The sequence below is a fragment of the Elaeis guineensis genome, chromosome 12 (assembly GCF_000442705.2).
Source record: "Elaeis guineensis isolate ETL-2024a chromosome 12, EG11, whole genome shotgun sequence".
Lineage (NCBI taxonomy): Eukaryota > Viridiplantae > Streptophyta > Magnoliopsida > Arecales > Arecaceae > Elaeis > Elaeis guineensis.
In genome coordinates this window covers 526891-598979 of record NC_026004.2, presented here as the reverse complement: position 1 = coordinate 598979, position 72089 = coordinate 526891, and the positions used below count along the sequence as shown (strand labels likewise).

The 72089-nt window shown below is 43.0% G+C and overlaps 1 protein-coding gene and 1 pseudogene across 3 annotated transcripts; both read left to right on the top strand.

Moving 5' to 3' along the window:
- The first annotated feature begins 31511 nt into the window (after positions 1–31511).
- Positions 31512–49194, top strand: LOC105055667 (cytokinin riboside 5'-monophosphate phosphoribohydrolase LOG3). 3 transcript variants are annotated; one of them, XM_073247058.1, is made up of 8 exons: positions 31512–31912; positions 33850–33890; positions 44058–44155; positions 44355–44385; positions 45116–45215; positions 46062–46132; positions 47240–47383; positions 48871–49194. In XM_073247058.1, exons 1-8 carry the CDS (start codon positions 31837–31839, stop codon positions 48961–48963), a joined length of 654 nt encoding a protein of 217 aa, XP_073103159.1. In that variant the 5' UTR covers positions 31512–31836; the 3' UTR covers positions 48964–49194. The 3 variants fall into 3 exon arrangements, with proteins under 3 accessions (XP_073103159.1, XP_073103160.1, XP_010935881.1); XM_073247059.1 differs by having other exon boundaries at positions 31534–31912; positions 33802–33890; XM_010937579.4 differs by lacking the exons at positions 31512–31912; positions 33850–33890 and adding an exon at positions 42256–43057.
- A 13022-nt stretch (positions 49195–62216) lies between these two features.
- LOC105055666 (clathrin interactor EPSIN 3-like) lies at positions 62217–70627 on the top strand (annotated as a pseudogene).
- Positions 70628–72089: the final 1462 nt, after the last annotated feature.

The window sequence follows — 72089 nt, the reverse complement described above, 5'->3', positions numbered from 1 at the left end:
GACCAAGAGAAGCCCTTTGCCTGCCTCAGAGTTTTGAAGAACGGGAGGCACCTTTCAACCGATCGAGAGATGAACCGGCTGAGGGCGACGATCTTTCCGTTCAGCTGATGGACCTCCTTCTTAGTGTTCGAATGGTGCATGTCGATGATTGCCTTTATTTTCTCAGGGTTAGCCTCGATTCCTCGTTGAGAAATGAGGAACCCAAGAAACTTCCCTGAGGTCACTCCAAAAGCGCACTTAGTCGGATTTAGCTTCATTTGATGTTGTTGTAGAGTGCAAAAAGCCTCTTCGAGGTCTCGAACATGATCTGCAGTATGCGCACTTTTTACCAGCATGTCGTCCACGTACACTTCCATATTGTGCCCGATCTGATCTTTGAAGACCTTATTGACAAGTCGTTGGTAGGTGGCGCCGGCATTCTTCAGCCTGAAGGGCATTACTCGGTAGCAGTAGAGGCCCTTGGGGGTTACGAAGGCAGTGTGCTCATCATCTTCGGGCGCCATTCGGATCTGGTTGTACCCGACGAAGGCATCCATGAAGCTGAGCAGTCGAAACCTGGACGTCGCATCTACCAGCTGGTCGATCTTTGGAAGTGAAAAGCTATCTTTCGGACAGGCCCGATTCAAGTCGGTGTAGTCGATACAAATCCTCCATTTTCCATTGGCTTTCTTGACCATGACAACATTAGCGAGCCAATCGGGATATGTGGCTTCTCTGATGAAGCCCGCCTCGAGTAGCTTGTCCACTTCTTCGTCGATGGCCTTCTGTCTTTCAGGAGCAAAAGACCTTTTCTTTTGTCTCACCGGCCTCATCGTCGGGTCGATGTTGAGTCGGTGCGTTATTGTCTCCGGGGGGATGCCTGACATATCTGCTACCGACCAAGCAAATATGTCGGCGTTGGCCTTCAGCAGCTCCGTCAATCGTCGTTGTTCTGGGTCGGACAGTTGAGACCCGACCCATACCTTTCGATCGGGGCTCTCCGCTATCGGGATTGACACGAGCTGTTCGACCGGCGAGCCCCGTTCTTCCTCCTCCCGCTGGTCTAGTTTGTCGATCGTTAGGGAGCCCTTCAACTCGTCGCTTTGAGCGGAGATCTGAAAGTATCGGCGAGCGAGCTATTGATCTCCGCGCATCTCTCCGACTCCATTTTTAGTCGAAAATCGAATCAAGAGATGGTACGTCGAGACAATCGCCTTGAGGGTGTTTAGTCCGGGTCTTCCAAGTATGGCGTTGTAGGCCGAGGGCACCTGGACGACCGCAAAAGTCAAATGAACTGTGCTTTGTCGTGGTTCGGTGCCGACCATCACGGGCAGGGTAATTTCTCCTTCCGTCGCGACGGCATCCCCGGCAAAGCCTATCAAGGGCGTAGGGACCCTCTTGAGTCGGTCGGTTGGTAGTCGCATCCGGGAGAAGGTCGAGTAAAACAAAACATTCGTTGAACTTCCATTATCTACAAAAATTCTTTTTACATCGTAGTTCGCTATCATCGCCGAGACAACAACAGCATCGTCGTGGGGAGTTTGGATGCCCCGAACATCTTCTTCCGTAAAGGTAATTGCGTCGTCCGGGCGCAACCTCTTCGTCGGCTCCCCTCCAGCAGACGTCCCCGGGCCAAGTCGTTTGGAAATCATATTGATGATCCCGGCCATTGGCTGATTAGTCGTCACTTCTTCAGTCGGCTGGGGTCGTCGATCGGTGACTGGTTGAGTCGGCGGGTTCCTCCAAAATTTACTGAGATATCCTCGGTGGATGAGAGCTTCGATCTCATCCTTAAGCTGGATGCATTGCTCAGTATTATGGCCGTGGCCCCAGTGGAATCGGCAATACTTTCGTCGGTCGAGGCCCTTTGCCTTCAGAGGTAGAGGCCGTCGTAGGTACTCTTCCCCTTCGATTTCCATCAAAATCTGCGCACGAGGAGCAGAGAGGGGAGTGCAGGAATCATACCTGGGGCATGTCGGCCTTGGAGTCTGCCGTCGGGGCGACTTCTGGTTTCATCGTGGGGGCGAGACCCGACCATCGGTCGGGGGCCTGCTAGGTTCGGCGGGGTCCCGACCCTTTCTCCGCTTCTCCTTCGGGCCCTTGAATTCGGTCAAGCATCGGTCGGAGGCTCCTTCGTCCGCACGTATGTACTTGTACACGTGCTCCAATAATTCGGCATACGTCCAAGGGAGGGTCTTGTGCAGAGAGTAAGTAAATCGGGATGCCCTCAGCCCCCGTTTCATGGCTGAGATGGCCATGTCTTCATTGAGATCCCGGACCTCAAGCGTGGCCATGTTGAACCACGTCAAGAAGTGTCGGAGCGTCACGTTTTCTCCCTGTTTGAGGGAGAAAAGGCTGTCCGACGTTCGCGGCGGCTTCCGGCTGGTGCTGAAGTGTTCCACGAAAGAGTACTCGAGCTGTCCAAAGGAGTGGATACTTCCTGATCGAAGATCGAAGTACCAGACCCTGACAGCTTTGCAGAGCGTGGCAGGGAAGCCGATGCAAAAGGGAGCGTCGGTTGCCCCTTGAATCGTCATGAGAGCTTTGTAGCTCTCCAGGTGGTCAATTGGATCGGTGGAGCCGTCGTAGGGCTCCACGTGCGGCATCTTGAACCGACTGGAGATCGGTTCGTCGAGGATGAGTCGGAAAAGAGGTTGGGCAGTTTGAAAGTCGACATCGTTTGAAGACTTCTACCCGTCCACCTACAGCTGCGCGAGCCGACGGTCGATTTTCTCGAACCTGCGTTCGTAGTCGTCTGTCCGTCGGTGCTGGGAGACCCCAGGAGTGGAGTCTCCGGAAGAGTCTGAGAGAGAGGCAGACGGCATTCGCGGTCGCTTCTCCTTCCTCGCTCGTTCCAGCTGGGAGGGAGAATGCTGTCAGGATCGATGGGCATCACGCCACGGCCGCCCCTCCTCCCCTCTGTGGGAGCGCTGTGGTGGGTGCTCTTGCGGAGGCGACAGAGATCGATGCGGGCGTCGGTGGCTACTCCTGGAGGGCATCGGACGTGCCGTCGGTTTTTCGACCGGTGATGGCGGTAGCTGGACCAGCTGTTGCTGAAGGCTTTTGACCGCGTCCGTTAGCACGGTCATCTGCCGCACGATCGCCGTGATTTGCGCCTCCATGGTCACTGCGGGGTGTGGAGAACTGGGTTCCGCTGCGGAGGGTGGAGGAGAGGCCTCTTCCCGACGGGAAGAGCGCCTCGCCGACCCGGTGACCCTCGATCGCTGAGCTCTTGTCTTTGTCATCTCGAATTTCATGGGGACAAAGTACCGTTACGCTGCCCTTCCCCCTACCTGGTGTGCCAATCTGTTGCTGCCAATCCCCTCGTCGCCTGGTCACCGGGAACGAGCGCCTGCAAAAGAAAGTCCGCACTGACCGGAGGCGGCTCCGACGGGGACCCTCCGACGGTCAAGTCAGAGAGGAGACTAGGCAACAGTGAAAAGAAAACAAGGAGCTCAACGAGAGAGAGATAGAGAGAGAGGGGGCAAACCCAAGAGTTTCGAAGGGACCTCTAGCATTGTTGCCTTCCCCAATATATATAGTGGAGCGTGGTATGGCGCCGTCATTAATGGCGCATATAATTGAAGAATTGTCAATTCACTGTAGACTGTCAGAGTCGCCGTGAAGGTGTCACATCACCGTGGGGCTATCAAATCGCTAGGGTTGACCCACACCTTAGGTGGGATAATGCCCCTAGGCGGCAGTGCCGCATGCTGTTGTCAGGACTTACAGTCTCTGACAGTAGTACGGCGATTGGAGGAGTCGACCGACCTTAGGTCGGTGGCCAGCTGAGGGGCGTCAGGTGGAGATTCGGACCCCTCCGATGGTCAGTCGGGCACGTCGCGAGAGTCGGGCATCGGATCCCCTGGTGCAGTCGGTGAGGAGGGCGGAAAAGGTCTGCCCGACCGACATATCCTCAGTCGGTAGAGAGCCGTCGATCGGTCGGTAATGGCACCCGATGATCGATCGGTCGGTCGGTCGGTCGGGTATGCCCGATTATAAGTCGGCATGTGCGGGGTCGGTCGGTATTCCCCAACAGAATTAAATATGCCTAGGCCTTGTATGGTTGCAAGTTGTCATGGAATAAAGGCTAAAGCAGCCCCTTTATTTCCGGTTATGAAAGTAAAACAAGAGCACAGATGATAGTATCGAAAGTTTAAACATAATCGGCACCCGAAACCTAATTTAATTGAGCAAAGTTACTCTGCCGAATGAGTTTGTTTGGGGTATCTTGGGTTAATGATAGTTTATTTTAGTGTCATATTTGGATTTCATTACCCCACGGCCAAACAAAGATCGATTCTAATAAACGTTGATTACCACAAGTTCTGATGCGCTCGCTGGCTGCTCTTTCACACCAAACTTGGTCCGACTCCTATTAGGGAGAAAAGGAGGGAAGAGGGGTGGCTTTGAACTGAACGAAATTACTCTACCAGAGGGACGAATTACATTCACTTCCAAATCACCTTGGATTATTGCTAGTTTATCTAGGATATCCCTATTTGTTAAATTGTTTTATTTTGGGGAAAAAAATAATTGAATTATTTTAACCCATATCCAGACAAAGGCTAAGGTGTGCGTAACTTAAAAAAATGTGCTCTCTACCATCCACTATGATCGCTTTAGTTGCCGCTACGAAGCTACGGTTACCCTACGTGTGCAGCAAACAAGACTTGACGAGAGAAGTATTTGGATGGACAAACTTGAAAATTCAGGTAAGTTTTGGGGCCAAAGATTTAGATAAAATTGTTGGAAAATGTTGCTATCAATCTTTCCATCTGAGATCGATCGTCGAAGTAGATATGGCCGAGTTGAAACCACCGTTGGAGCTTCGCTTGAACATCAGCAAAACAAATCCTCACCGAGGGTGGCATTTTCCGATATAGATCCTTCGACACTGAAGTCAGAAGATTAGAAAACAATGAGAAAAAAGAGTGAGAGTCGATTGTGTACCTTGAAGGATCTTGGAGCCTTAATTTATAGGAAAAGAGTTTGAGTTATATCCATCTTGAAATCCTAATGATTTTCAAATTTGTCATACAGATTGATTCAGAGAAAATTTTTTTTTATGCAAGATTCGATCGTGAAAGAATTCTACTCTATCTGGACTTTTTCAATTTGAAGATGAGTCGGATCTGATGTAGAGATTAGCTTGACAATGGACGAACTATAATAGATCGCCCGTGGCTGAGATACTGAAGTCTGTGGAGCAGACACTTGTCCTGTTGCTAGCTGAAATAGATCCGTTGCATACGAGCTACTAAAGGCCGTTTGAGAACGAGGCGAAGCAGGATTAGACCAAGGCATTGGAACTATGACCAACTCGATATGTCATGTCCAGCAATCTTCATCTGTTGTGTACCTATAATCTAATAGTCATCATCTTTTATAGGTCGACTAGTGCCGAGGATGTAGAGAAATCAAGACCGAAGTATAGATCCATAATAAAAAGTGATAGCTTCATGATCCAATCAGATAGTATGGTATATTTTTTTAACCTAGTGTATAAAGAATTTTTTCAAGGATTTATTCCAAAGCAAGGCAGCCTACAGCTAGCATGGCGTGAAAAACTGATAAAGGCAATGGCAATCACAGGTACCTTGTGGTGCGGTACCACAAATAGCAGCCATAAAACAAATATAAATGTTAAGATCTGCATGGCCATATATATATATATATATATATATATATATGTATTATTGCGGTCAATTTTTTATTGTGTCTGTCGTCAGTGAAAAGCACCTGCAAAACAAAATCTATACTGATTGAAATTATGTCCGATGAAGATCCTTTGTGTGTGTATATATATATATATATATATATTCAATTTTTTATTGTGTCTGTCGTCAGTGAAAAGCACCTGCAAAACAAAGTCTATACTGATTGAAATTATGTCCGATGAAGATCCTTTGTGTGTGTGTGTGTGTGTGTGTGTGTATATATATATATATATATATATATTATTGCGGTCAATCTTTTATTGCGTCTATCGTCAGTGAAGAGCATCTGCAAAACAAAGTCTATACTAATTGGAATTATGTCTGATGGAGATCCTTTGATACTTAAGTCAGTAAGGAGTGGTGAACAGTAAATGAAGAATATTTGAAATAGCAGTCTCAACCCAAAATTATTTTACCAATGCTATTCATTTATCTCCCTTTCATAGATAAATCAGATGTAACTGTCGAGCACGTGGTCCCGCTTTTTATGACACTAAATTATCGGACCATAATCATGGAGTTAATAGACTGTTTATGCCTACTAATGATCGTGACATATAGTTGATAACCATTTATAATAGTTAAATATGTAGGTTCCGTACACTCCGGTATCATGTGATCATGAAAAGATAAATCGACTATATATCGATAGTCGTGAAGATCCGAATGAGCATCGATCGATAATTTTGATATGCCGATGGTCATCGGTCAGATATTAACTAAGTTATCGTGGTTGTCTGTTGATGGTTGAAAATAGCCGATCGTAGGTCGGTCAACTGATTGTCAGTTGACATGCTGTGTTTATAAAGCCGATCTATAGTCAGAATCGGGGGTCGGTTGAATTGTCCCAACAGTTGTCCCCACTCTCAAGTCCAAGGTGGCCTGACGTGCATATTGTTACATGGTCTGTCACGTTGGATGAAGAAAGTTATCATGTCACATGCTGCTTCGAGCTCCAATTCGGCTGTTGGCATTAATAATTTTTTGAAATACGAGAGGTCTTCAGATATTTTGTTATTTTGATAACCGTGAGATCATTATTGGGTTGTTGTTTCGGAAAGATAATTCGAGACCCAAGAAATCCAGACAATTTGATTAGATCTTGACCACATGTCCAAATATCATTGGCTCTGAGCTGTTCATGCAGATAATGGTGAGGTGGCATGATCTGAGAGCAGGTGCATCAAACCATCCGATCAATAGTCGATCTCGATGTCGTCATGTGTCGACATCTGAAAAGATCTTGATTTAACTGATTTCATCCGAACCATTGAGGGGTTCTATATATATATAATCGCTTTCATCTAAGCTTTACGTTTGCATTTGTCGCCTCTCTGCAATAGAAGGTTCCGCTGCCCCAGTACTAGGAGCTTTCCAGGTTGTCTTTCGCACCATCTTTAGCTTTAGGTCAAGTTCCCCTTCCTTCTCCCAAGGTTTTTCTCCTAGGATTTTTTCTCCTCTTTTCTAGTTTTTTATTTTCGATGGCCAGTAAGAAGGCTTCATCTTCTCGGGATAGTCGATCGGAGAATCCAGCAGATGACTTTCTTTCGGGTCCAGAAACAGAAGTTTCTTCCTTATCTAGACCCAATGTTGAACTGCTTCAGGAACAATACCTATCCCAAAGCAGTATTAACTTTTTGCTCATGATCCGGATGGTTGGGTGAACTCTCCTCCTCTCGGTCAGGTCGCATTTTATGTCGAGGACCTTCAGGTCGGTCTTCAATTTTCGATTTCAGAGTTCATCCAGAATCTCCTTGATTACTATGGTCTTTGTCCTGCTTAGTTGGCTCCAAATTTCATCCGACTGATCATTAGTTTTGTTTTGTTATGTCGGCTTATCCTGATCGAACCTCATCCTTCTTTCTTTTGATCTTTCTTAGTTCTTCATCCTCATCCCAAGGTCAAGAGTTGGTGGTTCTTCAAGAAAAAGGCCTTTCTTTCATCTCTGATCTTCCATCGTCCATTCATGGATGGATGAACCAATTTTTCTTTGCTTCTTCTTCTGCTCCTTGGGGCTTTCCTTCATGTTGAGGCAATCCGAGAACTGGCCCCAACGAGAATAGTTGGGTGGAGACTGCTGATCAAAAAGATTCCTTCCAACTAAAGGATATGAAAGTTCTACCACAGCGAGAGCTGATAACCGATCAAGCTCTCTACGATGCTGGACTTAGTTCGGTAACTTTCTTAGGTATAACATAGTTGGTCATTTTACTTTTCTTTTTATTTGTTTCTAAGTTTTGTACTAATTTTTTTGTTTTGATTACAGCTATACGGACAAGAGCACGAGTATCAGCCACCGACATCCGCTCACATGCTGCCAAAAAGAAGGCAGCAATTGAAGCTGGACCTTCCCGATCGTCGAAGAAGAGTTGGGTCGCTACTTCATCGGTACCGGTGAGGAAATCTGACATTCCGTCGAAGATAGTTCCCGAGCCGATCCTAGCATTATCGGCCCCAACAATGCTTCTTCCGACTGAGGCACCGTCTACTGAAGCTGCGATGATGAGAGATGGAGCTGCGGCAGAACCATCGATGGCTCTATCAGTGGGGGTTTAGGTCGCATCGGTCATGATCGAACCTCAGCAGTCAGTAGCTGTGCCCGCCGATCCTCCAGCGAAATGGTTTTGGATGCAATCAAGTATTGATTTCCCAGCAGTCTCAGGTGCGTGACCACCGACTGGAGATCGGGGGAAGCACCGGCAGCTTCGGTTGATGATGGGTCATCTGCGGGCCTTCCCACACTCTTTGACATCAAGATCTCTAAAGGTGAGTCGGCCTTGGCCAAGCTGGTATTGGCCAGACAGCTCATCGAAGCTGTCCTTCTCTCGACAGATAGGAAGAACAGGAAGAGTCGGATGGTGGCCGAAATATTCTCTTCCTTCTACCCGATGATACTTGGGGTAATTTTTCGATATTTCTCTTTTTTTTTTATCTGACTTGACTTGTCTTCTATTTTTAGTGGGCGCACGATATGCATGCTTTGAAGAATGGATATCGAAAGATCATCGACTTTTGTCGATCTTGGATGGATAAGGTGACGGCTGTCACCACTGAGAAGAATGCTACCATCGAAGAACTTCAAGCGATAATTGTGTTGGATGTATACTCTAGAAGCTAAACTTGGTTGACATATTTCATATCTCTAGGACATGATTTTATACTTATTGGGCAGTTATATTATCATTCATATCTATATGTCCATGAATCATCCAAGGGATTAACAAGATGATGACACATATTCTCAAAGAATTGAGAATTTGAGGTATATATCATTGATAGTTGATTTCTAAATTACTCCTGATCATAGGATCATCATGGGGATGGTGATTGATTCGGATAAATCAGTGCACGGATCACTTTCTTTGGACAGATGGGTCACGAGTCTATAGTGTAGAGACACTAGAACGAGAGTGCAGGTGGTTGTTAGAGAACAACTAGCACTGAGCGTGACCAACACGAGAAGTCATATAGATGTCTGCTCACTCGTTAGTGACTTTCTTGATGCTGCAGTTATTTCTTGATGCTGCAGTTGTATGACTGATCTTTTGATCTGAAATGACACTACTGCTCGCAGTGAGGCTGCTGGAGTTTGACTGATACATCAAGATGGATCTCAATGAGCCCTTGTAGTGGATGTTGGCGACAGTTGGTCCACTGTAAGAGTGGAGTGTGCATCAAGATGAGATCTATCGATCCTAGCAGAAGAAAGTAGTCCTATGAGATTTAAGAGGCTGAGTCCTTAAGTCTATGGCCATAGCAGTGTGATTGATGAAAAAAAATTTTCATAAAATCACATATGGACTTAAGCTGATTGAATCTTTCATATGACCGATGTCGAGGTTTGACGATTGATCCATGATCTGCCATCTAGTCGGGACTCATGATAAAGGGACTAAATCACACATTAACGACACCTAGAGGTTTATTTCAATTCTACTGGATTGCCACTACATACTGTTAGGTGTCACTAGTAGATTGTGAGAGCTCACTATAGTTGTTCTGGATCAATAATTATTTTTAAGTTAGAGTAAAATTATTCAGATCAATTGAAAAGAGTTTCAATGATATGATGATAGAGATTATTGTATGTCTTACTACCAAATAGAATTGAACCTATGAGGTCACACAACAAAGAGATTAGGTCTGGAATAAGTAATTGAGCTTATGAAGTGTCAATTGGGTTTAGAGAAATCTATTGGATTCATGGTAACCTTGCTAGCACATGGTTGGACCCAATTTCTCTTTCTGTTGGGATTACTTACTTGATAAATTAATTCTAACTTAATTACCTGCTAATAACTTACATGAATAAGATTCATGAGACTTCAATTGTTGGGTGTCTAAGGTTATGAATCATATAAATTAAAGGTACAAGTCTCTTATGAATCTTCTTGATAGTTATTATGGGGTGCCACTTTGATTTGATTAATTTGGACGTGTCCATTAATTAGAGGGCCTTTGATTTTCATATGGGGTGTCTCTTGAGTGCAAAAGAGGGTGTCTAATTATGAGTATAAGGCCTCCAATAGTTGGCGCCTAATGGGCTTCCTAATGTAAGTTGGATAACTTAAGTTAATAAGAATCTTAATACAAGTAGGACTTGTATTATGAGATTTAATAGGATTCAATCTTTATACCTATTTAAAAGATCCTCCCCTAAGATCTCTAGAGCATCAAAATCAGCAGTCCCTCACACCCAAAGGCTCTCTCCATGCCCTCTCTTCCTTTCTTTTTCTCTCCTCTTGGGTATTCTATACACCCCTTCCTTGGGACGTGGGTCCCAAGGAGTTTCATACCCAAAAGAGTTTGGGTGCCTCTTCTTTACTAATTTCTAACATCTAGTAGTAGTATGTAGTAAGAAAAAACTCTAGAGAAGAAGAAAAGAAGAAGATCAAGGAGAAAGATCAAGTGTTGATCGTAATTCAGGCTTCGTTCAGATTCAGCAGGCTGAATTTTAGAGAACCAAAATTTAGATTAAAGAAGACTGTTCCAGACTGATCTCGAGTGGATACTTGAAGAGGTCAGATACTTGTGCAGCTAACAGAGAGCCTCATTTTTTCTAGATCCAAATTTGAAGAAAGAGATTGCGAAATAAGTATGTGATTTGATCACAATCTAAACTTCAGCATATATCAATTTCAGCATATGAAATAGATTCATGTGATTTTATATTTTTATATATACAAAATTTAGATTAAAATTATTTTAATCTTATTCTCTACTATGATATTTAGAAAATAAAGTTTTGAAAATATATATGCATGCATCAAATCCTGAAATCCAATAGTGGTATCAGAGCCATGAGTTTTCATATGCTGAATTTTAATATATATATTTTAAAAAAAAATTAAAATTAATTTTTTTTTGATACATGAGATGTATGGATAGATTTTTAAATTTGAAATTTAATTTTAGATTTAATTCTAGAATATATAGTTGATATGTTGATGCATGCATAGATCTAAAAATTGATCTAGAAAGAGTTTTAATTCATGTGAAATAGATACACGCATGAAACCTGAATTTTTTTATAATTTGAATTTTAATTTATATATATGATATATGATTATATATTTAGATTATAAATTTAGCTTTAATCTGATTTATGATTAGTATATGAGATATATGATATCATGTTTAGATCCAAAATTTTATTTAGATCTGAGTTTATATGCATATATGTGATATATGTTTGTATGTTAGAACTTAAAAATTATTTTCATATTTTAATACTTACTTTCATGCAAAGAATTTTGATCTGAAATTTGATTTTAAAATCTAAAATTTGTGTTTGTGTATGAGAGTTTTGGTCACGAAAAAATCAAAAATTAGGTCATGTAATAGGATTACATCTAAGATTTTTGATTTGAGTCATATGGGTCTAATTCGATTAAGTAATTAATTAAACCAAGTCAAGTGTTGAATTGAGTTAGATCAATTAAGTTAATGATCATACAATTGTTGTTAATCAAATCGATTGAGTCCCATATGTAGAATCGATTAACCTAAGGATTTAATTTTGCTTGTTGATTTGAGCCCAATTCACTTGAGCTAACCAATTTTGATCAATTGTCCAATTAGTATCTAAAGCAAGTAATTGAAAGGTGGTTATTTAATTGGTTCTATTTACTTACCTGATCAATTTATTGATGTTTTAAAAAAGCAACGAGGGGACCCCCACCAATCTCTACTTACCTGGCCAATTTGAAAGATTGAGTCACAAATATGGTTGCTTGGTGGTTTGATTTAGCCCATGTCAATTACATCAGTCATGTGATGACTGATTAGATGAGACCTAAACTCAAATCTCATGACTGATTAGATGAGATCTAAACCCAAATCTCTCCATAAAATATTAAGTCCAAGATCTTTCACCATTGTAGATGTACGGGCGTACTACCGGTGTTGATTATTCTCGGTTGATCACAGTAGTTCAATTACATCGGGAACACGCAACCACTCTATTAGCAAAGAGTTGCCGCAGGATAAAGATAGGGTTGGACTCAATAAGTGTTATGTGAGGGACCCAATGACGGCTTTATACCTGCTTGTGAATGGTGGGTCTGGCTTAACTAAAAAGTGCAGGCAATAACTATTAGGTGAGCCCACATGACTTAGAGACCAAGTGGCTGCAACTGCTTAGAGAAGCATCTAGGCAAAGAGTTATCCACACATCGATATTTATTCGTGTTACCAATAACTGGTAGGTGAGGTGCACGACATCGGTGGGACCGTAGCACCCACTAGAAATTCAAATGTTGCGTTAGAATTTTTATTTCTCCACCCAGAGAGCGTGGGAGATCTGATAAAATAGTAGGAGTCTCTTTTTGCATCTAAAAATCTTTAGAATAAAATTATAAAATAAATACAAACATCCAATTAGAATCTTTGCTCTTTGTTGTTCATTATGTCAGCTTCCAACCCTCTAGCTTGAATCCTAGATATCAACTAATTAATCAAAATCGAGTACATAGATTGGCTTACAAACTTAAGAATTATTCTTAATTTTAAAAAATTAAGCAATATTCTCTATCAGGTTATTCTAATGTTAACAACCCGTCCAATCCATAGTCAACGAGCTATACTTGATGAGTGGATGGACAATGACAATAAAGATAGGTGCTATGCGTGAGTACATGTATACTGTCAATGATATGTTGATTCATCCACAAGTGTTATGAGGTGATCAGAGTCGTATAGCGTATGTGATGCATGATGGGCAGTCAGTCTATGATCGTTATTTGATAATGATCGAGGATATTAAAGAGCTTAAAAGGCTCGACATGATCATGCATAAGGAATTACTTATGGATTTGATCCTATGATCCCTAATTAGTTTATATGGATAGTTTATGGTAAACTACCATATGAAAGACCATCATGATATTTTATCTGAATTGGTCAAAGTATTGATAACAAAAAAATCTTGAAAGAGTTCAAAGATAAATACCTAGAGAGCCTAAAGAAATAAAGATGCACCTAGAGTAGGTATGTCGAAATTACTCAATACCATCCTTACGACTTTCCCTTCTCCTAGTTGAGCCACAGACTTTAGTGTAGAGTCAATGAAAAGATAGAGGGCTGAGGAAGTAACCCTTGAATTGGCTATAGGGCAACAGTTGCTATTGTAGCCATGGGTATCTGTCCTTTGCGATCATCATTTGGATTTAGTTCTTAGAGACAGTATCTATCATTTACATGTTGATGCATATGTGAACTTAATTGAGCAATCAGTGAATGCCATTGGATCTGAGAGATCCAAAATTGAGATAAAATTTAACATATATGTGGAACCTATAGCTAAGTCATATTGGAGAAGAAATGATTAACAAATTAAAAAAAATATAGACTTGGGCTTATTGACTATTGAGTCAAATCTAGTTTGTGCATCATCTTTTTGAAGAAATATGACCAAGCTATTCTTATGGGACAAGAAGAAGAGGACCACCGAGATACTTTTCTTGTACATATTTGATGTGTGTAGCCCATGTGATATGCTAACCAAGGAGTTATCTCTACTTTGTATATAAGATACAAATCTAAAATTTTTGAAAGATTCAAAGAATTCAGATGTAAGTAGAGACATATCGAAAAATTTCTGAAGGTACTTCGATCGGATCGAGGATGCAATACCATTGAAAGAAATTTTTTGATTATCTTATAAAATGGCATTATTTCATATTGCATCCCTCTTAGTAAATCTCAACTTAATGAGATAAGAAGAGTCATGGGACTATATGAGACATGATCTGATCCATAATGAAATTCATCGATTTATTTATATTTCTTTAGGGACATGCTTTATTTCTATGATATTGGGTTCTCTCTAAACCTGTTCCTACCACACCATATAAGATATGACATGGTGAAAACTGAATCTTGATTATTTTGAGATTCAAAGATGTCCAGCCTGTGTCTAGGACAGCAGATGGATATATTAGAGGATAGATCTATAAAGCTCTTTCTAAAAGAGTTTGGGATATTACTTTCCGATGGGATTACAATGTGATTGTGACTTAATGTTATCTTCTTGAAAAACTGTTTAATCAAGATGAAGTAGCAAGAGGAAAGTTAAGCTCTAAGAGAGTATCTCTGAAGAGCAGGGAGCCTTAGGACCTTAAAAACATATTAATCATGAGCCAGCAGATGTGTATTCCTCTTCCACCTCTACACATAGTAGGATCTCCAATCCTCTCGAAAGGTACTTGAGTATGCTTAACAAAGGATGTAGAGAAAATCGTTTCTCATGGGAGATGGAGAGCATAGAGATGATTCCAGAACTTACAACGAGGTGATGTACGACATCGACTCCAAAAAAAGAATATGAAATAGCTTTCCTGAGTAGAGATCTTCTGAAGATTTCTGTATGGAATAGCCTATGAATTTTATTTCTTGTAATAAGAGATCACAAAGTCTATAAAAAATCTTGGAATTGAAATGATCGAATTATTTGATCAGATATGAGAAATTATGGGTTTCAAAAGGGTCAGTGGGAGTGTCCAATACTGACATCGATTAAAATATGGTTGAATATAGATTTTTTCATGAAAAACATAATGTGAGCATCCTAAAGATCTATAGAGATAGATGCAATTGGATGCTTGTGTTTTCACAGATAAAGTACAAAGATCGAATATTGAAAGCATTCAGCATAGAAATCTTGAAGAGGAGTCTGCTACCCTCTCGAACATAGTCGTATGCCATGTAGTGCTTGAACTAATTATACTGTGAATGTCATAAGTAGATATCAGTTGTATCCAAGATGAGAGTGCTAGATTACCGTGAAAATGACTTGAAGTTCTTGAAAAGAACTAAGGATATGTTCTTAATTTAGAGAAAGATCAAAGCTAGAAGTAAAAGGATACATCAATTCAGACTTTATGTCTGATGTTGATGGTATAATATCTACATCATGGATGTGTTCCTATGTCGATATCTTGAAAGGATTTCAAATAATTGATCAATGAAAGCTGAGTATACTGTAGATGTGTAGGATGCATTCTGATTGTAATGTTAGTTGCAGAATTAGTTATCATACCATCAGATACCGTGACACTATACTGCAAAGACAATGGCACCATAACCCTTGCTAAGAAGCCTAGGTCACATCAGATATCCAAGCATATAGAATAGCAGAACACGCAACTATCTCGAGTAGAAATATCTAGAGGTGCAGAAAGTAAACTCCACATGTGATGTGGATAACCCACTGGTAAGTCACTTGGCTAGCCTAAGACTATAGCATGTCTTGTGAAGATAGGGCTTGGTACATGGTAGATTGACTTTAGTACAAGTGGAAGATTATTGGATGTATGCCCTAGAAGCCAATCTTGGCTAACATATTTAATATCTCTAGGACATGATTTTGTACTTATTGAGCAGTTATATTATCATTCATTTCTATGTGTCCATAAATCATCCAAGGGATTAACAAGATGATGATATATATTCTCAAAGACTTAAAAATTTGAGGCATATGTCATTGATGGTTGATTCCTAAATTGCTCCTAGTCATAGGATCATCATGGAGATGGTGATTGATCTGGATAGATCGGTGCACAGATCACTTCCTTCGGATAGATGGACTCGAGTCTGCAGTATAGAGATACTGGAGCGAGAGTGCAGGTGGTTGTTAGAGAATAACTAGCACCGAGCATGACCAACACAAGAAGTCACATGGATGTCTGCTCACTCGTTAGTGATTTTTTCGATGCTGCAGTTGTATAACTGTTCTTTTGACCTGAGATGACACTACCGCTCGCCGTGAGTCTACTGAAGTTTGACTGACACATCAACATGGATCTCAATAAGTCCTTGTAGTAGATGTTGGTGACAGTTGGTCCACTGGAGGAGTAGGATGTACATCAAGATGGGATCTATCGATCCTAGCAGAAGAGAGTAGTCCTATGAGATTTAAGAGGCTGAGTCCTTAAGTCTATGGCCATAGCAGTATGATTGATGAAAAAAAATTTCATAGAATCACATATGGACTTAAGCTGATTGAATCTATCATATGATCGATGTTGAGGTTTGACTATTTATTCATGATCTGCCATCTAGTCGAGACTCACGATAGAGAGACTAAATCACATGTTAACTATATCTAGAGGTTTATTTCAGTTCTACTGGATTGTCACTACATATTGCTAGGTGTCACTAGTGGATTGTGAGAGCTCACTAGGGTTGTTCTGGATCAACAATCCTTGTTGAGTTAGAATGGAATATTCTGATCTATTGAAAAAAGTTTTAATGATACGATGATAGAGATCATTGTATTTCTCACTACCAGATAGAATTGAACCTATGAGGTCACACAACAAAGAGATTAGGTCTAGAATAAGTAATTGAGCTTATGAAGTGTCAATTGGGTTTAGAGAAACTCATTGGGTTCATGGTAACCTTGCTAGCACATGGTTGGACTCAATTTCTCTTTCTGTTAGGATTACTTATTTGATAAATTAATTTTAACTTAATTACCTACTAATAACCTAAATGAATAAGATTTATGAGACTCCAATTGTTGGGTGTCTAAGATTATGAATCATATAAATTAAGGGTGCAAGTCCCTTATGAATTTTCTTGATAGTTATTATGAGACACCACTTTGATTTGATCAATTTGGGCATGTCCATTAATTAGAGGGCCTTTGATTTTCATATGGGGTGTCTCTTGAGTGCAAAAGAGGATATCTAATTATGGGTGCAAAGGCTCCAATAGTTGGCACCTAATAGGCTTCCTAATGTAAGTTGGATAACTTAAGTTAATAAGAATTCTAATACAAGTAGGAGTTGTATTATGAGATTGAATAAGATTCAATCCTTATGCCTATTTAAAGAAATCTCTCCTAAGATCCCTAGAGCATCAAAACCAGCAGCCCCTCATGCCCTCTCTTTCTCTCCCTTTCTCTCCTCTTAGGTGTTCTATACACTCATTCCTTGGGATGCACGTCCCAAGGAGTTCCATACCTAAAGGAGTTTGGATGTCTCTTTCTTACTAGTTTCTAACATCTGGTAGCAGCACATAGCAAGAAAAAACTCTAAAGAAGAAGATAAGAAGAAGTTCAAGAAGAAAAATCAAGTGTTAATCACGATCCAGGCTTCGTTCAGATTCAGTAGGCTGAATTTTGGAGAACCAAAATTCAGATTAAAGAAGACTATTTCGGACTGATCCCGAGTGGATACTCGTAGAGGTCTGATACTTGTGCGGTTAACAGAGAGCCTCATCTTTTTCATATCTGGATTTGAAGAAAGAGATTGCAAAATAAGTATGTGATTTGATCACAATCTAAATTTCAGCATATATCAATTTCAGCATATGAAATAGATCCATAGGGTTTTATATTATTATGCATGTAAAATTTAAATTAAAATTATTTTAATCTTATTCTCCACTATGATGTTTAGAAAATTAAGTTTTGAAAATACATATGCATGCATCAAACCTCGAAATCTAACAAATTGAACGGGAGAAGAAGCTTCAGAAAAAAGTCCCCATATGACGGTCGACCTTTAGTCCTTCAGAGCCGAGCTTGAGTCGGCTCATCAAAACATCACATCTCTCGAATCTCGGATCAGGAGTAAGAAGCACTCCATCCTTTGGCTCCGAAGAAAGAGGGATGGATGTATTAAAGAGTTGGAAGCGGAGCACGGAAGGCATCGGGACACTCTAGAAAGACTAGCACTGGCTAATGCTGAGTCGGCCTCCATAAGAGCTGAAGTTGAGTCGACGAGGGATGCCCTAAGTCTGGCCATCGAGAACTACAAGAATTCGAAAGAATTCAAGGAAGAAATTCTTGAAGGCAGATTTGCTTCCTACTGCATCGGATACGAGGATGGCCGAGATACGGTCGGTAAATTGTATCCGAATTTGAACTTGAGTAGCATCGTTTCTCTTATTTCAGAAGAAGAAGCTGCAGAAGAGGGCACCACACTAGCTGAAGATGATGCACTGATTGCACCAGGATCTGCTCCAACCACTGAAGCTACACCGAAGCAGGGAGATAAAGAAAACGACTGGTGATCGATGTATTTTCACTTTTTTTTGTAATTAAATTTTGTAATCGAACTTTGATCCAATTTTTATAACTTTTTCTTCAATGAATGAAAAAAAAATTCAAAGTATAAATTCTCTCTTCTTTTTGTGTACTTTCAATGTTGTAGAATCATAGTCGGACTATCGAATACCAATCAGTGAATCGAATGTTCAGTAATAACTGTTGTAGAATTTATTCGTTAGTCGAATGTCGATAGACCTACTTTACCTTTTAGGTATTTGGATAGATGGTAATAAGTTGAATATTTTTCAACCGATCATAGTGAAGTCGGTATGTCTAGATATTTGATAAACAGTGGTAAGCCCAATATCCTTCGACTGATTGTGGTCAAGTCGATGTGTTTCTGATTCGATCGGGATTGAATCAATATATCATTCCACTTAGTTAAAACTAAGTCGGCATAAGTAGTTGTTCGACTAGAGTCAGTTTTTATAATAAAAATTGAAATATAGTCGATATATCAGTTTTTACAGTAAAAATCGAGATACAATCGATAAGAATTGACTGTTCATTTATCGATCTACTATCATTTTGTAGTTGGCTGAAGCTTTCATAATTCTGAAATTCAATATTTCATTCTGAACATTGTACATATGAATAATTTTATTGATAATACATCTTTAAATTATTGACATTTCAAGTTCGAGAAATAGTCATTCCTTCAAGAGTTTCTAGCCAATATACGTCCAGTCAAAGTGTCTCAGTTATTCTGTAAGGTTCTTCCCAATTTGGAGATTATTTTTTTTGATCCAAAGATTTTGAGACTTCTGCCTTTCTTAGGACCAAATCTCTTGAGCGAAAGATCTTCGGTTTAACTTTTGCAATATAATATCGGACTACTCTTTGCCGATATGCTGTCATCCGAACTTGAGCTTGTTGTCCGACTTTCGAAAGTAGGTCTAGATCGGCTCTCCAATATTCTGAATTGCTCGATTCATTGTATTGTTTCACCTTTACTGATGTTGATCCAATCTCAAGTGGGATCATCGCTTCTGTTCCATAGGCCAGATTGAATGATGATTCTCCTATTGATATGCGAGAAGTTGTTCGATATGCTTATAGGACCGGATACAGCTCTTCTACTCAAAGGCTTTTAGCTTTATTTAGCCTGATTTTGAGACCATGCAAGATTGTTCGGTTGGTTACCTCCACCGTACCGTTAGATTGTGGATGGCCGACTGATGTGAGCTTGTGCGTAATGTAAAATTTTGCATAGAACTCTTTGAAGTTCTGATTGTTGAATTGTTGACAATTATTAATAATGATGGTGTGTGGTAGACTGAATCTGTATATGATTGACTTCTAAATAAAGTCTTCTATCTTACTTTAAGTGATTTATGCTAAAAGTTCAGCTTCCATCTATTTGATGAAGTAATCAATGGCAACCACTATGAATTTTCTCTGACCAGATGCCAGAGAGAAAGGATCAAGTATGTCGATTTTTTATTACACGAAGGGCCATAGTGCAATAATTGATGTCAGCTAACTGGCCGGTTGATGCTATATATTTGCATACTTCTGACATGGTTCACATCTTTGGACAAGTTCAGCTGCTTCTTTCTTCATAGTGGACAAATAATATCCTTGTTGTAAAACTTTATAAGTCAAAGATTTGCTCCCCAAGTGATTTTCATAAATCCCTTTATGAACTTCTCAGAGTACATAGTCGGCATCTACTGGTCTCAAACACTTCAGTAAGGAAAGAGAGAACGACCTTTTATAAAGTTGGCCATTCATCAAAATATATTTTGAGGCTGTTCATCTGAGTCATTTGGCTTCTGAAGGGTCTGTTGGTAGAGTTTCATCAGTCAAGTACTAGATGATCGGATCCATCCAGCTTGGCTCATATTGAATTATAGTACTTCTTCGACTTTATCGATACCCAACTGTTCAAGATATTTGACGAATGTTCGGCCCAGTGAGTTGAATGAAGTGGTCGCAAGTCAGAAAAGTGCATCGGCTCTAACATTTTCTGTTCTTGGGATGTGAGAGATCTCAAAAAAATTTAAAGTTGATATAAGATCTTTTACTTTTTAAAGATACTTCATCATAGCGGGATCTTGGGCTTCAAATTCGCTCTTAACTTGCCCGATAATCAGTTATGAGTCGGTGAAGATCTTCAGATTGTCGATGTCAAGCTCTTTGGCAATCTTCAAGCTAGTTAGAAGAGCTTCGTACTCGGCTTGGTTATTTGAAGCTTTAAAATTGAATCAAAGGGCATATTCGGTTATAATCTCTTCGAAATTGATGAGGTTGAGACCAGCTCCACTGCCTTATACGTTAGATGCTCCATCAATATGTAGCATCCATACCAATGTGGAGTCAGACTTGGGAGTTTCAACTGACTTTATTTTGTCATTGGATTCATCCTTAGGATTATTGTCTGGTATAATACATTCGATGATGAAGTCGGTCAAAATTTATACCTTCATCGATGGATGTGGACGATATTGTATATCAAACTCGTTGAGTTTTATTGTTCACTTTGCCATTCATCCTAAAGTATCAAGACGGTATAAAATTGCCTTTAACGACTGATCTGTCAAGACAACAATGGGATGTGCTTAGAAGTATGGGTGAAGTTACTGCATTGATATGATCAGGGCATAAATCATCTTCTCCATTCTTGAATATCATATTTCAGCATTATGAAGCACCTTGCTAGTATAATATATAGGCTATTGAATTCGATTTTCATCTTTTTAGACGAGTACCGAACTAATTGCTTCTGTCGAAGTCGCCAAATAGAGATACAAAGTTTCTCCAACCTTTAGTTTTTAAGCAATCATGGAGATGCCAGATATCTTTTCAGATCTTCGAAGGACTGTCGGCACTCGTCCACTATGAGAAGTTATTTGCTTGTCTCAGGGTCTTAAAGATGGGCAAACATCTTTCTGCCAACCTTAAGATGAATCGATTGAGTACTGTGATCCTTCCATTAAGCTGTTGTATCTCTTTCTTGAAGCTTGGATGCTTCATATTGATGATAGCCTTTATTTTTTCGAAATTGACCTCGATTCCTCATTGTAACACAAGAAATTAAAAAAATTTATTAGAAGTTACTCCGAATGCATATTTGGTTAGATTTAATTACATCTGATGTCGTCGAAGTGTGCCAAAGGCTTCTTTCAAATTTCGAACATGATCAGAAGTTTGAAGATTTTTTACCAGCATATCATCCACATAGACTTTCATATTTCGTTCGATTTGTATCTTAAATATCTTGTTGACTAACCATTGATAAGTAGCTCCAATATTTTTTAAACTGAATGGTATTACTTTGTAACAGTAGATGCTTTTATCGGTTATGAAAGTTATGTGCTCCTCATCTTCGGGTGCCATCCGAATCTGATTATAGCCCGCAAAGATATCCATGAAGTTGAAGAGTCAGTGCTCCGAAGTTGTATCAACTAGTTGGTCGATCTTTGACAAGAAAAAATTATCCTTCTGGCAAGTTTCATTTAGATTTATATAGTCGATATAAATTCTTCATTTTCTATTGATTTTTTTTACCATCACTACATTGGCGAATCAATCGAGATAATTAGCTTCTCTGATGAAATTAGCAATGAGGAGCTTGTCAACTTCTTCGTCGATGACTTTCTGCCTTTCGGGAGCAAAAGATCTTTTCTTTTGTCTCACCGGCTTAACTTTTAGATCAATATTTGATCGATGGGTTATTATCTCTAGAGGAATGTCTGACATATCAGTAGCCAACCAAGTAAAAATATCGGTATTTACTCTTAGTAGATTTATTAGTTGTTGTCGCTCCAGATCAGGCAACTGCGATCCAATTTGGATCGCCTTCTCAGAATCTTCTTCTTTTAATGGGATGAAAATTAGTTGCTTGGCTGGTTCACCTCTTTCTTCATTTTTTCTTTGGTCCAACTTATCGACGGATAAAGAGTCTTCAAGTTGTTTATTTTATGCAGAGATCAAGAAGCACCGTTAGGCGAGTTGTTGATCTCCATGCATCTCTCCGACTCCATTTCTTGTTGAAAATCAGATCAATAGATGATATGTTAAGACTACTGCTCTCAGGGTATTAAGTCTAGATCGTCCAAGTATGGCGTTGTAAGCCGATGGAACTCGGACGATAGTGAATGTCAGGAGAATAGTGCTCTATTGTGGATCTATTTCGATAGTTAGTGAGAGAATGATTTTTCCTTCCACAGTAACTATATCTTGAGTGAAACCGACTAACAGTATTGACACTTTTCTGAGTTGATCAGTCGGTAGTCACATTCAAAAGAAAGTCGAATAAAAAAGAATATCTATTGAGCTTCCATTATCAACTAGAATTCTTTTTACATCATAATTTGCTATCATCGTCGAGACAACAATAGCATCATTATAGGAAGTTTGTATTCTCCGAATATCATCTTTCGAAAAAGTAATTACATTATCGAGTCATCATTTTTTCACCGACTCTTCTTCAGAAGTTGCCCCCTAACTCTTTGGTCGCCCAGAGATCATGTTAATTACCCCCGCCGTTGGTTGATTGTTGATTGTCTCCTCAGTTTGCGGCTGAGGTTGTTAGTTGGTGGGAGGTTGAGTTGGGTGATCTCATCGAAATTTCTCGAGATAGCCTCATCGAATCAGGACCTCTATCTCGTCTCTGAGTTGGATGCACTGTTCGGTATCATGATCGCATGATGGAACTGACAGTACTTTCTATCACGGTTTCTCGACGATGCTTTCATTGGTTGGGGGTGTCGAAGATACTCTTCTCCTTCGATCTCCATCAAAATCTATGCACGGAGAGCAAAAAGAAGAGTATAGGAGTCATACCTGTCATAGCTGTTTGGCTTTAGACTCCGTCGTTGAGATGAAGCTCGCTTATTGGTAATCGGCCTATTTGATTTAGTTGGAGCTTTACTTTTCTTCTGCTTCTTTTTCTGACCTTTTTCGTCTGTTTGGCATTGATCAGAAACACCTTCGTCTATGCGGATATAATTGTATACATGCTCTAAAAGATCAGCATAGGTCCGGAAAAGAGTCTTGTCCAAAAAATAGGTGAATTTAGATCTCCTCAAACCTCTCTTCATAATCGATATGGCCATATCTTCATTGAGGTCCCTGACTTCAAGTGTGGCCATGTTGAAACGAGCCACAAAATCTCTCAACGTCTCTGTCTCATCCTACTTAATGGAGAAGAGACTATCTGATATTCATGGCACCTTTCGGCTAGTCCTGAAATATGCCACAAAAGAATGCTCGAGCTGCTCGGAGAAGTTAATGCTCCCTGACGGAAGTCCAGAGTACCAGGCTCGAGCAGCCTTCCGAATAGTCGACGGAAAGCCAATGCATAAGAGGGCATCGGTTGTCCCCTGAATCATCATGAGAGCCTTATAGCTCTCCAAATGATCGATCGGATCGGTAGAGCCATCGTATGGCTCCATCTGCGGCATCTTGAACCGAGACAGAATCGATTCATCCAAGATATGCTGAGAAAGAGGTTGGACAGTGTGAAAGTCGTAGTCGTTGAAAGATTTTCGACCTTCCACTTGAAGTCGGATAAGTCGGTGGTCGATCTCCTTGAACTTGCACTCGTAGTCATTAAGTTGCCGTTACCGAAAAACTCCAGGGGTAGAACCCTCTGAAGAGCTTGAAGATGGAAAAGCAAAAGATGTTCGCGGCCTCTTCTCCTTCTTGATACTATGTACATGGCAGGAGAGGAAGAACACCACGAAGGACGGATGGCATGATGGGAGTGTCGAGAATACGATTGTCCATCTCGAAGAGAGTGTCGAGATAGTTGCCGCTCTGGAGATGAGGAGGGTGAACACCATGTAGGACGGTGACTGTGTCTAGATAGCACTGAATTAGCCACCAGCTCCTGCACTGGTGGTTGCTATTGCTACTGAGTTTGTTGCTGTTGAAGGCTTTGGACCGCTTCCATTGATACCTTCATTTGTTGCGTTAATACAGCAATTTATGCATCTGTGGTAACCATAGGATGTGAAGAGCTAGGCTCTGCCAATGGAGGTGGGGGAGGAACATCTTCCTAATGGGAAGACTGCCTTGTAGATCCCATTGAATGTTGAGTTCTAATTTTTGGTATGGTTGCTTGTATCCTTTTCTTCTTTCTGACGCATCAATCTGTTGCGGTCAATTCGCTGTTGCCTCTGTCGTCAGTGAAGAGCACCTGCAAAATGAAGTTCACACTGACCGAAATTATGTCTGATGGGGACTCTCCGATGCTTAAGTCAATGGAGAGTGGTGAATAGCAGATGAAGAATATTTGAAATGGTAGAGCCTCAATCCAGAATTGTCTCACCAATGCTATTCATTTATCTCCTTTTTATAGATGATTCAGATGTAACCGTCGAGCACATGGTCCCGCTTTTTATGACATTAAATTATTGGATCATAATCATGGAGTTAATGGGCTGTTTATACCCATTAATGATCATGACAAGTAGTTGATTACCTTTTATAATGGTTAGATATGTAGGTTCCGCACACTCCGGCATCATGTGATCGTGGGAAGATAAGCCGACTATATATCGATAGTCGTAAAGATCCGAATGAACATCCGTCAGTAACTCTGATATATCGATGGATATCGATCGGATATTAACTGAGTTATCGTGGTTATCCGTTGATGGTTGAAAATAGCCGATCGTAGGTCGATCAACTGATTGTCAGTCGGCATACTGTATTTATGAAGTTGATCTATAATCAGAATTGAAGATTGATTGAATTATTCTAATATATATATGAAATTTTTATAGAAATATTCTAATATCCAACCAACAAACCTCTTTCAAGAGATAATTCATCTCTGTGACGTAGGCCTCAGGACTTCATGTGCCCCATCTTATTTATTTATTTATTTTTGTGGTATAAAGCCCCACTTCCGCTGCAGTAGACTCGGACATGTCCAAACACGTAGTAGGGTGGATGTAGCCCAAAAAGAATCAAGTGCTGAACACCTAACAGAAAATAAAAGTTGGAGAGTCCCACAAAAAGGGGGCAACCCCGAAAAATAGTCCTGTGGCGCCTGATGAAAGATTATTTATAAGAAACGGGAAGGGAATTGGCTTTAAAATAAAAACACGATGCAGCTCTCTGTTGAAATTGTTTTTTCAAAAAAAAAAAATCGTAATGGCCAACTCCAGTGCATGGAACAATCAAATAAGACATAATAGGTCACTAAGAAAATCGATCTACACAAAGCAATAAATTGGATGTAAGTAAGAATTTTATCAATCTTTCGAGACTTTAGTAAATTTTTATGATTTTCTAAGAACTTGGTCCTGGTTGATCTTAGCATTTCAAAGTTTCAATTTATTATTAACTAACTTCTTTACGTGTATATTTGGTCATGAGGGAGACTACATGACCATATCAATGGATTATATTTTGTTGTAGGTGTCATACCACCTCAGCTAATGTCTTCGGGACTCATGCTCAGGCGAAATCGAGTTGACAAGTATACCGATATGAGCCTTGATTGCCAACCTCATCAAAAAGTCGAGCTCATCTTAAGGCCGATTTTACCAAGAGACCGACTTCATCAAAAGATCGAGATCATCAAAAAATCGACCTCATCAAGAATCGAAAGGCCGACTTCATCAGAAAACTGAAGGCCGACCCATCAGCAGGCTGACAGTTGAGCTCATTTTAAGTTCGACCTCATTATCCTTTGAACACATGGCAACAGATTGTTATATAAAATATATGTTCTCTCATGTTACATCGGCCTCTAGCCGATCTGACTCTTCCGTCTTATCTGCTAAGTCGGCTGTCCAGAACTACTAATAAGTAGGATACTCATCTCGGTTATCTGCCAATCTTCTTCAACCAAATCAGCTTACGTTGGTTTCTGACCGATCTGATTATTGACTCCAAAGGCATGATGCCCAATTCAGATAATTACTGATATCAGCTATCCCACATCGATTTTTTATCGACGTGGTATGGTTATCTAATAGTTGTCATCCAACTCAGCTGTAATCATCTTTCAGTTGTATTCTAGCTTATTTACCACATAGACAGCCGTCCCACGATCTCTACACAGCTGACCATTCTGTTATAACAATCCAACGGCCTAACAGCTCTCTAACGACCTAATAGATCTTCAACGGCTTAATGGCCTAATAGATCCCTAACAGTCTAACAGATCCCTAACAACCTAACAACTTAAGACCTAAACGAGCTCCTTCTATAAAAAGGGGATAAGGTGCTCTCCGGAAAGTAAGTCAAGTCTGAGTAAATAGAGACGAAAACTCTATCGAATTTTTTAAAGAAAATTAAAGTTCTCTCCACTTTTCTCTACTCAAACTATTACTTCTTGTTTTCTACTTCTCCATTTTCACTATCTATTCTCAAGGCTCCGGCCGACTTAAGCATCGGAGGATCTTAAATCGAAGGGCACCCCACGGTTTTGAGACTTTTTTTGTTGAATTTTCTCGTAGTTCGCACCAATGCAACTCTCAACTCTTCAGCTCGGTTCAGCATCGACTTCATCTCCGGAGCCTTGCAGCAACATATTCAGTCAATGATGTTGACTTCATATTGAAACAGCTATGTTATATCAAAACTAGAACTAGATGTACATATGTTTTAAACAATAGTAAAATTACACGCTAGCTAAATAATCCTTGAACAAGTATTAGTTAGTGTCTATTAATTTTTCTTCATTGGGTTTGGGAATCCTCTGTACTTTTAGTCACTAATATCGAACTTCTGTTGCAAAGCTTGCAAACATGAGAACGACCATTAGTATGAGCAAATGGAACAAAGTTACCTTCATATATATCGATGAAACAGTTCTGCTGGCTGAAAGAAGTCGACATCCTTTAGCTTCTCCTCCTAAGAAATTTTCTTTGGTTTATAGCCATCTGTGGGTCCTATTCTCATACCAGCTATTGCTGTTTCCATGATCTCCACCTTTAGATTATCCTTAATTTTCCCTTTGTCACTTCTTTACTGGATTAATTATCAAGCCAAAAATGTAGTGCAAGAACAGATGCAACTAATTATCAATAGAATTACAAATAAAATAGCCAGCTATCCTTTTTCTAAAGGTCCGGAAACATGATATGCAGTTCTCTGGAAGTTTTCAGCGCTGCCCCCTCTCTTTTCTTTTTCTAAGATCAAAAGAATTCCCAGAAAAATTGGGCGCATCATGGTGATTCCTGGCTTATGTTTTTGGTGCACCATGGTGATGTTGGTTCGTGGTTAACGAGTTGGTGATGCTTTCTTCTATTTGATTGTTACTTGTCCTCCAATCAGGTACCTGAAGTTGTCTGAAATCCGATTTGATAGTTACTTCTTTTTTTTTTGATAGTTATTTCCGGATTTTGTCTCTTATCTTCTCTATCTTCTTCTCACTTGCACATAAATATTCTTTTCACGGGAATCTTCTTGCTTCCTCCGTTTTCCATTAATATTGTCGTCGACTACCGGTGGCTTTTTCTGGTGTCTTCATCTACGTCAAAAAAAGGGGGGGAAAAAAATCGCAAACATACTTGAAGGTGCCCGACGCCGCCGACAACGGAAGTGATGGAGATAGGCTAAGGCACTGTTGCATGCCCATACAACCAAAAGAAAGAATCTCATCCGCCTTGAAATCTACATCACATGGCCTCCTTTTTGGGTGATCTGAAAAGTGGAAAGGGTGCCGGATTTGGTTCCGGTTGGTATTGGCTCCAGATATGAGATGAGTATAAAATAGGAGACATGCATTAGCCTTTTTTTTTTTTTTTTTTGATAAGATAATTCATTCATACAAATCTTATGTGAATACAATTAGTAGACTCAGAAAATAAAATATCTCAAAGTCGCTCCGAGATATCGTTCCTCGTCATCCAGAGTGTGCCTCCAGAGTGTCCTGCTACAAAAGATACCACTCAGTCAGCCGTCGAATTTGCTTTACGGAAGATATGCCTGATGATCAATACAGTGCACCCTCTCAACAGCCTCTCAGCATCATACAGAAGGAGGTGGGTGGGTCTACTATGGGTACAACTCTGCAACCACGTGATCATCGTGGCTGAATCGCCCTCTACAATAATCTGGATCGCCCCCAGGGTTTATCTGACGAAGATGATCCCTACCCAAGCAGCATGAAGCTCCGCCTCTGGAATTGAGGATTCTAGAAGGTGATGCCCCCCAGCCACCACAAACATCTAGTCAGGCCATCGAATGACAAAACTAGCCCCACCTATCTACCTCTGACACTCCCATCGAAGTTGACCTTTGGGTACGACAGAGGGGGAGATCTCAAGAGATAAACACCCGATGAGTCACTACGCAAGCAGAATGAGAGCTCCTAGATCTTCGAAGGCCTGGCCATCACTTCGATGATCTCAGCTACCATGATCAAGGCTCTCTTAAAAATAATCCTCACTGAAAGACGCCTGGAGTCAAATACCAGACTATTTCTGACCAGCCAAATATGAAGAGCCAAGTAGGCTGCGTAAATCCCTACCGCTCTGGTCTGGTCACCACTGATGCTATGCTGCAATAACTCCAAGAAGAACTAGGTCATTTCCTCTGCCTAAACAACCCGCTGGTCCAACCCAGCCAAGGACCAGACCGCTAGAACCTCGGACACCTAAAGAGGATGTGCTCCAAAGTCTCCTCCACACCTTCACAGCAAGGGCATGCTGACTGGATGCCATGCCTCAGCCTCGAAGTAAAGATTTGATAGGAAGCCGGCACGAAGCTATTTTCTCAAAAAAAAGGCTCACTCTGGAATGCACTCCCATCCTCCAAATCCACCTGAAGTCCCTGCATCTACTAGCCTCGCTCCGATAAATCTGGTAGAGATCGGCTATCATGACCCTCGGAATGCAGGAAGAACCCCAAATCCTAAAATCCGGACTATGAAAAATGAGAGTCGCAAGGGACAGCACCCACTCGTGCAACTGACTACCAAAAAGTTGAGTCACAATTGCAACATCCCACCCCCCACCCTCGGAGCAGCGGAGATCGGCCACTCTCATGGTTTCCATCACCTCAATACTGATGAAGGTCAGCCACTGGCTGAACGATAGATCATCAATCCAAACATCATAAAGGATCCTCACAGTACGCCCGTCGCCCACCAGCCATATCGTCTGGAAAAGGACATCAGGCGCCCTAGTGCAAATCTCTCGCCAGAGGAATGAGGCACCACGCCTCGAATAGGTGTCACCCCTATTGGGCAGCGACCCGTACCTGGCCAACATGATGGAGCTCCATAGATAGTCCGAGCTAAGAAATAACCGAGCTGCATGCCTCGCAATCAAGACCTCTCTCCTCATGGCTAAAGAGTGGATGCTCAGGCCACCTTCCCGATGTGGCTGGCATAAGACATCCCAAGCAAGAAGGTGAACACCTCTCCCTCCATTCGGACGAGAGTCCCATAAGAATCTATAGAAGAGCTGCTCCAATCTCACCACCACAGCTCTAGGCAAAACAGTATGTGATAGTAAATAAACAGGAATAGAAGTCAGAACGGATCTCACCAGGATGACTTGCCTTATCATAGACAGAGTGCGGGCCTGCCATCCCTCCAGCCGCTCCCGAATCTTCTGCTCTACATCCACACACTCAACCCTCCGCAGCTTGCGGCCAATAATGGGGATGCCTAAATACTGCAGAGTCCCACTGTGCTTGTCGATCCCAAGAATGCTCCTGATCGTGAGCCGCTGCTGGGCTGGTATCTTCAGACTAAACACCACCGCCGATTTAAGGAGATTGACTCTCTGACCAAAAGCCGCACTATAGTCCTCCACAATCCTACGGAAGCCCATCGCATTTCGAGTAGAAGCTCGACCAAGCAGCAAACAATCCTCTGCGAAAAGAAAGTGCGAGATCGGCTGGGCTTCGGGAGCCTGTCGAAAGGATTCCAGCATCGACCCCTGAGCCGCAGTGCGAAGAGCTCGCGAAAGAGTATCAGCACAGATAATGAAAAGATATGGAGATAGAGAACAACCTTGACACAGCCAGACTCTGGAGTAGAAGAAGTCTGAAAGCGTCCTGTTCAGTAGGATGGCAAATGAAGGAGCCCAAATGCAGGCCAAAGTCCAGCTAATTCAAATAAGATGGAAACCAAAATCCATTAAGGCTCTCTCCAAGAAGTTTTAACTCATGCAATCGTAAGCTCGCTCTATCTCAAGTTTAATCGTCATAAATCCTTGATGGAGTGTAGCATGCCGAAGATCATGCATGAATTCTTGAGCGATACGAACGTTGTCAGAGATACTGCATTTTTCAACAAACACTTTTTGCTCTGGACAAATCAATTAAGAAATAATAGGCTTCATTCTGTGTACTATCAATTTGGCATAAATTTTATATAAAATAATATAGAAATTGATTGGCCTAAAATAGCTCGGTTTTGATGCATTCGGTTTTTACGGGATCAAAGTGACGAAGATATGCTTTCAAACCTCTCGAAATTTTTAAATAAAAACTGTAGCGAAAAATTATATCCTGATGTACCATCTGAGCAGTACACCAGACCAATAACATTCTATCAAATAGATTTTTCTTTTTTATTTTTATTTTTCCTCCGCTCGCAAGCTGGCATCCTTCCGGACCCTCCACCGTTGGTACTCACTCGTACACCCTCCACTCTCCTTCCCCGCCACCTCCGTCATGGTGGCCCTGCCCCCCGCCTCCCCTTCGCCTGCTCCTGCGCTGCCGCCCGCTTTGCCGCCTGCCTCTACCCGCCCAGATCGATGCCCTCTGCATGCCCCCCGACTCCGCCGCCGCCACCCCACCCAACATCCGCCCCCACCACCCTCCTTCGGCCTCTAGCATGCCTCCTCCGACGCCATCGTCGCCATCCTCGACAGTGGCATCTTCCCCTCCTGCAGCTTCTTCCACAACTCCATTTGTCCTCTTCCTCCTCCTGAAAAAATCATACGATCCCGAATGAGGAGAAAGTGCTGTCGAAGGAGATCCGTACAAGGTCCTCGAAATGGCGAGGTAACGCTGGTAATTGGGAGGATCGATGGGTTGCGTACGCCACCGCCGTCGGAGGAGGCGGAGCGCTTGACAGAGGGATTTATTCGCTCGAGCGTGGGGGCCGCAATATGTGTGTGTGTGGTGGGGGGGGAGAGGATTTTATTGGCCCGACGTAGCGAGTTGCTAGATGAGGTATAGGATATAATTTTCTATTTTTTTCAGAAAAAAAAAAATTGAACCACTAAAGAAAATAAAAAAAAGCATCAATCAAGCAAGTTCATTGCATAATTCAGGTAGTTGTGTCTTTGGAAAATATATGGTCGAGAAATTATTGCATGGTGCAAGTGAATCAAGACAAATCGCGGAGCATATGCACGGTGAATAGCGCACAATCGAAATTGGTGAAATACAGGGGATAGCATGGTGTGTTATTGACCGTGGGATTTGACGCGGTCCAATCACACCTGGTGCATGCAATACGGAGGCGTATATGGTCTTCATAGAAAAGCTGATTCGTTTGAACCAGAAAACCTTTTTTTAATGTAAAAATTCCTTGCTTCCATGCTTCCTCTTGCCCTTCGTGCGGGTTGTCTTCTCCTCTTCTCATTTCGTGTTGGTGATCCAGGGTGCCATCCTCTTCCATAACACAACAAACGCCTTTTGTAAGGCTCTCGTATGCCACCAAATGATTCGTATTCGTGTGGAAAGCTCTCATCTTGGATACGATCGCGCAGTAGAAATAAGTTTGAAGGTGCGATTTTCTTTCTTTTTTTCGTTCTTGTTTTTTGCCCGTTTACATTTATTCGGATCTGCTCATTATTAAATACGTTATGCTGCGCCCCCCCCCCCCCCTTTTTTTTTCTTGTTTCTCTCTCAAGGGACTGATATCCTTTGGACTGAAGATTAGTTGGTACTTGTATTAGCCATTACTCCGAGATCTGACCATGGATTTTGATTAAATTTTAGGATTGTCATGTATATTTTGGATATAATACCGTCATACTAGTTTTTATTAGCAGTGAAGTTTTTTTTTTCCTCCTACACTGTTACTGATAATAAATAAATACATTTTCTTCTGGGGTCGCGCAAGTGATGCCAATGCTATCTTTTTGATGGTGTAATTCATCAAACAATTCACATCTACTACGATTTTATCTGTACTGTAGGATCAGAAATCCTTTATATGATTTGGAACTTGTAGCCTTTAGCGTACCTGCTTACACCTTTTCTTTCACATTTTGGACCTGTGGACCGTACACTAGTTTTTCCAACTACCTGTGGACCATACAGCTAAGAATTTAGATTTAAAAGGATTTGTCTGGAAAGGGAACACCCATGATCCACGGAACGTATGTGATAAATTGCCCGAAGGGAATCTCCTGGTCTCTGATCAGATCTGGTTCTTCTTCACCAGAATCCTAGATACTTTTCAAAGAAGTGTTGTCAGAGGAAGAAGGCCCCTTCTCCCTGCAGATCTAGTTTTCTGGGTTTTCTGGCAATGGTGGGATTTGTAGAATTAATTGGGAAAATAGTATTTCGACAGTAAGCAAAAAGATTTTAGAGTTAATCAAGAACCTGGACATTTTGTTTGCATGGTTGACATGCTTGCATGTGCCAGATTGCTCAAAGAAGCTGCAATGATAATTGCCAAGATGCCTTTTGAGTCCACTTCTATCTTTTGGAGGACACTATTGAATAGGTGCAGGATGAGCGGGGCTTTTAAATTTGGTACGCGTGCAGCTGATCTGACTTGGAGCTCCAACCAAGTAATTCCACCACATGTCCAATGCATACAGCAGTAGGAAGACAGGGGATCGATGCTTGGATGAGGAGATGGATGACTGAAAAAAAGAAAAAGATGCAAGCAAGGAGTTGAGCAATAGATGGGTAGAAGGAAAGGAACATGTGTTTACAACTAGAGATGAAACCTGCCATGATTCAGAGAGGACTTACATGAACCTTGAGCTTTTGGCAGATGTTGCATATGAATATGCTGAATAATGGTGAATGATCTCTAATAAACTTTACCTCAAAAAAAGATATCTAATAAATTCCCATTATATAAAAAAAAAAAAAAATCTCTAATAAGCGATGCATTTAAAATGATTATCAATTTTGAGTCTTATGAGCTTGTGATGGTAGTGTGGCTGAGAATTTAGTTTTGTTGCCCCTTTAAATGTATGTGACGGTTAACATTATATACAATAGAATTGTAAAGCTAGAGGTTTGAATGCTGAAAATGGAGGGAAAAACAAATGCCTTGCTAGATTATGAGAGAGACTTTCCTGCAAAGTAGAACAGAGTTTGATGTGGTTCAGCCAAGAAAGACAGCAACTGCCTGAAGCTGGCAAATGTACTGAAAGAAGATGCATACACTTGGATAGAGAAATAGCAAGGTTGAGGCACACATCTTGAGTGAGTTACTGCATTGGCTGATGGACTGGGTAGAAGCATGGTTTATTATAGCAAAATTTCAGGTAGCATGCTTCTCAGCCCAAGTTTTTACAGGTTTGTTAATTATGAAGCAGTATGGATTCCCAGTTACTGTAAATATATCCAGTTATTTTACCTGCTTGCTGCTTTTTCTTTTTGGAATGTAAAATTGGAGGAAGCAAGAAGTTTCCCTTCTTTTTCTTACAGATGAGTACCTGCTTACTGCTAAAACTAAGTTGTAATGTCTTCAACCAGGAGCTTACAGATGTAGGAATGATGACTTATTTGCTTTTCAGGTATGCTTAATGCTTTTCTTATAACCATCTTGACCTAATTGCAAGCTTATCCATTTCCTTTTTTTTAATTTGTTTTTGAATCTATTAAATTGTATTTCTACATACTATTTTCCACTAAATGCAGTTTACTTAAGGAACTTTCGGATGCTATCACTCAAGACTGTCTAGACGGACCTTAGTAAATGAAATCTTCCACGTAAGCTAACACACCTGCTTCAATCTCTTCCCGGAACCCCGAACTTGCACCTAGTTCCTTAATGCTTCGTTCGAGTGTTTTTAAAATATCTGCTTTCCTGCACCGCATGCCCATTTGCTCCTGCACCTGCACCTACTCCAGTTCTGGCAAACCAGTTGAGCGTAAAATGAGATAAATTATTCAACCTCATGCCATGTCTGGACATGAAAAGAATATAGCTGGTCAGTATACATCTCGCAGAGCAGCCAATGACTGAAAAAGGTACTCGGTAGCGATGGGAGAGGTGATGTAGACACAGTCCTTTTTTTTTGATGGAAAGATATAGACACTGTCTCACCATTAATGATCTCAGATGGCTTATTCTAGCTTGTTTGATATCAATATTCTGATGTGGTGGTCCTAACTGATTTCTCTAAGCTGACTTCCTGATTGTTTTCTCGCAACAACTCCAAACTGGTGAGCAATGGGCTCAGGGTCCATTGTTCATTTTTGAGTTCTACTATTACTTTATCCAAACTGTGCTGTTATCTTATTACATGGGGTGCTTGTAGTTCTCTCGCCGCAAGTTGTGGAAAAAAATCTGGTACGCTCTTCTTGTGCCTTAATGTGATCTCATATGGCTTATTCTATCCTGTTTGACATCAAAATTCTGATGTGGTGGTCAGTGATCATATGGCTTATTCTATCCCGTTTGACATCGATATTCTGATGTGGTGGTCCTAACTGATTTCTCTAAGCTGACTTCCTGATTGTTTTCTTGCAACAACTCCAAACCGGTGAGCAATGGGCTCAAGGTCCGTTGTTCATGTTTCAGTTCTACTATTACTTTATCCAAACTGTGCTGTTATCTTATTACTTGGGGTGCTTGTAGTTCTCTAGCCACAAGTTGCGGAAAAAATCTGGTATGCTCTTCTTGTGCCTTAATGTGCCCAAATTCCGAAGATGATTGTCTATTGCACTTGCCTAGTTGTATATGATATTTGCCATTTTTTATTTCTTCTTTTACAATAGCACTTATAGTTTCTATTGTATACCCATTATTTTAAAAATGATGCTGCTGTGGTGATTCATCTTATGTGACGTCCTGACTTAGAAGTTGGAAGTAGATGAAATCTCTTTCTCTAATGTCCATCCCAGTGTTTTCCATACTGTACCATACTAATACTATTATATCATACCAAACCGTATATCGATACTGTAACAGGATGGTACCATCATGGGGTCTGATACCGAGACAGCGAACCTTAGTCCATCCCATCATGTGTATTTTCCAGACATAGATTTAAATCTTAGCTTTTGAAAGCCATTCTGTATTGCAATCATGCAATGCCACTATTCCTAATTCAATTGGTAATTTGTCTGGTTGAAATAACAATAAGAAAAGCATCCCCCCACATTGAGGTACCTAATTTAGGGCATTGATGATATGAAGAGTTGATGCTTTTTTGGTATAGCTATGGTTGAACAAGTAGAAGTGTGAGGACCTGTACGGACATATATTTATCCCCATATCGGTTTTCGCTAGGAAGATCTTGGGTAGTTATACAGGATCAAGAAACCACAAAACATAAGTAATACCTTCTGTCTCTTATTTTTGGTGAGATCCAGGTTGTGACAAGAAGGAAGACAAATCTCCTAAAATTACTTTCTCATGCTTTATAAATATAAAAACAATCCATGGTGGAGATATTAGTTTATCCTTCAATGAAAAAAGAAAAGGATGGGAAAAACAAACCGAGAATTCCATGTAATTTCAAGCAAGATCCATTGTCATTTTTTTGTCCTCTTCTTCACCGTGTATCTATCATCGCTTCAGGTACAGTTAGCAGGACATGGCCTCCACGGAGCTCAGGCACTATATAAAGTGGGGTAATGAGGGGCTTTGGGATGAGGTTGTGGGGTTGGATTGCAAATCTTATCTTATGTAGCTGGTTTTGTCATCATGTGGTGCAAGGATGAATGTCATACTTCATTAGAAATGTTGGTTTTGTCTCGATGAACAAGCATGTGTAGAGCCACTTCACCATGAACATTTCTAAAACGCATCTTAGAAGATAGAACTTTGACTAAAAATCTCCATATTCAATTCTTACATTAAGTGTTTCCCTTTCTCATCATCTGTGTGAACTGTAGGGCAATATGGGAAGGTATGGCTTGTGTGGAATTGAATTATCATGTGCCAGCAGCCTAGAAAAATAAGATCAGCCTTTACCTATCCAACCTGGGCAGCAAAAATTTTCCAACTTACCTCCCACATTGAGTTCAGATCAGAAAATGTGGGATACGTTAAATCAAATACCCATAGATAATACAGCTCCTGGGTTACCGACCGTTGAGTCAGCCAGAAACTTTGTTGAGTTTATGAGTTGACATAGCAGTTCAACTTGATCTCAGGTTGAGGCTTGAGATTTTCTATTTGAGGTCAAATTCAATCCAACTTGTAGAGTCAGACTTGGTCAATTTTGATCTCGACTTTATGAGATTATAAAACATATTGACCAGTAAAACGTCTGCATGCATTTTTAATACTGAGACTAAAAGATATAGTATTTTATAGCTTTTAATTTAAGCAGTTTCCTTAAAAAAAGGTTCTGGCTAATCTATTTGCTAGGGAGAAAAATGGTGGAGAATAACCTAGGGCATCTGTCCCAGCCTCCATTAGAAGCTTCCATGGAAAAGAGAGACAGCCACAGGACAGTTGAAAAGGGCAAAGGTGAAGAGGGGCCTGTGCAGTCTTATAAAGATAAATTTGAGTTGGAAAAGGGGTAGCAGACATGTTGATCGGGACAACCCTTCTCAACCATCGAAAAGAGGGACAAGATCTCTAGAAGGTAACCAGTGATGGGCCCAAATTCCAACAATCTTTCAGGCATGGCTTGTTGATGGATCATCGATGCCCTTATCCTTGTGGGAACCAACAAATTGTTGTTTGTGGACATACCAAGCAGAAGAGGACCCACTTGACGAGGCCTGGGCGGCTACTCCCTGTAATTGCTACTATAGATGATGGTAAAACGAGGAAAAAGTGATTCGCATTAAGAGAGAATCTAAATTTTGTTCTTGTCAACTCAAGAGCAGAAACCATATCTACGAGATGATGGTTGTGCAAGCTCATAACTTTATCATCCTTACTTTTTTGAGCACCAACATCGGAGCAGAGTTGGAGATCTTTTCTTATCAGAAGTTCTGGTTTTAAAATTTTCACCAGTCAGCCTCATTTATCACTTGGGGACTGCCCGGATGATTTGCTAAATGAGGCTTGTAAGTGAATTTTATGGTTTGAGCCGTTAGCATGCTGAATAAAGTTTTATCCCTTCTGCAGTATATTGAACTGAAATTTGGGTTTCAAACCACCGCCATCTCGCTGAGTCTTGTTAGTCCTCGAGACATTTGAAAAACGGCATGAAAAGAGATCTAGAAAATTGCAATATGAAGCTAATTTGACTGATAAACTCCTCCTTGTTTTACCATTTCTCGATTTGACGGTGTATTCAGGTGCCTCTGTCACCAATTTAAGTGATGGATTAATTCGTCAAAGCTATTGCTACAGGTGCACCTATCTGGACTCCAGGGACCTGAGAGTCTCTGCTCCTTCACTGACGGACTGAAAGGATTCTCCCTGTCGAACATATATAGAAAGTTGGGAGTCTTTTACAAGAAAGCATGGTAACCGGGCGAGAGCACAGCAATACGATAAATTGGTTGGACTTGATTAAAGTTGTAATTGGATGGATCCACAAGGGATCTAATTTGATTCCAACTTGTATAATTTCGGATATGTTTTGAATGAACCATTATTACCTGGCCTCAGATAATGCAGATGCTGCACTATATTTTTAGTGACAATAGTAACCCGGGAGAGTCGTGCAATCTGTGAATCTTCTTGTGATCGACTCAACTCGTGTAATGGGTTCCATTATGAATTGATCACTTTGGACAAGGATGATGGAGAACATCTTGTGTTACCAAGTACACTTTATAGTGCAATAGGCATAGATGATTGCAACCATCTTGGATGGATGGGAGGCCTGTGTGCTGTGACTCAGCTCAGCACATGGCTCTTCTTGGACCAGCAACCGACCGAGCATGACCGTGAATGATGCCCGATCCATTGAATAGACAGACACGAGGGCACCCATGGTTTGCCACTAGGCATCACAATGATGATGATGATGATCGTGATCATAAGCGGCATGGGCCCCAACCGTGCCTGGCCCAATGCTGACCACATGACACGATGATGGGGGTGCCTCCATCAATTTGCCATGGAGCTCCACGCTCATTGGTCCCGACGCTGGAAAACAAACAAAACCCTATCACCCTAAGCAGCCGTCCTCCCATCATGGCAGATGTCCCCACCCTCACTCGCCGTTGATGCCACCATGTGAGGAATAGCAACAGCGGCCAGCACCCCCAAAGCATAACACATGACCAAGATCAATGACCTTTAAAAAGGGATTTTTTTTCTTTTTTTTTAAATCATAGTCGTTATATTACACAAAGTCCAGCTGTTAGGTATCGATCTTGCATTAGTGCAAAGTGCAATGACCACCATAGATCTTAATTGTTAGCTCTAGTTTTTGGGTAAAAATATATAATGGACGGCCTTTCAACCATAAAGTGGGAAGGAATTTCTTATTATGAGCTACAACTTATAGTTATGCTGTTATTAGCATCTTGGTTGAGTAAGAACTATGGAATATTATCAATCCATCATGGGTTGGATCGAGTTTAAAGTGAGTTACCAAGTTCTGTAGACAACCAATTGTCCTGGTCAATCATCCAACGCTCGAATCCGACCACCGAGTTCCAAAGGTCGCAGTGTACAAAATTTCCATTATCCCATGCAAATATTTTCTACACTATTTTGATTTTCAGGTAAGGTTGGAAAACTTGTGACTCAGACTAGACTCGGCTTGCCTTTTACTAATTCTTTGACTCAAACGACTCAGCTCGGCAACTCGGATAAGTCATGCAATTTTATGTATTATACATGCTGCTAAGATAGAAATATATATATATATATATATATATAGGGAGTTAAATATGCATGCTTCTAAAAATTATTACTAGAAATATTTGTTTGACCTAAATATCCCACTTCCTAACATTTCTTAAAAGGCCAACAGTAGGATTCGTCATGGCCCTGCAACCCATCTTCAGGGTCAGGCCCCACTCTGATCATGTTGGTGGTCGCCAACAAGAAGCATCATCTAGCTGGTTCAAACTCACATGCCTACAGGAGCACCAAGGGATGGAAAAACTAGTGACAATTTTTAGTTTGTGGTATGTGTTGACAAATGGCGGAGATTGCATCGCATATTGGTCCACGTTATTATCCTTTGACTGTTGAAAGTAAACTAGACGTCGTGCTTAAGGGTATCTTGAAGCATCCTCGCACACAATCGAGAAACAACCTTAGAGATGCTGCCCTCGAGCTACCGAGGTTTGCTAGATAATTCACAATCTTACTGCACCGTCTGGCTTCTGTCTTCCTCACGCGTGTCACGAGTATTAAGTTACTCTGTGCTTGCTCGTTATCGGATTTATGTTGTATCTTAAGTATAGAACTCCTCTGTTAAGCAATGGAAAGACACGTACAAAGTTCTAAACCTTCAGCTTCCAGAGATTCAAGCTAAATTTCATGTTCCTCTGAAAAATACTAGCGAATTTCCCTTGAATGGTCCTGAACCAACCTGACCAATACCAAATTCTGAGCCACTGATGGACTTCTTCATATCTTATTTTCTAATTAATTTTACTCATATTATCGATTAAACTTTGTTGAATGAGCAAAAAAGAGAAGGTCATTATGCCTTATTATATATAACTGATATAAGCTGGATATTTGATCATCCAACCTCTCAAATCAAATTGTGCAACTTAAAACCTAATGCTAACCTCAACCTAAACTAAGCAACCAAAGCAATCGTCCTTGTTTTTGAGAGCACATCTTTCTCCAAAAAAAAGCTCATCAATTCATGCCATGTCATGAAAATCTCTCCAAGCCTTCAAACTTTGGGAATCCATCTGTTTAGTCAAATTGAAGGATTGTCATTAGGAGCTCATATCTATACTATCTCCTCTACTGAAAGGAAGGAATTATGTAAGTGGCTTTCACTATCCTGTGAATTGGGATTCAATTTGCAGAATGAAAAAGCAGGGGTTTGGAATCAAAAATATTAATCATATGAATCAAACTTTACTAGCAAAGTGGATATGGAAGTATCTTTATGGTTCTAACTATCCATGGTAGAAGCAAGTCCAATATGTGTACTACTCAAAAAGGAAAATAGGAATAAGAACTAGGGAGTGTCTGAAGGGTTTATCCCCGGTTTGAAATGATATAAGTTTAAAGAAAGCTGCGGTTTGGAATCATGTATCCTTCAAGATAAGCAAAAGTGATAAAATTCGATTTTGAAAAAAATGCTTAGATAAATTTTGCTCCCTTTTGTTATCTCTTTAAGGATGACTATGCCAAAGTTCTATAGACCAATGTCTCAGTTGTCTTGCAATGAAATTCTCATCATCTTGTTTGGAATATTGTAGTCCAAGGCCCTTTGAATATATAAAAAATGAATCATTTGGAGATGCTCAATGTGTCCCTTGTCAACATTGGTCCTTCGAGAATTTCTGATATTCCAGTTTGGAGATTCGACATAAGTGGGAACTTTAGTGTTGACTTATTTTACAACTCCTTTAATTTTGGAGATCTTTGATGTCCTTACTATAAAATTATTTGAGAATCAATAATCCTAAGAAAAATGAGGATGTTCTTATGGTTGGCCTTGAGGAACAAACTTCTTAATAGTGATGTGTTTGTAAAGAAAGGTTGGTTTGTGTGTTCTGATTGTTCTCTTTCTAGTGCTAGTAATGAAATCATGAATTACTTATTTGTAAGGTGCTCATTTATTAGGAGTATTTGGTTTATATTAAAAATCTAATTAGGATTCAGAGGAAGGCTTTACATAATGCTTAATATTTGGATGGTTTGGAGAAAATATAATCTACAAAAATTGTCTAAGAAGGCAAGTGACCAACTATTGATTGCTATATGTTAGGAGATTTGGCATGAATGCAATGCAAAAGTTTTTCTTGAAAAAAATGACTATTTTTTTTACGATTCAGAAAATTCTTTACTCATTTCGAAGCTGGGAATATCTATGTATTGAAAAAACTGAAAATCTTCTTAGACACTTATGGAAGAAGCTAAATCCTTAGCATGATCTTCTAAATTTGTTATAGTATCAACTTTCCTTAAGTTTTTTTAAACTTAAGCAGTTGTCCCCCTATTAACTTCAAATTTTCTATGTAAATCTCTATTGCCATATACATATTATGATTTCGATGAAACTTCAATCAAAAAAATAAAAAAAAAAAAAGAAAGGAAAAAGCTCCTCAATGAACCTCCAGTGATTCCTTTGTGTTCTCCTCTTCATCCATCTTTGTACATAAATTGATTTATCTACAGACGAACCACATAAAAACTATTTCAGATACGGGCGACATTCCCCGTTACTCAAGTAATTTTTGACATTATATGACACCAGGAGTCTAGTACCAGGCGCAGCACATCGAGCATTGAACCGAACTGAATAAGAAACCGTGTCACACTCTCTGCTTTCTCCGTTTTAGATGGTGTTTTAATTCTGTGTTTTTTTCTGCAATTGGTAAGGTATATATCCTGGTTTAAAGCACGTGGTTGCTGTCATCTAAGCAGTAGCAGACAAAAGCTAAACTGGAGCTAATATTCGATAGATAAATCGGACATGTTAAGCATATGATTGATCTCTTCAGTAAGAGACATCTGCTTTAAGTGGATTGAGAGAAGGAGATAAAGAAGGAATCGGTAGAGAGAGTGTTTTGGGGATCTCAAATATATTTAAGAGCAGGGTTTAGTTCCTCATCCTAGGGGAATGGTATTTGGATTAGAATATATGGAGTCTGGGGATTTATAGAGGAGATGGGACATTGGCGGTGATTTTTATATGTATGGGTATTAGAGAAGGGGAGGAATGATAGAGGAGTAAGAGGGACAAAACAATCAGTGGAATCAATGGCGTGGATGGAGGAGAGCATGCTTGGTCTGGTAATGGGGGTTGGAGCTATAGGGGAATGCGGAGAGCGTGTTGAATAAAATTACATATGTTTCCTCTGCATGCAGCAAGGATGTCTCTCAGTCTCAGGGGAGGTTGGCCAAGGATGACAAGCAGATGAGCTGCCGCCCTTTTCAATATATGAGCATTTGCTTTTTTTTTTTTTTTTTTTTTTTTTTCTTTATGATCCCATCCATGTCCTCCAGCAACCTCCCCCTACCTGTGTGAGGAGGCTAGTGAGGTTGTGGTCCCTCCTCCCACTCTCTTCCTCAATTGGGGAGTTTTTGTTCGCTCACTCGCGAGGCAGGCACCACTCCCTTGTCTTTACCAAAACAAATACACAGTAATCAAATTTTATAATATGCTCGCCAAATAAATACTCTATCGTGTTAGACATCTGAAAAATCGTTCCTTGACCTTGTGTGAGGAGGGCTAAAAGCCGAACATATATATTATTTTATGAATGTTGTAACTTGATATTCTGGTGTTTGAGGCCATCCGGCTGCGGTAAGAATGAACGCACAACCATCGGTCTTGCACCCAACGAGTGTCGACGGCACGCGTGTCTGTATGGTGGTGCGTGAGGTTGCGAGCACGTGTGATCCCTTTTATATGTAGGCATGGAGACGCACTAAAAAGTGGTCTAGCCACTGTGGGCATTCGTGTCGCTTGGAGTGTGAAGTAGACAGGGGAGTCAAGGCGGAGGTAGCGGAGAACAGACGTACAGAGATAGAGAGCGAAGCAGGGTAGGAGGAATGGAGGGAGCGCAGGAAGTGACACAGTCCAAGTTCAAAAGGATATGTGTTTTCTGTGGCAGTAGCCAGGGAAAGAAGAGAAGCTACCAGGATGCTGCGGTGGAGCTTGGCCAGGAATTGGTATGTCCTCTCGTATCTATCTTCCCTGAACTTGGTGCGTGCCTGCTTTCTCTGTTCTTTCCTCGGCTAAAGTATCTTTGAGCTGTTTTGAATGTTTTTTTTGTTGATGGGCCTTTCTGAAATTCCGACCATTCGAAGTTCAGCTAGATCTCTTTTCCTTAGAAAGGTATCGTTAGCTTCTTTTTCTTTAGCTGCTTGAACGTTTTTTTTTTTCGTTGCATGGGTGTTGCTAAAGTTTTGGCCTTTCCGAGTCCGCGATAGAAACTGGAAGGTTTTCCTCAAAAAAAAGATAGAAACCGGGAGGTTGATAATCCCTAGCTTAATTTCCTTCTGTCCGATAGACTTGTAACATTAGCGCGCCTGTGTCTTTCTTCTGATTCATGTTCATCAGCCTCTCGCAATTGGGTGGCTCTCGTTCTTCGGCTCTCTCTCTCTCTGTGTCTGCCGCGCGTGTCCGAGGGGCAGAACGGATGCGTACTCATTTTAGCACCATGAACCTACTAAACTGATGTATTTGATGACTCGAATGGGTACACTTTATTGTACTGGTTTTTGGATTTTTCATCGATTCTTCTGTGTTAAGGTTGTAACTTTGGAACCTTCTCCTGTCCTGTTTTCATTTTCCCCCCTTCATAAAACTTCATCACTGGAATTCCCACATTTCCCAAATGGCCATCAACCTCGGCCCCATTGCGCTCAGGAAACCTCATTACTGGAACACGGTGATCGGTGAAGCACATTTTTTTGCTCTCTCCATCTCTATTACTGAAACATATCCAAATGCTCCGTGATTCGTTGACGAGCAATGCTCCTCCGCGAAGAGGGCTTCTGTCGCACGTGGCAAGATTATTAAAAGCCGGTGCATGGCGCGCTCGTGAGTGATGACATTGGTGCATTAAATCAAGTCACATAGATCGACAGAAATGGGTTTGCGGCAACTAAAAAATAACATTCGTATCCTTAGCCTTTTCGGGTTGCTGAACGATTTGGTTGGTTTCAGGTGTCCAGGAACATTGATCTGGTTTATGGTGGGGGTAGCGTTGGTCTGATGGGTTTGGTTTCCCAAGCCGTTCATGATGGTGGGAGGCATGTCATTGGGTAAGCTGATAACCTTGCGATGCTGTATTTTCAGGAATTTTTTTTTTTTTACACAAACTAATGGACTATATTTTCAGGAATTTTTTTTTTTTTTTTTACACAAATTAATGGAAGAAGTACGGTTTATGAAATTTCATCAGCATTTGGGTTGCTCGTTCCGCAGCAGCTAATTTTTGTCGTGATTCTGTCTTCTGTGCAGGGTCATACCCAAGACTCTCATGCCCCGAGAGGTATGTCTGCTACAACTGAAAAGCCTTCAATCTCTTCTAATAAAATAAACCCTTCTGTTTTCTTAGCAAATAATGAGTAAACCCTTTTCAGATTAAAGAAGCCTCTCTCTCTAACATACGCACATTGTTTTCATCCAGATTTTGACATGTCATACTTACTGTTAAGCTAAAAGCTATTGATGGATTTTGAATGTTCCGATGTTTTTTTTTTTCCCCCTTTTTTGTTAATTTATTAGCAAGAAATGAAAAGGAAATAACATGGCCATATTTCTTTCGGCTACATCTAGATGGAGTTTTTCAAAGGCTCTTTGGTTTTGCGCTGAGTCCAGTGATTATTAAATTTAGCTTCTTTTTCCCCTAGCAACCGCTGAGTTTTGGGTTTCCGTGACAAAAAAGAAGCAGCAGCCCATGACCATTTCTTTAGTCTGATTCTGAAGGGAATTTTAGTTTTCTTTTTTCAAATTTTAGTCTGCTATCTTCTTCTTTTTTTTTAACTCATCACAGAGGCTAGTGATTAGGTCTTTCCCTGCCCTGCAGCACGCATCATTACTACTCTGCACACCGTCCGTTAAAAAGCGTTTTGGAAAATGTCTACAACCTTAACAACTGCGCACCCACTCTTTATGTTGCGCGTGTGTTGGGGAAGGAGGGCTATGGGAGACCGAGACCAATCATCAATGGGATATCTTATGCAAAATTTATCGCTTCTTTTTTTGGGGCTTTGTTGCAGATAACTGGAGAAACTGTAGGAGAAGTGAAGGCAGTTGCAGATATGCACCAAAGGAAGGCAGAGATGGCTAGACGGTCTGATGCCTTCATAGCCTTACCTGGTTCGTGTATAAACCCTGCAGATTTTTTTTGATTATCACTGGAGTTCCGAGGCAAATTAAGGAACCAAAAAGACATCAGTTCTTTCATCCACAAATAGCGTTTGCTTCAGATGCCCATAAAATTTTTAAAAGCAGCGACATAAGAGGCAAAACCTTATTACCTTTGGTTTGTATGCTTCACTGATGTTCTTAATTTTAGTCAAGTTTTCATTTTCTCGGTTATCTGAAAATCCAAATAGGAAAGAGTTTCCAATAGTCGGTACTTGGCAAAACTTTCTTTAATAAGGGAAAAATGGTTCTTCCCTCCGTATTTAAAATGTTAAGTGCTGTAATTATTGCACTTTCTTTTTCTCGAATGGACGATGCTTTCATATAGTAGAAATGGTATCTCACCAGTAAACAAGATTTGGAACAAAACTTGCACCTGACATTCAGCAGTTGTGATGAACACCCACCCATCATTTCCCTTTGGATTGGTTGGATAAGATAGTATGGTTACTTTTTACCGTGAAATGCTTTGGCAAACTAAATCTGCCCGAACATGAATTGTATTTGATGACTCCTTTTTAGAAATTGGAATTACTAGAATCCATTGCACTTGAGTTCTGAATACGGTTTTCTTCCTATCGTGAGTTATATTCAGAACTTGTGTTGGAGGTTTTAATAATTCCAATTTATACTCTTAAATAGAACTTTGAAGGACTTCTCTCACTTCACTGATCACACCAATTTAGATAGCCTAAACTCATGGTATTTGAAATCATTATTGCAGATAAGATACTCAGTTTTCTAGTACCGTAGATTGCTGTCCCGTCTGGCATTGAGCTGATTAAGATTTTAATGCAGGAGGATATGGAACTCTTGAAGAACTGCTTGAAGTGATAACATGGGCTCAACTAGGCATACACGATAAGCCGGTAATGACTTTTTACTGACGGTTTATTTATTTTTAGTAGAATTCCTTGAATTAAGTGACAAAAATGAGTTGAGGAGATGATCCAACCTTGCTTCTTTACCTATGAACAATGAAATTAACATTTCCCTCAAAAAAAAAAAAGAAGTCTCATCTCTTAGTAGCAAAGCAATTAAGATAAATAGCTTTGCAGTCTCATCTCTTAGTAGCAAAGCAATTAAGATAAATAGCTTTACAAAAAGGTTGTTCGGACTGCAGAATGAATCATCTTTCATGGCAAGAGCACTGAAAATGTTTATAAAGGTTATCAAGAAGACATAAAGGCTAATTGGTCTTCCTAGACATGGATTCGATCTTCATTCCTTTTTTTGTTAGCTTTGTAGTCCTTCCACTCTTTAACTTATTTATATTTATTTTCTTGTGGGTGGGGTAAGAGTCTTTTTTATCTCTTAGTTAGCTGCAATGCAAAATGTCGGGCAAAGCAACTAGTGTGAAACTTGTCGATTTGCAGATTAATTTTGCCATCATGAATTAAAGCAACCACAAAATACATGACAAATTTTTTTGTCAGATTCTATTAGTAACTAGTCGTCTGTGCATCTCATGTGGTTTAGCATTATCACTTGATTTTCTGCAGTTGTATGGTTTAGAAGCTTTTCCGGCCAACCTGAACCAGAAAAGGAGTCAGTGTTTCTTAATTTTTTGTAATTACAAGTTAACAGAAACCCTGTTCAAAAAGCTCAGGACTAGTTGATATGCCCATTTTTGTTGACTTAAAATTTTATGGCTTAATCAGAATTGGTGATTTTTATTTACATTGTTGTGTGTAGGCATCTCTACTTTCTGGTTTTGCATTGTGAGTTACCTATATAAGATGCATATAATATAAATGTTGAATTTGAAGAGATGGTCAAATCTGTACCTTGAGTTCTCAAGTTTATGATGTCCTTTGTGAATATTAAAGGAGTCAACCTCAGCGTCCCCCATCTCAACCTCTTTTTTTTTCTAAAAAAAAAAAAAAATTGGTATAAAGAATCGCTGTTAATTAACATAGGTATACTATCATATGCGGCAAGCTAAAGAGCTCACAAAATCTACATGAACTTCACAGGTGGGATTGTTGAATGTGGATGGATACTACAACTCGTTACTATCTTTCATTGACAAAGCAGTAGAGGAAGGCTTCATTAGCCCAGGTGCCCGTCATATCATTGTATCTGCTCCAACAGCAAAGGAATTGGTGAAGAAGTTAGAGGTGATGCATATAGCTCTTGATATACATTTCTATCTGACATGGTTGAATAGATTATATCTTACATTTGTTGTATTTATCTTCCTTTGCAATATAATATGGAAGTCACTTGTTAATCTCTGACAACAAATTCTGGACATAATGTGAAACTATTATTGTTATTATTATTTTTAAGGAAATCAGAGGCTGAGAGGAATCATAATGCGAAATTATGATGGTCTCTGCAGTTGAAAATTCATGAAATCCCTCAAGTCATGGAAATGAATATTTCATTCCAAACAGAACTTCCTTTGTCCACGATCATGATTTTTCTACTTCTCATGCTTTTCCTGCATTCTGATTTTGGGCTATTCTGCTCAAAAAAATAAAATAAAAATAAAAATAAAAAAAGAGGTTCTAAAACATCACCCATATTTAGGTTTGAAATTTTTTGATATTAAGGAAAGCAAAGAATCTTGATTGTGAATTAGAAATTTTCAGAGGAAAAGGATGTCCTAGATTGTAATCCTGCTTTTGAATATAAAGAAATGTTCTGGTAATTCTTTTGAATGAGAAATTTGTTGTATTTCCCCCATGTTCCATCTGTCGCTGATGTTGAGCTCTACTGATGTAAGAATCAGAATACATTATCCACATTATAGGCTGGACGCATAAAGTTTAGTATAATCTGAATTACTGGAAGCAGTGGTGAAAATAAATGATGCATGACATAATATAGGCATAAATCTTTTTTTTTTTTTTTCTTTTTTACAGAAAAGCATAGATAGTTTTTTTCTTCCTTTTAATTACTTTTGGGGAAACGTCTTTCTGGTTCATCCATTCTCCAAGGATAGAAATAAAGCACAGTTCCTTTTTTTTTTTAAATTTTTTTTTTTTATTTTTATGATGATATAAAGCACAGTTCCTTTTGAAAGTATAGTTTAGTATGGATATAAGGATCTCTGCTTGTGGCCTATTTCATTCTTCAGAAATAACTGATTCATGCATGTCCTGACACATGAACCATTAATGCCGCAATATTTAGATTTTGACAGCTTTCAAGTCTCTCCTTTTTAAAAAAGAAATATGGTGAAAGGCCACCACCTGGGCTTGAAACCAGGAGTGGTACTCTCTTGGTGAAGAGAGATGCCGATTAGGCGAGAGATGGGGCTGGTTGGCAGGGCTCTCCTTTTATCCTATTTGCATGACCATATATTCATAAATGCGCATGCACGCATATACTAGGCATCTGAATGCATCTCATTCATTCAGACATCTATTAACTGTTGTTATTTAGATTCATGTATTATTGCATCAAGGGCCAGTAGAAATGTAGATAACTCTATGAAATGTTTTTTTGTGCATATGTATCTGTACATTGAGACCTATCTGGAAAGAAATGACCGTGTGTGGAAGCACGTCTATCAGTGATCTTTTATGGTTGTTGATAAGTACCTAAGTCTCAAGTTGTGATACTCGTATTGACAAATAAAGCATGTTCCTTCTGCTAGGAGTACTTCCCTTGCCACGAAAGAGTCGCTTCCAAGCTGAACTGGGAGATGGAGCACCTAGGATATTCCTCAAAACGTGAGATTTCCAGGTAGGAAGGACAAGTATTCCGGTCATGGGAAATCGAACCACATTTTTCACAAGCGAGAGAGGTCAAATTGGAAAATTGTCTACTGTGAAGAAATGCTTGGAGATTCTTTTCTTGTAAATTGTCAGAAAGGGCCTAAATAGATAAAAACTCTTAACTTACTCGTTCTTTGATGGAATTTATGGTTTTTCTGCTTAATTTCAAACAGTAGAAAAAAAAAGACTCACGTTTGAAGAAATACCGAAGTTTTCAAATCGACTTTTGTTTTTCTGACAATCCCTTGTCTGCATCGTGTGACGTTGTTTACGATGCATCGCAAGGTCTTGTACAAGGACTTCTCCGTTTCTCTTACAGTCGATTGAATTGGATCGTCATCAACAACAGCCAAAATTTTAAGGTGGATGAAAATAAAATCCCTGATGGCAGCGTGGGCCAGGTGGTTGCAGATGGGTGCACTTGTGTGATTGGTTGTCTCTTCTGTTCGAAATTTTGTATGCACGGGTTGAGAAAAGCATCGAACCGGCCATGTGCTTTCCTTTTCCGATTATACCTGTACATATATACATAGATTGACATATCCATGCTAACTAAAGTGGTCTCAAAGATAACCTAAAATACAGAACTGTATGTTGGATCGGAAAGTATGACCGTTAGCCCGATAGCTATAGAGCATGCCAATGTGAATAATGGAGGATGATTGATCTTAGTTATCATAATTGCTGCGAGGAGTAGAGACCAGATATGCAAGTAACCGTTAGAGAATGTATCTTTATTATCTGTTAGTATAAATAAGTAGAAAGTATAGATTATAGAGGGATCATCAATAATCAATTCGATACATCTTTATCTTTTATCCTAACTTTAATCTAATTTTTATCAGCGTAATTTTTCTTTCTATTGTAATCTAATGCTATATTCCTATAAATATAATAGTCCCGTGTTGGATCTTCTTTATCTACTTTTTTAAACGGCAATGTGATAGTGATGAAAATTTTTTAAAATTAGGGCATTCCAATCTCCGCCACTCTCTATCCCCGCTTTGATTTATGTCATTATCTTTCCAGCTAATCAAACATTGATGATACACCTGCCCTGCGCATATCCAACCTTGTCAATTGTAGAAGACTGGCCAATCCCGTAGTGCTTGTCCAGACGGAATGGAAAAAAAGCCCATAGCATCTCTATAAAAATGATAGCATCCTTGTTTTGTGGTCAGAGTCGCTCATCTCTCTTAGCCTGCGAAAAACTCACCACATGCATGATTTTAAATTTTGTGCTGTTTATTATCTTAACGATGCTGGTGGTTTTCCTCTTACTCAATTTCAATTTCTTTGCTCCAAGAAAATGTAGTTGTCGGGCTACCTGTCTCATGCACTTAAATGTATTTTTTTTTATGGGAATACGAAGGAAGCGAAGAACTTCCCCCATTGTTTATTGCTAGAAAGGCTCAGCAAGTACACAAAAGAAGATTACGATTTACAAGGCATGGGAAGAAACACCGAGTGCTCTCACGAGTAACGAAACAGCAAAATAAAATATTTGGTTTCCTTCCTCTATGTTGGCACGAGAGCTTGTAGATGGACAACAACGGCCCGATGATTGTTGGGACTTCTCACTGTAAATAATTTCCCATTGAAAGAAAAAGAAAGGATGTAAAGCCTTGTGCAAAACTGATTTGATGGAACTTTTCTTCTATAAAAAAATGCGAGAACTACGTTCCAACCATAAACGGCAACATCCTGCCACTACCAGCAAGGTCTCATGCACTTAATGTTATTTTCGAGAAAATTTATATTATTCAAGAATCCAAAATCACTCGCTCCAACAAAAAAGAGTTGCTTATCCCAAAAAAATAATTATATGACAAGGTGGATATGTGCACTCTCAAAAAAATTGACAATAAAAAAAAAAAAAAAGAAAGAGCACAAGGGTGGTAAAGAGAGATATCATACAAAAAGAATATTTTTAAGTCTTATTAAAATTTTGTTAAGGTGTTCCGATGCTTGAATCCAAGAAAAATGGATATAAATGGGAAATTTTGACTCAACAATTAGCATCTGCGGTGATTAAAGATGACATATATATTGTGTGACCTTACGATGTAAGAATGAATTCAGCATATCTTAGGGCTATATACGTAATGGAATAACATACTGTTGGGGAATACCCACCGACCGACCGACCGACGGTCGGAGGGACCGACCGACCGACTGACAGCCAGAGCGACCGACCGACGGGCGCCATCGCCGGCTGAATTAACGGCCCACAACCGACTGAGGATGTGTCGGTCGGGCATACTTTTTTCGACCGACTGAACTTAGAAGTCTGTTGGCCGACTCACGCAAGACTCGCCGACCAACAGAGGGGCCCGACGCCACTCAGCTGGCCACCGACCTAGGGTCGGTTGACTCCTCCGATCGCCGTACAGCTGCTAAAGCTTGTCAGTTCTGACAGCAACATACGGCACGGCCACCTAGGGGCATTGTCCCGCCGAGGGCATTGTCAACCCTAGTGATTTGACAGCCCCACGACGACATGACACTTTTACGGCGACTCTGACAGTCTACAGTGAGTTGACAATTCCTCAGTTGTCCGCGCCATTAATGACGGCGCCATACCGTGCTCCACTATATAAATCGGGGAAGGCAACAGTGCAAGGGATCCCCCCCCACTTCTCGACTTCGAATCCACAGGCTCGCTCCTCTCCCTCTCTCTCTCGATTGAGCTCTCTGTCTTCATTTCACTATTGCCCAGTCATCTCTCTGACTTGACCGTCGGAGGGTCCCCGCCGGAGCCGCCTCCGGTCAGTGTGGACTTCCCTTTTTTGCAGGCGCACGTTCCCCGACGATCAGACGGCGAGGCGATTGGCCGCAACAGATTGGCGCGCCAGGAAGGGGGAAACGATGACGAAGACAAGAGCCCAACGATCGAGGATCACCGGGTCGGCGAGGCGCTCTTCCCGTCGGGAAGAGGCCTCCCCACCACCCTCAGCGGCGGAGCCCAGCTCTCCACACCCCGCGGTGACCACGGAGGCGCAGATCGCGGCCATCGTACGGCAGATGACCGTACTGACGGACGCGGTCAAGAGCCTCCAGCAACAACCGACGGCCCGTCCGATGCCCTCCAGGAGCAGCCGCCGACGCCCGCGCCGATCCCCGTCGCCTCCGCGCGAGCGCCCGCAACAGCGCTCCCACGGAGAGGAGCAGGGACGGCCATGGCGCGACGACCGACGGTCCCAGCGGCCCTCTCCTTCCCTGCTGGAACGGGCGAGGAAGGAGAAGCGACCGCGAACGCCGTCCGCCTCCCTATCAGAATCTTCCGGAGACTCCACTCCTGGGGTTTCCCAGCACCGACGGACAGACGACTACAAGCGCAGGTTCGAGAAAATCGATCGTCGGCTTGCGCAGTTGCAGGTGGACGGCCAGAAGTCTTCGAACGACGTCGACTTTCGGACCGCCCAACCTCTCTCCCGACTAGTTCTCGACGAACCGATTCTCAGTCGGTTCAAGATGCCGCACGTGGAGCCATACGACGGCTCCACCGACCCGATCGACCACCTTGAGAGCTACAAAGCTCTCATGACGATCCAAGGGGCGACCGACGCTCTTTTTTGCATCGGCTTCCCCGCCACACTCCGCAAAGCTGCCAGGGCCTGGTACTCCGATCTCCGATCGGGAAGTATCCACTCCTTCGGATAGCTCGAGCACTCGTTCGTGGCCCACTTCAGCACCAGCCGGAAGCCGCCGCGAACGTCGGACAACCTTTTCTCCCTTAAACAGGGGGAAAGTGAGACGCTCCGACACTTCGTGGCGCGATTCAACATGGCCACGCTTGAGGTCCGGGACCTCAACGAAGACATGGCTATCTCAGCCATGAAGCGGGGGCTGAGGGCGTCCCGATTTACCTACTCTCTGGACAAGACCCTCCCCCGAACGTACGCCGAGCTGCTGGAGCGCGCATACAAGTACATGCACGCGGATGAAGGAGCTTCCGACCGATGCTTGGCCGAACCTAGAGGCCCGAAGGAGAAGCGGAGGAAAGGTCGGGAACCCGCCGAACCCAGCAGGCCCCCGACCGATAGTCAGGTCTCGCCACCCCGACGAATCCAAAAGTCACCCCGGCAACAGACCCCAAGGCCGGCACGTCCCAGGTACGATTCCTACACTCCTCTCTCCGCTCCTCGTGCACAGATTCTAATGGAGATCGAGGGGGAAGAATACCTGCGACGGCCTCCGCCTCTGAAGGCAAAAGGCCTCGACCGTCGGAAGTACTGTCGATTTCACCGAGGCCACGGCCACAACACCGAGCAGTGCATCCAGCTTAAGGATGAGATCGAAGCTCTCATCCACCGGGGGTATCTCGATAAATTTTGAAAGAACCCGCCGACCCAACCAGTTGCCGATCGACGACCCCGGCCGACTGAAGAGGCGGCGACTAATCAGCCGACGGTCGGAGTCATCAACATGATCTCCAAGCGGCTAGGCCCGAGGACGTTTGCGGGAGGGGAGCCGACGAAAAAGCCACGCCCGGACGACGTAATCACTTTTACGGAGGAAGACGTTCGGGGCATCCAAACTCCCCACGACGATGCTGTTGTTGTTTCGGCAACAATAGCAAATTATGATGTAAAAAGAATTTTTGTTGATAATGGAAGTTCGACGAATGTTTTGTTTTACTCGACCTTCTCCCGGATGCAACTGTCAACCGACCGACTTAAGAGGGTCTCTATGCCCTTGATCGGCTTTGCCGGGGATGCTGTCACGATGGAAGGAGAAATTACCCTGCCTGTGATGGCCGGCACTGAACCACGGCAAAGCACCGTCCACTTAACTTTTGCGGTCGTCCAAGTGCCTTCGGCCTACAATGCCATACTTGGACGATCCGGACTGAACGCCCTCAGGGCGATCGTCTCGACGTACCATCTCCTCGTTCGGTTTCCGACCAAAAATGGGGTCGGGGAGATGCACGGGGATCAACAGCTCGCTCGGCGATGCTTCCAGATCTCTGCTCAAAATGACGAGTTGAGGGGCTCCCTGACGATCGACAAGATGGACCAGCGGGAGGAGGAAGAACGGGGTTCGCCGGCCGAGCAGCTCGTGTCGATCCCGATAGCAGAAAATCCCGACCGGAAGGTATGGGTCAGATCTCAACTACCCGACCCCGAACGACGATGATTGACGGAGCTGCTAACGGCCAATGCCGACATATTTGCTTGGTCGGCAGCCGATATGTCGGGCATCCCCCCAGAGACGATAACCCACCGACTCAACATCGACCCGACGATGAGACCGGTGAGGCAGAAGAAAAGATCCTTCGCTCCAGAGAGACAGAGGGCCATCGAAGAAGAAGTGGACAAGCTCCTCGAAGCGGACTTCATCCGAGAATCCACGTATCCCGATTGGCTCGCCAATGTTGTCATGGTCAAAAAAGCCAACGGAAAGTGGAGGATTTGCATCGACTATACCGACTTGAACCGAGCCTGCCCAAAGGATAGCTTTCCACTTCCAAAGATCGACCAGCTGGTGGATGCGACGTCCGGATTTTGACTGCTCAGCTTCATGGACGCCTTCGCCGGATACAACCAGATCCGGATGGCGCCTGAAGACGAGGAGCATACCGCCTTCGTGACTCCCAAGGGCCTCTACTGTTATCGGGTGATGCCCTTCGGACTGAAGAACGCCGGCGCCACTTACCAGCGACTCGTCAATAAGGTTTTTAAAGACCAGATCGGGCGCAACATGGAGGTGTACGTGGACGACATGCTGGTGAAAAGTGCGCAGATCCCGGATCATGTTCAGGATCTCGAGGAGACCTTCCGCACTCTACGACGACACCGAATGAAGCTCAACCCGACCAAGTGCGCTTTTGGGGTGACCTCAGGGAAGTTCCTCGGATTCCTCGTTTCTCAGAGAGGGATTGAGGCCAACCCTGAGAAAATAAAGGTGATCCTCGACATGCGTCATCCGAACACCAAGAAGGAGGTCCAACAGCTGAACGAAAAAATCGTCGCTCTTAGCCGATTCATTTCTCGATCAGCTGAAAGGTGCCTCCCATTTTTCAAAACTTTGCACCAAGCAAATGGTTTTTCTTGGTCGGATGAGTGCCAACGGGCCTTCGAAGACCTGAAGAAGTACTTGGCTTCCCCACCGCTGCTCGTAAAGCCGCAGGTCGGGGAGACCTTGTATCTCTACTTGGCCACATCTTCTGAGGCGGTCAGTTCGGTGCTCATCCGAGAAAACGAGAACTGAACCCATCAGCCTATCTACTACATCAGCAAGGTGCTCCACGGTGCCGAAGCCAGATATTCGGAGACGGAAAAGATGATTTTCACCCTGACCGTCTCCGCACAACGACTCCGTCCATACTTCCAGGCTCATGCCACAGTGGTTCTCACCAACCAGCCCCTGAGGGCGATATTGCGCCGACCGGATACATCTGGACGACTGGCAAAGTGGGCGATGAAGCTCAGCGAGTTCGACATTCAGTACCGACCGCGCCCTGCCTTGAAGGCTCAGGTCTTGGCCGACTTCATCGCCGAGTGCCCGACAACCGACCAAGGATCGGGAGCTGCAGACCCGGGATGAGACGCGGTCTCTGAGCCAGATCCGGTCTCCACCTGGGTACTGCACATCGACGGAGCTTCAAACGCTCAGGGGAGCGGGGCTGGGCTCCTGCTCACAAATTCGGATGGGGTGGTCACCGAGTACGCCCTCCGATCCGACTTCAAGGCCTCCAACAACCAAACCGAGTACGAAGCACTCCTCGCTGGCTTGAGGATGGCGAGGGAACTGGACGTCGACAGCCTCCGGGCATTCTCCGACTCTCAGCTGATCGTGGGGCAGGTCAGGGGCGAATTCGAGGCGCGAGATCCGACCATGGTCAAATACCTTCAGAAAGTGAAGGACCTCGTGGCACGCCTCAGGTATTTTGAAATTTTCCACATCCCTAGGTCGGAGAACGCCCGTGCCGACGCACTCTCCAGACTGGCGACTTCGGCTTTCGACTCTTTGGGTCGGACGTTCGTTGAGAACCTCGAGCAGCCGAGTGTCGACCGGGTCGACGGGGTGCTACAACTAACGGACGAACCAAGCTGGATGGACCCGATCGTTCGGTATTTGACCGACGGGATCGGCCCCGAGGATCCCGCGGAGGCCAAGCGGCTCCGATGGTCGGCCTCCCAATATGTAATCATGGACGGCCGACTCTACAAGAGGTCGTTCTCGCTCCCCTTGCTTAGGTGCTTGAGACCGACCGACGCCGACTATGCTCTCCGAGAGATGCACAAAGGGATCTGCGGGAATCACTTGGGGGGCAAGTCCCTGGCCTACAAAGTCCTGCGACAGGGTTACTACTGGCCCACCATGAGGAAGGACGCGGTCGAGTTGGTTCGGAGGTGCGAACCTTGTCAGAAGTACGCCAACATTCAACACCAACCGGTCAGCCAAATCGCTCCTATTGTTGCTCCATGGCCCTTCACTCAGTGGAGGGTCGATATTCTCGGCCCTTTTCCTCTAGCATCAGGTCAAAGAAAGTTCATAGTTGTCGCCATCGACTACTTCACTAAGTGGGTGGAGGCCGAACTCTTGGCGTAGATCACCGAGCGGAAGATGGAGGACTTTATCCAAAAATCCATCATCTTCAGGTTCGGGTTGCCGCATACTATCATCACTGACAATGGGCGGCAATTCGACAACCAGGACTTTCGAGACTTCTGCGCAAGGTTCCACATCACGCACCGACTGACTTCAGTCGGGCACCCACAGTCCAACGGCGAAGTCGAGGTGACCAACCGGACCTTACTCCACGGACTCAAAATCCGACTGAATGAAGCCAAAAGCCTCTGGATCGACGAGCTAGGCTCCGTCCTGTGGGCTTACCGAACGACCCCACGCGTTCCGACCGGGGAGTCGCCTTTCAGCTTGGCCTACGGGACGGAGGCTATGATCCCACTCGAGGTTGGACTGCCGTCTTCAAGGGTCGAGCGGTATCAAGAGCCGGACAACTCCGATTGTCGGAGGGCCGACCTAGACCTCCTCCCAGAACTGCGAAACGAGGCTCAAATTTGCATGGCTTCGTACCGACAGAAGGTTGCTCGGTATTACAATGCCAAGGTCAGACCAAAGCTCTTCAGGCCTGGCGACTTGATCCTGAGGAAGGCAGAGGTCTCGAAGCCCCTGGACCAGGGGAAGCTGGCTCCGAACTGGGAATGGCCCTACAAGGTAGCAGACACCTATGGTCCGAGAGCCTACCGACTGGAGACCCTCAAAGGAAAACCCATCCCCCGAACGTGGAACGCCGACAACTTGAAATTGTACTACCAATGAACTCTGTACTTGACCAGTCAGAATACAAATCCAGTTTGAAATCTCGAAGTTTTAACTCTTCGACTAACGATCAGTGCTCGCCAAGCTCAAGCCCCGATATGTCGACTTGGACTTGGTATCCACCTGAAACCGACGACCCTACCGTCGGTGACGCATCGGACTCTTACAAGGATCGATGCATCCACATGGACGGGAGCTACACTCCTTCGACGACACATCGGACTCTTACGAGGATCGATGCATCTATATTGACGGGAGTTGACACTCCTTCTACGGTCGAACTTTCGGGCCAGACCATCGGCTAACACGCCGATCGGGCCCCAACCAAAGAAAGACGAAGTGCCTGCGCGACCGACGTCGCGACTCCCGACCGAGCTACGGCCGGTCGAAGGATATTCGGCTTACCACCGTCTATCACACAATGCGACCTCAGTCACATTCATGATTCACCGATCGGGCTACGACCGGCCGGAAGATATTCGGCTTACCACCGTATATCGCGAGGCGCAGTAAGTATACCCGACACAAGGGGATCGGGGTCCGACTTATCGGTGCTCCCTTGACCGAATGTGCCGGACGACATTCGACTGAACGCGTCAGAGGGGACCCGACTACCGAACCTTTACCACGGTCGGTCGGCTCCCGACTCAACAGACGCACCCGACTGACGACCTTGACTATCAAAGGCCGATCCAAAGTCGGGACTTACTCTACCTTCGTGGCGGCACGAGTTGCCGAACGTCCTAACCGACCTACATGAGTTAGCGACTTACATGAGTTAGCGACGTACATGAGTTAGCGACTTACGAAGACATTCAACAATACACAAGAAAAAGATCGAGCAGAAGAAAAAGTAAAGGAAGTTTTCATTCAAAGTCAAAAGGAAGTTTACAAAGTCGGGTCGAAGCCCGATTACAAGTATTCCAAAAAAGGAAAAGACAAAAGAAACAAAAGTCGGCAATGCCCGATCATCCCTCTGAGTCGATCTCCTCGACCGACGGAAGATCGCGGATAACTGGTGTGTCAACCACGATCGGCGCTGGGTCGACGGTCGAAGCAGGACCGTCGGTCGGCGGGGGACTGGCAGTCGGCGCCACTTGCTCCGGGACGGCTTCCTCCGCCACGACGACGCCTCCCAATGGCTGGTCGGCCATCTCCTCGGTGGCTTGCTCCTCGGCCCCCGACGGGACGATACCGCTGAGGTCCAGCTCCGGGTACAAGGCATGGACCGCATCCCGACCGTCCTCGTACCCCACCCGGTACGACGTGAAGCCGAACTCCAGCATCTCCTCCCGGTATTGATCGGTGGCACGGAAGTCCTCCACCGCCCGGCTTGCCGACTCCTTCGCCGACCTTGCTTCCTCCTCCGCCCGACCGAGCGAGTCCTTTGCCGACTCTGTTTTCGCCTTCGCTATGTCGGCGTCAGCCTGGGCGATCGATAGATCTTCCTCGGCTTTGGCGAGCTTCTCCAGGCTGACCCGAAGCTGCTCGCGCTCGCCTTCAAGTTCGGCGGCAACGCCATCCCGCTCGCGCCGCAGACGATGCACGGTCCGGCCCTTGCATTTGGATTCTTTTTTGGCCGACCTTAGCTCGGACCCGAGCCGGGAGACTTCGTCCACCAACTTGGCCTCCCGGTCGGCCGACTGCTTCAAGTGATCGACCAGCATTGCCCGATCGGCTTCGGCCGCCGCCGACCTTTCCTTCCAAGCCGCCCGAACGTTTCCGAACCTCCGGTATCCGGCTTCAAGCTCCGACATGGTGTAGATCAGCTGCCGACGCAAGTGTTTCGTCAGGAAAACAAATTGATGAAAATACTAAGGAAAAAGGATGCGGAACAAGACTTACCTCGACCATGGTCGGGTAGAACGACGACAGCATCTCGGTCACTTGCCGAGACCTCAACACCTCCACGTCGGTCGGGAGGAGGATTCCCTGGTACAGCCTCCTCGCCAGGTTGTGGTCGGCCAACGCCGACGCCCCTTCGGGGAACTGTGCGCTGGGCGGCACAGTTCGACTCCCCGACCTTGTTTCGTCCGCGGGGTCCATCGGGGCCTTCCCCCGATCGGCCGCCCCGACCGACGGAACCGACAGCGAGGGGATGCTCGAGGTTGAACCGGCACCCCCCGTTGCGGCCACAGACGCCGTCGGACGATGTTCGGTTTCCCGAACGTCATCCGGCTCCACCGCCGTCGGTGAGGCCGCCGATGTTCCTTCGGCCGCTTCTTCCACCGGCCTCTCCTCCGCATGCGCTGCCGGAGCCGCGAGTGCTATCACTGGCTCCGATTGGTCGGTCGCCGATGCTTCGACGGTCGGCGCCGCTGGAGTAGGCTTCTTCAGAGGACGCGAAGGTCCTGCCCCCGATGCCGGCCTCTTCCTTGTTGCAAATTGTCGGATCTCGGCGTCGGTCGGCCGCATTCTTGGAGGTGTCCCTGCGATACCGACAGATGTGTTAATCAAAGAGCCGGACAAAGGGCCGAATGAAAAAAGGACCGGGGGATCGGGCGATACCTAGTCGGGGGACCAAGCTCAAGCCGACGTCATAGAGAGCTTGTTCGGTAACAAGCTCCCTCTGCTTCGGGACCGACATATCTTTGAGTCAGTGGAAGTCCTCCCGGTCGTCCGCCTCCACCCGGCTGTTGTCATTTGCCTCGGTTCGGGGCACGCCCCAGTGCGAAGGGAAGCCCCAAGGAGATGGAGATGAGACGAAGAAAAACTGGTTCTTCCACCCATGGATGGACGATGGAAGATCAGTGATGAAGGAAAGACCCTTCCGGGGGTTGAAGAGCCACCACCCTCGGGCCTTAGGGTGGGGTCGGAGCACAAAGAATGCCCAGAAGAGCGAAATACGAGGGTTGGTCGGCAAAAGCTGACACAACAGTGCGAAGCTGATTATCAGTCGGACAGAGTTCGGCGCCAATTGCGCCGGACAAAGTCCGTAATAATTCAGCAGATTTCGGACGAACTCCGGAATCGGGAGCCGAAGACCCGGGCGAAGGTCTTCGACATACAACGCCAGTTGGCCAGGCGGAGGGTTGTTAACCCGACCGCCGGCCCCTGGGGCGAAGAGTTGAAACTGCTCCGGGATGCGATACTGCTCCCGAAGCCGATCAACGTTCGGCCCCGAAAGCGAGGAAACCTCAACTTTCGGAGTCGACCGGGAGTCGTCGGTCGGATTTCCCGACCGAGCTCTCCGAGTCGGATTTCCGACCATTACACCGGAACCGAACAAGAAGAGGAAGAAGCGAAGAGGAAGAAGAAGCAAAGAGGAAGAAGAAGAAGAGGAAAGGAAGACCACGAACCGGCTATGAACCCTTCTGGAAGCTGGAGGAGAGGCTCTGCCCGTGACGACTGAGAAATCGCCCGGACAGAGTTTCTACAGCAAAACGTCGATAGTGAGGTCCTGGGTCCGGATGGTCCTATATATATAGGACCGTCCGACGGTCGAGATGCCTCCGCACCGACCGAAGACTCACGGATGTGCGACACGTAGCGGCCTCCGGGCGGCCTGATGATTCGGCGCGCCCATCCCGGGACGGCCGCACCGCCCTCATTAAATGCGAGGGGCGCCGGCCCAACCACCTCCGACACGTGGCAAACGGGGCCGCGGTTCCGCATTAAAGCGCCCGTGCCGATTCGCGTTCCCGATGGGATGCCTGACAGCGCCCCCCGCTCCCAGAATCGGCGCTGGGCGACGGTCTGCGTTCCCCAGAAGCCGCCGGATATCCGGTCGCCTGACACCGAATCGTCCGGCACCCGACCTCCTGACGCCGACGTGACGTCTGACGACGACAAGACGGGACGTCTGACACCTGACGCCGACGTGACACCTGACACCGACTAGACGTCTGACACTAGCGAATCGCTCGGCATGCATGAGACGCCTGACGTCGTATCAACCCGCGGTACGGTCGGAATTTGGCATACGACGAATCCACTCCTTTTCGCTCGGGATTGCTGCCCAACTAAAAGCATCGACCAGCTCACCGTCCGACTCAGGAGTGGAGGGGGGCAACTGTTGGGGAATACCCACCGACCGACCGACCGACGTCCGGAGGGACCGACCGACCGACCGACGGCCGGAGGGACCGACCGACCGACTGACAGCCGGAGCGACCGACCGACGGGCGCCATCGCCGGCCGAATTAACGGCCCACAACCGACTGAGGATGTGTCGGTCGGGCATACTTTTCCCGACCGACTGAACCTAGAAGTCTGTTGGTCGACTCACGCAAGACTCGCCGACCAACAGAGGGGCCCGACACCACTCAGCTGGCCACCGACCTAGGGTCGGTCGACTCCTCCGATCGCCGTACAGCCGCCAAAGCTTGTCAGTTCTGACAGCAACATACGGCACGGCCACCTAGGGGCATTGTCCCGTCGAGGGCATTGTCAACCCTAGTGATTTGACAGTCCCACGGCGACATGACACTTTCACGGCGACTCTGACAGTCTACAGTGAGTTGATAATTCCTCAGTTGTCCGCGCCATTAATGACGGCGCCATACCGTGCTCCACTATATAAATCGGGGAAGGCAACAGTGCAAGGGATCCCCCCACTTCTCGACTTCGAATCCACAGGCTCGCTCCTCTCCCTCTCTCTCTCGATTGTGCTCTCTGTCTTCATTTCACTGTTGTCCAATCACCTCTCTGATTTGATCGTCGGAGGATCTCCATCGAAGCCGCCTCCGATCAGTATGAACTTTCCTTTTTTACAGACGCATGTTCCCTGACGATCAGACGGTGAGGCGATTGGCCGCAATACATACCAAACATTTTTTGATTGAACGCTATCCGCAAAGCCAAACGGAGAATTAGTATTTTTATTTAATTTATTTACATCGTAAGCCGCACGAAGGATACTTTGGTAATTGGGCAGCCGGGCAGGCTTTCCCTTATACCCAGACTGGATTTTATTGCAGCGCCCGTAAAGCAATTGCTTGGGTCCCCAACGCCCACTGACCGACGCGTGTCGGTTCTCTTCCCCACCCTCCTCGCACCTCCCTTCCCGCTCTTTCCTTCGCCATTATCATTCCCTCTCTCTTCCGAGACCGAGAAATTATTGATCGAACGTGGTTCACAGTGAACCAGGGATAATTTATTGGTGAAAAGGCACTAAATACATCGTAGCCTATGTTGTTAAGGAGGAAAAAGTATTAAACAGATGATGACGGGTGTTGTTATTGGAGGGAAAAGGTGTTAATTATCTTTGGTCCACAGTAAACCAGGTCCGACCAATATTTGGTTCCCTCATCCACCCGGTGCAGAGAGAGGGAAAAGACCTCTTCCCTTTTTTTCTTTGTTCCGGTCCGACACCAAACCCTCCGCTCCGTCGGCAGGGATCTTTCCTCCGATCCCTCATCGGATCTCCGGCTCCAGCCCCCGATCCCCTATGCTCTGTGCCCTCTCCCATATCTCTCCCAGCATTTGCAGATCGGATCCCGATCTCTGCAATCCCCCCAGGTTCGTTCCAGATCCGCTGTCGACTTGCTCGCCGGACATCGCACCAGATTGCGCTTGGATTTTTTTTTTCCTTTCGAAATATATGATCTATACTCTTTACTTATATATCCTTTTCATTTCGTATTCGTGAGTTGGCGAATTTAAATGACTTTTTTTTTTTTTGGAATTCTTGGGTGCTTCTTTCCTGATATGTTTTGACAAGGGGCGTCTTTTAGTTCGCTCTAATTAGCTGGATCTTGTTCTGGATTGTCTTGATTTATAAAATTTGCTTATCTTACGGATTAGATCGGTGAAAGCTAGAACTGATCTGAAATCTGTCGACTATAGAAAAATTTAAGGGTTTGCAGGCATTAATTGGATTTCGTCTAAATGAATTGGATTTTCGGTGGCCTTCCTTCTTCGTGTTACCCCTTGGTTCGGAGCTTGGGGAAGAGAAGAAAAAGAAAAAAAGAAAGTATATTTTTTTTTCTTTTGGTCGGGAGTTTAAAGAAAGAAAAGAAATTGATTTCTTTCCTTCTCACTTGGAAGCGAAGAAAGGGAAAAAAAAAAATGTTACAATCTTCTGTTACTATTATATCTTCCAAAGAAACCGAAGAAACCCAATAAAGGAATCCAAGAAAAGATCTTACCTTTTAATTTTTTTCCATCTTTCCTTTTATTTTCACTGATTTTTTCGGTCTACATGAGTCTCAATCGAGGCTTCAAGGTGGGAGGCTTGAAATAAGCCATAGGATTGAAATGGAATATCAATTTTGTTCTTCATTATTAAAGAGATAAGACGGAAATTATAAAAAATTCACCAATTTTCAATTCTTTTCTCTCCAAATCCATTTGATTTGGAGGAGAAAAAAATTGCAGATTTGAGAGAATTTGTATTTCCTCTGTTTCTCTCCTTTTCTTTTACGAAAAAACTCCCAACCAAGTGAAAGTATTAACTTTCTCTCCCATTCTTTTCTCTTCTCTCCTATTCTTGTCTCCCAACCAAGGCATAAATCTCCATGTCCGGATTTTTGGCTAGATTTCTAACCTTCTCAAATTTCCGTCATTTCTTCTGGCTTGTTGTGATTAGCATTTCTTCTAGTAGCATGCTAATTAAACTCTTTTTAAAGAATTGCTCGGGATCAAGGCAATCACTGTTTTTGTCTTCTTGGATAACATTTTTCCTATCAGGTTATATTCTGTTTTGTTTCCACATCTTCGATTTAGGTGTTTGGCCAGGAGGCCCAAGACAACCCACAACTGAATAAATTTTTTCCAATTTGAGACAATTGCGTGAGTTTACATTCAGTTGGTTTAAGGGTCCAGATTATGCATTAGTAGTTCACTTTCTGGTGTGTTTTTGTTTCAGTTCAATCAGATTTTTGTTTAGAGAGATTGAAAAACTTGTTCGCAAGTCTTTATTTGTTCATGTTTAGTCACGGATATTCATTGCTTTTCTGTTCGCCAGGTTCTTCTGTATTTTAAGGCATGGAATTCTATTATGGTAAATGTTTTTAATGTTAAGTTAAAGTTCTCTTATGTGGTTGCTAGGAATGTTCTTGAATTCTCTCAAGCTTCTAAAGTGAGATCCTTTTAGTGTCCTTTTCATTATAATAATAAAGATACCCTTTTGCTTGCTCTAATTATTGAATTTAGACTCAGAGGAACGTAACATTTGGATCAATCATTGATCAGGTGGTAAGTGCTTGTTGCCTGCTGCCTGTTTTGTGCCAATTTTTTAGACTATTTTTAAAATGTTTTTTTTTTTAAATATGTATTAGGACGGACCTTAACCATTAATTTTCTATACTGAGGCACTTGGATCTATACTTTAACCTTTCCTCCAAAAATGGTTCTTTCAGCTCCATTTTAATTATATATATTTATGCTTAGGCAAGCTTTTTTTAATATGTCGCTTGTGCATCTAATGTCCTGTTTATCTATTGTCAATCGTAGGACTGTTCTTTGATCTCTTTGCTTGATCATGTGGGAAGGTTTCATGGGAGGTGGTGGCTTAACAGGAAATTGAGTATAATCTACAGAAACGATGAAGAAAGCTTTTGATCAAACTGTTCGGAACCTGTAAGAGTTTTCTTCATTCTACTGATGATTAGGATGATGTGTTTTAAATTCCCCTTTTATTGAGCCATCTACCATACATTTACAATACTGTTGAAGTTGCTATATTAGTATTTTCATCGGAATTGCATGCTTTTTATGACTACTAACATTATTCTGTGATTCAGCAGGTTTATGTTGTAGTGTTTGCAGCAGTCTTAGATACTAAGCTATATGATCTATCACCTGATGTGAACTATTTTTAATGTTTTGCAGCAAGAAAGAGGTGAACAAGAAAGTTTTAAGATCCCAAGAATAGAGCAAAAGGTTATCTTTTCAAATTCCATGTTCTTCATGTTATCTTTCTTTGTGAATTTAGTTGAAAAATGGGTGATTAGTTTTAGCTTAATATCAATCACAGTTTGATTGTTTTCTGTCAAGGAAATATACCTTCCGAGCAGCATGGCAATATTGCTGTTCACTAAATATCAGACAACTAATAGTGTATTTTTTCATCTTAATTTCAGATTCTTGATGCTACAAGCAATGAACCTTGGGGGCCACATGGATCACACCAGGCTGATATTGCACAAGCGACTAGAAATTTGTAAGCTGATATTTCTATTTGTTCTCGACTTCCTTTTCTTTTTCCTCTTTTCAGACATTTAATATTCAGCAATTTTGCAGTCATGAATACCAGATAATCATGCATGTCATCTGGAAGAGGATCAATGATATTGGAAAAAAAAAGTGGCGTCATGTTTACAAGGTGTTGCATACAATTCCCTTTCTCTTCCTACATGATGCATCCTGTAGACTGTCTATTAATTAGTTATTTTGGGCCTGAATGCACTTTATATCTTCTCTATTATTTTTTTTATCTCTTAATTTGGAACTCATTAATCAGCAATATGATAACAATTTATACTTTCCAGGCATTGTCTATTTGTCACCTACTCTTTACAAATATTTATTGGCAACTGATTGTCTGTTTCATTGAGCTTTAGGGCCTGATTGTTATACTTTCCGGGCATTGTCTATTTGTCACCTACTCTTTACGAATATTTATTGGCAGCTGCTTGTCTATTTCATTGAGCTTTAGGGCCTGATTGTTATACTTTTCAGGCATTGTCTATTTCCACCTACTCTTTTACAAATATTTATTGGCAACTGGTTGTCTGTTTCATTGAGCTTTAGGACCTGATTGTTTTGGAATATCTAGTTGCAAATGGATCTGAATGAGTCATTGATGAAATCAGGGTGCACTCTTACCAGAAATTGGTACTAAAAGTTATCCTTTGGCTTTCTAATGCATACTGTGAAACTGTATCTGCTTCAGCTTGTCCCTCCATAACTTATGTTATATGGAGTACGCACATTTCATGACCGGCAACTGTGTCCAATTTGCAGACTTTATCCAATTTCCAATATATTGATTCTAGTGGAAGGGACCAGGGAAGCAATGTTAGGAGGAAATCTCAGAGTCTTGCTGCTCTGGTGAATGATAAGGAAAGACTCCAAGAAGTTAGCCTGAAAGCCCTTGCTAACAGGGAGAAGTGAGTGCACTTTCTGAAAATTACGAACAACTTGGACATGTAGACTTGAATATTTAATGTTTTTGGTCCTGTTGTATAGGTATTGCAGTACATTCTCAACTGGTGGAACATATAGGCCCGGTTCATATTCAAGAACAGGAGGCTATGGAGACCATTATGATGATGATCGTTATGATGTTCACTCTGGTAGTAGAGATGAAGATCAGGATGAGTATGGAAGGGAAAGAGAATGGGCATATTAGGGATGATGATAAATACGGCAGAAGTGGTGACCCATATAGCCGAGAAGGAGATCGGTATGGTAGGGATTTTGATGATCGTTATGGAAGAGAGAGTCATAGAGCTGATGATCACAGAGGAAGCTGCGGCAATGAAGATTATCCGTATAGGTCAAGAAGTAGGAGTTTTGATAGAGATCGAGATCGTTCCTTTGATGATGATGACCATTATTCATCTTGGTATGCACTAGTTTCTGTTGACATCATCTACTTGTTTATTTTGTCAACAAGAAGCTGTTTTTTGTAAGCTGTATCTTTAGGCGGGCCGGTGCTTCTAAAGTTTTTAAACCCTTTTTTTTTTTTAACATTCCAAGTATATGCCCCTCTTGGTATATGTTTTTGAAAAGAATGCTGCTAGCATATTTTGAATGCATGCTTAATCTGCTCTTTTGATGCAGTGGTGGTGGTGGCAGAGCTGATGACCCTTCTCAAGATGAGGTGAATTTTTCAATTTTTATTGGGATTTATAATCATCTTAAACTGTTTTGTTTCTGAAGGAATTTTTCGTAAGTACTGGCCCAAATTCTGAGCTACACATTTTGTCTAAACAAATAATTTTGTTACCAGTATATTCAAGTGCAAGCTTTCTGAGCAAAATGTTGGTGCACCACCCAGGTATGAAGAAGTCATAAGAAATGCCCAACCCCACATGCAGGAAGAAAAGTATAAATTTTCGATCTTCTTATGAATTTTTCTGTTCATGAGTATGCAATTTGTTTCCTCTGACATCATCTTTAATTTCAGAAATGGAGGCAATGTAGCAGCAGCTGCACCAAAAGCATCTAGAGTCTCCACCCTCTGTACCTAAAGCAAGCTCTTCTAGGGAAGGTACAGGTCAAATCTCAGATGACACTGTACCTGGTGTGCCTGCATCAACTGAATCCAAGGATGTTGATGGTTTTGATGATTTTGATCCACAGGGTTCTGTGTCTGGTACTGTAGATTGTCTTTTGGAAAAGGATTTTATTAAGATTATATCATTAATTTTGCTTGGCTTTGTGATCCATTTAATACTTGGGGGTGACAACAGGTCCAGCTAGGTCAGCCACCTTTGACATTAAGAGTAAGCTCTACCTGAATCCGACGTGATGAGCTAGTGGGTTGATTTTTCTTAGTCATGAGTAGTTTTGGGTTGATTCTCATGAGCTAACTTGAGGCCTAGAAAACATACTGTTGGGAAGCTTGGTTATTTGTTACACTAGAAACCCTCTATTTACTAGGCTAGTAATTACAGATAATGAAGTTACCATATTTTTTTGATTTACTAGTAATATCATCAAATTCTTTAATCTTTAGCAATTTATTGGTTTGTTTAATAACAATCTTAATGAGTAGGATGGAAAAGTAGATCTTGGATAGCAAATTGTTAGCTTCTCTGTAAATTTCTTAGGTGTTCTTGGACATGTGTGATGGAATTAGAGCTTAGTGGATGAAATGAAGAGGTTATTTTGGTGCAGGCATCTTGGTAGCTTAAGGTAACATTTTATAATATGGCAAGAATGTTGAAGTTCTTTCATGATTAAAACTGTTGGGCAACAGAGATGGCCTAACCAAATAAGGTGATGTTGGTGAAAGTTGAGCTGTTATAGACAAGCATAGGAGTTGCATCAGTTGATAGAGTGACAGCACTGATGGAACTAGTATGGCATGCATGACAAATATCTGGGAGCCTTGGACACGGAGTCGTGCGAGATGTTTTGAATGGTCTAGAAAAAGGAGGGAAAGGATATGGAAAACCTTGCAATAATGCCAGAGTTGTCATTAATACATGAAGCCTGCTTCAGATTTTGTGGGCATAGCTTGGTACTCATGCATGTCGTGCCTAGAGTAGTAAAATGCATTGATTTCTGTGAACCAGTGAATAGATAGAACTTGTAAGATGTGCAAGCATTTTTACATTCAGTTTTTTCAACTGTCATGTTGTTATAGGTACCAGTGCATGTCTTGCCTGTTTCTACGTTGTTGATGATATTTGTTGGTCAGAAGTAACATGGTTTTTTCTTCGCTATTGATCAGCTGCCCTGCCAGCTGCAAGTAGCTTGGAGGCGGACTTATTTGGATCTCTATCAACATCAGATCATATAAATCCATTGGCTGACACCAGTAACTTCTACCACCATCACTGCTGAAGCTGACTTTTCAGCAAATTGGGGATCTGGGACAGACTTTGTGTCTTTGTCATCAGCATCCCATGTGCTGAGCCAGGTATTATTGATCATCTAGTTGTTAGGCATATATGATAATTAATCCAGTACCTTCCTATGAGTGAACATCCTCCCAAAACAACATTGAAAATTAAACAATGAATGATCGACGGTTCAGGGCATGTTTGTGAAGTGAGATGACAATTGTTGGTTTATGCATGTCATAATGTTTACCAGGACTCTTGAGCGAACTGAATATACGGTACTATAATTCTATTTTGGAACATTATTGCAAATCTTCTTTTTATAAAAAAATGCCAAGATTTCTCCATTTCTTTGATGGCATTTCATGTTGCTTAGTCTTTCGTTGGTATTAGCTTTTCATTGCATATGTTTTTCCATGCTGGCCCAAGAATGATTCCTTTTTTGGTGCATTTTTTGCAGCCTGGTGAAGATCCTTTTGGGGAACCTCCTTTCAAGGCCTGGCTACTCAAGAAAATTTACGTGCTCAGCAACAGAACTTTGCACCTGTCACTTCCATCCAGCTTCCTTCCAGCTCAACTGAAGGTGCCGAACCTTCTATGCCTTCAGCCACCAAGAATGAAACAGCTGCAAGCTTCGACTTTGGTGACTCGTTTGGTGGTATTACTTGTACTCCTAGTGTCACTAATGGTCAACAACGTGCTTTTGCAAGCCCAGCTAATTTGCCTCAGCAGTGCCTGCGGGCGTTAATGTCACAGGTGTGCTTCCGCCGCAAGCAGCAATTGCTGTCTCCATTCCTTCACGGGCAACTCAACCTGCTGCACCAACAAATATACAAACAACCCATTCAAATCTCTTCCCACAATTAATGCCACCAGCTCCGTCAGCTTCACAGGCAGCTCAGCCTGCTGCTCCATCGAACATGCAGGCCGGCCCCCATATGAATTTTCTTTCACAGTCAGGACTATCAGGCCCCACTTAATCTGTAGGTGCTGCCCCTATGTCAGCTTTACCTCCTGTGAAAACTCAGCCATCCAAAGAAAAGTTTGGGACCAAATCGACAGTTTGGGCTGACACACCGAGCCGAGGTCTTGTCAATCTAAACATTTCTGGACGTAAGTGTCTTATTTCTAAAACGTTTATACGTGTGCTGGGAATATTTTTGCCAGGTCTGCAAACTCTGTGCACCTGCTTTTTTGTCTGCGTGATTGCTGATCTACGAACATCGATGTGATCTGCAGCTAAAATCAATCCATGCGGATATTGGAATTGATTTTGATTCCATCAATCGGAAGGAGAAAAGAAAAGAGGAAAAGAAAAGTTCTGCAGCTCCTGCAACATCTACCGTTACCATGGGCAAAGCTATGGGAGTTGGTTCTGGCATTGGCCGGGCAGGTGTGAGTGGCCTGGCAGCCCCTCCAAACCCCATGATGGGTTCTGGCATGGCCATGGGTGCGGGAATGGGCATGGGTGGTGGTGGTGGAACAGGAATGGGCATGGGCATTGGTGGTTATGGTGGGAGCATGAATCAACTGATGGGCATGGGCATGGGGTTGAATATGGGTATGGGCATGGGTGTGGGAATGCCAATGCGGCCGCCCACCGGAATGGCTCCTTCTGGACCTGGTTTGCGTGGGGTTGGCTACAATCCAGTGATGGGTATGGACAGCTATGGTTCGCAGCAGCCATATGGTGGGTATAGGTGAGGAAACGTCGTTCATATATTAAAAATTGTTATGGAGAAAAAGGGAAACCAAATACTAGGATTGCCTGCACGCCTATTCCTGTATCCCTGAACTCCATTGGTTTTGGGTCATATTTTTATTTAAGTTGGGGGATGGGAGATGTATTTACATATATATGACTAATCAATCAGTTAAGTTTTTCAAATGTTATAACTGTCTTTGTTGACTTCAAAAATTTATTACAGCACGTTGCTGAATAGAAAAGTAAAGATCATTCTTTGTTTGTGTTGGGAATAGATAATTCGCTCTGGCATGTTTTTGCAGTCATGCTCTGATTGGAAATGCATTACGTATGCTTACATATTAATGGCACTTTTATCTTTTAATTTGAACATATTTTTTTTTTTTTTCAATATTTCTATCTGCATGTGTCTGTATTGGTTTACCTACGGTGTTCCGAGGGACTAGACATGTCTTTCTTCTTGTGTTCATCTTTTATTTTTTTGATCGATTATTAATGAAAGTTTGGAGCACTTTGAATCCTGTAGCAATGCATCATGTTCCCTGCTATTTGATCTGTTGGGATATGCTGATTGGTTCCTCTCACATCGATCCACCGTCGACCCGTCTAACCAGCATCCGACTCTGCCGACCGACGACTGATCGACACCGACCGATTGAGTATACGTTGGTCGGACGGATCCTCTCCACTCTCGACTGATCGAACTGTAGAGCCCGATATTCGATTCTCGCAAGACGCCCAACTGACCATCAGGGGGTCCCTGAGGATTCGCCCGACATTCCTCAACCAGACACCGACATACAGTCGGTCGACTCCTTCAAATGCCGTACGACTACTAGAGGTTGTCCGTCCTGATAGCGGCGTGCGACTTAGCCGCCCTGGGGTGTTATCTCACCTAAGGTACGGGTCAACCCTGGTGATTTGACAGTCCCACGGCGATTTGACAGTCCTCGACGATTTGACAATTCTCCTATTGTCGGCGCCATTAATGACGGTGCCATACCGCGCCCTACTATAAAACGGGGAAGGCAACAGTGCTGAGGAGGTCCATTCCAAGAACCCCTAGCTCTCACTCTCTCTCACTCTCTCTCTCGCTGAGCTCTTTGATTCTTTTCTACTGTTGTCTAGTCTCCTCTCTGACTTGACCGTCGGAGGTTCCCCACCGGAGACACCTCCGGTCAGTGCGGACTTCTTTTGCAGGCGCTCGTTCCCGACGATCAGGTGACGAGGGGATTGGCCGCAACAGGTTTGGCGTGCCAGGAAGGGGGGACACCTTAGGAAACAGGGATTGCGACCCCCATAGAACTCGAGATGTCCTTTCGAGATGACAAGAACCAAAGCTCAGCGGTCGAGGATCACCGGATCGGCGAGGCACTCTTCCCATCGGAAAAAGGCCTCTCCTCCACCCTCCATGGCAGAACCTAGCTCTCCACGTCCTGTGGTGACCACGGAGGTGCAGATCGCGGCGATTGTGCGGCAGATGACCATACTGACGGACACGGTCAAGAGCCTTCAACAGCAACCAGTCCGATTGCCGCACTCGCCGGCGGAGCAACCGGCAGCACACCCGATGCCCTCCAGGAGCAGCCACCGGCGCCCACGTCGGTCTCCGTCTCCTCCTCAGGAGCAACTGTTACAGCACTCC

Bases quoted from the DNA above. Each gene is read 5' to 3' on its own strand.
- LOC105055667 (XM_010937579.4), top strand. From the start codon at position 42,938: ATGGAGGGAGCGCAGGAAGTGACACAGTCCAAGTTCAAAAGGATATGT. The intron at 44,386-45,115 runs GTATGTCTGCTA...GCTTTGTTGCAG, and splicing joins AGACTCTCATGCCCCGAGAG to ATAACTGGAGAAACTGTAGG. The intron at 45,216-46,061 runs GTTCGTGTATAA...ATTTTAATGCAG, and splicing joins TGCCTTCATAGCCTTACCTG to GAGGATATGGAACTCTTGAA.